This window comes from Cucumis melo, chromosome 1 (assembly GCF_025177605.1).
Source record: "Cucumis melo cultivar AY chromosome 1, USDA_Cmelo_AY_1.0, whole genome shotgun sequence".
Lineage (NCBI taxonomy): Eukaryota > Viridiplantae > Streptophyta > Magnoliopsida > Cucurbitales > Cucurbitaceae > Cucumis > Cucumis melo.
This window is the reverse complement of record NC_066857.1, coordinates 30,341,582-30,413,670: the sequence shown is the minus strand read 5'-3', so window position 1 is coordinate 30,413,670 and position 72,089 is coordinate 30,341,582. Positions and strand designations below refer to the sequence as shown.

The 72,089-nt window shown below is 33.6% G+C and overlaps 1 protein-coding gene, 1 long non-coding RNA gene and 1 other non-coding gene across 3 annotated transcripts; 1 reads left to right on the top strand and 2 right to left on the bottom strand.

Annotated features, from left to right (window-relative positions):
• The first annotated feature begins 25,311 nt into the window (after positions 1 to 25,311).
• On the top strand, positions 25,312 to 48,794 carry LOC103492872 (protein SPIRRIG). Its single transcript, XM_051079896.1, has 19 exons — positions 25,312 to 26,114; positions 28,107 to 28,176; positions 28,329 to 28,414; positions 29,385 to 29,520; positions 29,607 to 29,663; positions 30,058 to 30,234; positions 34,204 to 34,395; positions 34,568 to 34,633; positions 36,625 to 36,739; positions 36,940 to 38,117; positions 38,268 to 38,964; positions 39,047 to 39,149; positions 39,257 to 40,371; positions 40,652 to 42,302; positions 42,429 to 45,470; positions 45,613 to 45,921; positions 46,058 to 46,364; positions 46,663 to 46,809; positions 46,967 to 48,794. The coding sequence occupies exons 1-19, from the start codon at positions 25,927 to 25,929 to the stop codon at positions 48,140 to 48,142; spliced, it is 10,812 nt and encodes a 3,603-aa protein (XP_050935853.1). The 5' UTR covers positions 25,312 to 25,926; the 3' UTR covers positions 48,143 to 48,794.
• Positions 48,795 to 64,563: 15,769 nt separating this feature from the next.
• LOC127144217 (uncharacterized) lies at positions 64,564 to 68,331 on the bottom strand. The gene is made up of 2 exons (XR_007815797.1): positions 67,698 to 68,331; positions 64,564 to 66,244 (listed from the first exon to the last, which is right to left on the bottom strand). It is a non-coding gene; the product is annotated as an uncharacterized LOC127144217 (long non-coding RNA).
• Positions 67,760 to 67,919, bottom strand: MIR167A (microRNA MIR167a). The gene has a single exon (NR_120730.1). It is a non-coding gene; the product is annotated as a microRNA MIR167a (primary transcript).
• Positions 68,332 to 72,089: the final 3,758 nt, after the last annotated feature.

Here is a 72,089-nt window from a genome sequence, read left to right as displayed (position 1 = left end):
TAAATCTAAAGAATCCTAATCTAAACTTACTAAAAGAATTTGAAAAGAATATATAGCAAAATATAAATAATAGTGTTGATAAATCTAAACGATCTTGTCCAAATATATTATATATGTATGAGTAATTCAATTACTAGATGTTATCAATATTTTTCACTAAAGATACTTTTTTTATTTTCGAAAGGGTTGAAAATATTTTGAGAGTGGATTATATTCTTAAAAAACCAACAAACTAAAATGGTTTTTTTTATAATTAAAAGAAGAAAAAAAGTCAAAACTCCATCAAAATTCGAATTCGGATAAAATCACATCTCTTGTTGGGACCCACTTTCACGCGCTTCTTTACTGCGGGACCCTCTTCTTCTTTTCTTTCTTTCTTTTTTTTTTTTTTTTTTTTCCTCCTCTTTCTTTTCTCTCTTCTTCAATCAATCCCCCATTTTCTTTTCACTTTTTAGAAATAAAGTCCCTTCCCTTTTCCTCCACTCCCATTACATAATAATAATAATAATAATAATAATAATAATAATAATAATAATAATAATAATAATAATAATACACTCTACTCTACTCCAACAATATATAGATTTGAGGGGAAAGAAATACATAAATAATTTAATCATAGTTAATTAAGTTTCAACTTTCATTTACCAACTATCCTTTTTTTTTGGGATAAACAGGAAAAAAAAAAGCATAAAATGGGTTTTCTCTTCGATAACATATGTCAACATATCAATAATTTTTTATGATCAATTATTATAAACTTCGTCAGTCATTCACTTAACAAACTAGATTGTTTAAGAACGATCCATGCAAATCAACAAAAAAAAAATAAGAAACAGAAAAAAAAATCTAATTTAAAGTTGTTATTAGAAAAAGTAAGATTTTAAAAAACCCTTAAACCAAACATTTCCTAATTGGTTATTATTAAGTTAAATCACAACATGAGAAGTTGGTACTTTTAGAAAAGTATTTGGACAAGGAATAAAGATCTTCATTTTCCAAATCATATTAAAGGGTGTTTCTTAGATATTTAAAGGTAGGGAAATGAGGGGCCAATGGTAGTGATAGGAATTGAAAAGTTAGACTTCAATTCAAAAAGATTTTGTAGATTGAAGTTTCAACAATGACAGGTGTAAATTAAGGGCATAAAAGGAAGGTGCAAAATTATATAATGTTTATTAACCTAATTTATTCATTAATCTTCTTTAATTCCCCCCCCCCCCCCCATTAATTTCTCTCTCTCTCTCTCTCTCTCTCTCTGCCTCCATAATTAACCACTACACTTACATTATCAACCTTTTCATTTTCATATTTTAAAAAATAGATGTATCTTCTTAATCATAAGAAAAATAAATAAATGAAATGATGTTTGATGCTATCTAAATTGGCATGTGTAACTATGTTTTAAATTTCGTGTTATATGAATTAGAGAAAGAAAAAATATATATCACTTTTGGTCTATGAACTTCATAGTTAGTAACGATTTAATTAATATGTTTTTCAATTTTTAACTATTTAGGTCGTGTTTAACCATACGTAATGAAATTTGGTATAATCGTAGTGGGGTTTTATTGATGAATCAATTGTAACGGGCTTGAGTCACAAATGTAATCGAATTGCTTTTATTGCTTTTATTTAGAATTACGAATACGACACATTTTACTTTTACTATTATCGTTTGATCCTAACTATATATAATAGCATCAGTAATGGTAACAATAAATCTTGTATATTTCATAATGTTTGTACTGTTACAACAACAATGTTTAACTATAATGTTAATTGTAATAAAAGATAGTGAGTCGAGTCATATATACGTAATTTATAAACAGTTAGATTACACACTTTGATTACAGATTTGAATGTGGACTCTATAGTTCGTTACGATTACGAAACGCAAGTAAACAACAACATGAATTGGAAACCTACATTTTCATATTATCATTAATGGATTATGTTTCATTAATGATAAATGTAGATTTAGTATGCATTAATTTAATCATTGTACTTTTAATTTATGTAAACAGTTTTGACATGATTAAACTTCGGTTTCTTTTATGAAACTATTTAATTTAAATATGGGTAAACACGTTGGATCCATAATTAAGTTTATTGGTTTATATTTTTTTAAAAAAATAGATATTTTAAAACATAAGATGAAATTGTTACAAAGTTTTAATTTAAAGTAAATATTAACTTAATTCTTATTTACATATTTACAAACCAAAAGTAATTTTAGCCTAAATATATTTTATAATGGTGTTCATAACTAACAAAAACGGATCTTTCAATAATTTTTGGTTGCAATAAGAAACACATGAATTAGTCAAATAAAGTAAATATAGAGGCATGTTTATCATAATTATTTAGTTTTAAAAAACTAACTTATAAATATTATTTTCCTCTACCCAGCAATAGCACAAACACGGATACAGATACAAATAAGATATAAAATGTGACTCTTTTTGTATATAGGATATATAAAATTTTAATATAGAGATACTAAATGTAATTCACTAAATCTAAGAAAAATCATAAAAATTCAAATTAATAACCATGATAGAAAAACAATATAATGAAAAAAATAACGTCAAAATTATGAAAGTACAATAATCAATATAATGCAATAGAAAAGAGATATAAATTGACCACGTGAGAGAAAGAAGATTAGAGGAAAAAGTATGAAAACTAATGAAGAACTTTTTTGTTAAATGAAGGTATTTTACAAAAGAGTTTGTGGGAACTCAAATGTGATGATGATGTTGAGTTGATTTTAAGATTTGATCTTTTATCTATTTTTGTCCTTTTAGTTTTGGACAAGGGGATTGATATTTGAAATAGATTATATCGTATAGTTTTGAGTTGGAAATATTAGATGCAAACTTTTTTTTCTCTGTAGAAAATAGTCAACATAAAAATAGATACATCGAATCGTTTGTCTGAATATAAAAAAAAATCGTAAAATCACAAATGTATATGAGAAATATCTGAAAATATCAATATATAAATATGTATTTAATACTTTTTTTTTTTTGCTACAAACAAAGTACATATACATGCTCAATAGGTTTTCCCTTCTAAAAAAAATTTGGTCATTGTCTAGTGTTTTGAAGCTAAATTTAAAAAAAAGTCTTAAAAAACGAGCTCAACTCAATTTAATATGATCAATAGTCTTGTATCTTGAAGGCTTAGAGCGTGGACTATATTTTAAAATTCAAGTGAAAATTTAACGAAAGTCAAAGTTAACTTGAGGATAAAATTTAATCGAAACTTAAAACTAATTAAACCATAATTAATATAATATTTGAAGATTTATGGACTTGAAAATTTAAAAGATTACATATATAACATTTTAAAATTATCCTGAAATGAAAACTATAACTTAAATTATTAGAAGCTAACTAGTTTTTTTTTTTTTTTTTTTTTTTTTTTTTTTTTTTTTTTGCTGTTGAGTTTTAAGGATGCCTTCTTGATTCCACCCTAAACCTAGAACCTAAAAATATAGAAAAAGTTTCTTCAAATGTAGCCATGTGAATTAATAATTTTTAATTATAAATAAATGGTAGACTTTTATAGTTAAGAGTCAATAATTACTAAATTGGTGGTGGGTGGAATGAGTGAAGAAATTATTATTGTTATTATTATTTATAGGATTGAATTGGACTTCTTCTAATTGTGTGTGCTTTTGATTATATATATATATATATGATACTTATCATTAGAAAAAAATCAACTCTCTTTTATTTATATATCTTTTAAAAAATATAAAAAAGTGGTCAAATATTTATATTGTATAGAACAATTCAAAAAAGGAAAAAAAATCTAAAGTCCACCGTGTAAAATACCAAAAATGCCCTGTCAACCACGCCGTCAATAATGCACGCTAATATATTTGCGATTTATACCGATCGTTTAGATATGACTACAAAGCGATCGTTTAGATATGACCATAATTTATCTTTTCAATTTCATCGTTTAGATTTTGGGACCAAAATCTAAATGATTTTTCTTTTTTACTTTGGTACACGATTTTTTTAATTTTTTTGTACACGATCGTTTAGATTTATTTACACCATCGTTTACTTTTTTACACGATCGTTTACATTTGTCTTCTCCAATCCAAATAATTTTTTCAAGATTTTTTATATAGGATCGTTTACTTTTTAAAAAAATGATCGTTTACTTTTGGTTACTCCAATTACTCCAATCTAAATTATTTTTTTTAAGATTCTTTATATACAATCTTTTTTTTTTACCGTTTACATTTGGCTACTCCAATGTAAATGATTTTCTTTTTCAAGATTCTTTATATAATATCTTTTAGATTTTGTTATTTTGTTATACACAGTCGTTTAGATTTGTTTACCAAATGTAAATGCGTAAAAAAAAAGAAGAAAGACAATAGAAAGAAATTGCAGCGAAAAAAGAAGAGGAAAAGTAGAAAGACGATGGAAATGAATCGAAGTGAAAAAATGAAAAGGAAAAGAAGAAAAAATGATGGAAAGATTAAACGACGTAAATAAAGAATTGAAAAATAAGAAAGATGATGGAAATAAATCGCAAAAAATAAAAAGAGAAAAGAAGAAATACGAAATCATAGGGAAAGATAAAATAACAAGAGGAGGAAGACAAATCGCGAAGAAGAATAGATAGATGGAAGGGCAAACCTGAAATATTTAAAACAGTAAACCTGAAATATTTAAAAATGGCTAATCTTATGCGCTTTGTTACACGACCGTAAATAGTTTAAAGTTTGGTTATCTTTATGTAAGTTTCCATTTACTTTACTTCAATACGAATAATTAAAAATAGAAAAATTGACAAAATATTTTTCTAAATTGACAAAATATTTATATTTCATAGAAAAATAAGTATAATAAATTTTGTCCTTTTTTAAAAAGTCCCTTTAATTTTAGTTAAAGAAAGAAAGAAAAAAAGAGAAGGAATGAATTACTTAGCCTCTCATTTGGTTTGAAAGAAAATATAACTTTAAAAATTTTGTTTTTATCTTTTGAATTTGATAAAGAATTCAACCATTGTATCTAAAAATATGCAAAGCACTAAAAAAAGAGATTATGTTTAATTTTCAAAATAAAATAAAAAAAAAAAAAAAGAAGAAGAAGTTACACAACAAAACCTTAATAATATTTTAGATCTCATTCATATCTTTTCAAACAAAGAAATAATTTGTAATATATTTAATAACAAGTTAATCTATTTTGATTGAAAAAAAAGGTGGGTTATGTGATTATTCTTTTATTTCTTATATCTATGAAATTATAAAACATAAGAGGAAAGTTTTATGTGAAATATTATTCTTTTAAAAATATATATTTATATTTATATTGCATTTTCTAAGTACCAATATAACATTTTTTTAAGCTCGTGTTTTCTTAAGTTATTCTTAAGTTTAGTCTTTTTGTTGTCTTAATCTTTTTTTTTTAAAAAAAAAAACATATTTTTATTTATAAATTACATACATTTCTCAACTAAAATATCTAAAAACAAAAAGTAGACTATATTATTAAGAAATATATCCTTAAAACTCTTATTTTTCTTAAAAAAAAAGTAGCAATATTACTTGTTTTAAAAATATCATTGGTGCAAAATATTTCTTTAAACTTCTATACATATATAAATCGAGATTTGAAAAAAATGTGACAACGATCTAAAAAAGTATGATGATTCAATTTTATGAAGTCATCGTTGGTATCGTAATTATGTTTTTTTTTTAATCCAAATAATTTATATCAAGAAAAATTATGAAAAATTTAGGAAAGTTTGTGGATAATGTTGAAAATTTTAAAATATATAAAGATGTTTTTAAAACTAATTAAAGGGCAAGATTTAGGAATAACATTTATAATTAAGCAAAAATATATATACAATAGAAATTATGTAGGGCAGTTCCTAAAAGTCACTTACATACAAATCCAACGTTTTAGAATAAATAATCCAAATTTTGATGGTATACAATTTTATTTTAAAATCAATAAAAAAATATATATATCGAAATACTTTGGTTTTTTCAATGTAAAATATTCTAAACGGAACATTTTTCATTCTAATAGAAAAAATCTTTAGCATCACTCAACATATATTAATATGATGTTAAATGTCTAGGTTGTCATGTTTGAAAAATTAACGTCCTTGATATGTCTAGTTAAAAGATTAAGTTTTAGAGTTATTTACTACTAATGTGTTACTTAGTAACTCCTTAATGCTTTTATTTTGATTGTATATTACTAAAAAATATATATTAAAATAAGAATACGTTTAGAGTATATTATTAACTTTTAGACTATTTTAAATTAAACTCGATTAATTTAAAGGTCAAACCTTTAGAGTATATTATTAACTCTTAGACTAGTTTAAATTTTATCCTCGTAGAGTAATTTAGAAGTGCAACTGATATAATCCATTTACTTTACGATGGTTCTTGCAATCTCCCCAACTATAAAATTAGCTTTTAAAAGAAAAATAATTAAACAAGAGGAAGACAAATTTATTTTTAAGATTTTAATTATATGTTTTAATAATTTGTTAAGTCTTTAGAATTATATAACTAAAATTATGAACATTAATTTTGTATCAGATAAATCTATAAATTCTAAAAAATGTTGAATCAGTCATAACCTATCATAAAATAGTTTAGGTTTGCCCACACAATCAAAGTCAAGACCCGCATGCATAAACTTCAAATTTAAAGGATAACAGAGGCATGCATTGCGATTTGTATCTATCCAAAAAGAAACTCAAATGGTCGACCTTTGAACTTGTGTAGAGTTTCACCAAACGAGAAATGATCAAGTTGCACTAGCCACTGAGCCACTCTACTATACCTCTAGTGCCACACTAATTCCAACATCATTGACATGTCCTCAAACTTATTCCTAAGGCATGGCAAAGGGTACTAGAACTCTTGGTAGGATATGGCTTGGAGACAACCAAGTGAAAGCTGGTAGGCATATAACACAGTGAGGAGGGGAACATGAATGAACCAAGATCACATCCGAATTAGAGAGATCATGAAAGCATGGTTAATAAAAGCTTAAAAATAATTGAAAGTTACTACTCATACAAAAATGTAGATTTTTTCAGTAACTCAATTATAAGAACTTAAAAAGTAAGTGTGTTTAACTCGAAACAATCTCATGTTGGAGTGACCTGAGAATTTTCTTAGAACACATATAAATGAGAACAAAATATATTGAAAGAATCGATAGTAGCTTTCAAGACAAGAAAGAATGACGTTGTCAAATATCAAAGACCATCTATTATGGAATTGGAATTGAAGTCTCACAATTTGGGTGTTACTTAAATTTATTAAAAAACATTAGACATAAATTAAAATTCTAGAGACGTATAAAAGGCTAATTATTATTTATTAAAAAAAAAAAAAAGGCATTTGCATATTGAAAAATAACGTTGAAAAAAAATGAGAAGTTTTGAAGTCCGGCGGAGACGGCGAGATTTAAAGCAGAGTTGGGGGGGCAATCTTGACTATTCATTATTTGAAGCGTTGCTTAAACGACGCGTTCCCTTTTTCTTTTATTTTTATATTTTTTCTTCAAGTGGTGCTCTCAAGACTCCTAACTAAACTCAATTTGTGTTGCAAATTTACCTAATACATTATTATTATTAATATTATTATTATTGTTGTTGTTGTTGTTTATTTTTATTTCAAAAAATACTTTATTTTATTAATTATTATCATCATCACCATTATTATTATTTTACAATTGGTGTTGTCAATTCAATCCATCCATTTCTAGTCTACTTCGATTGTTTCTCCATCTCCAATTAACTTGTTTAATCAACCATAAAGTTGGGTAAACTTTTGCATAAACATTGACCTTCTATTAATATTAGTCAATAAGATAACTATAATGAAAAATATTATATTATATTATTGATCTATTTATTTTAAGTATGACAATTTAGAATACCATGTATTTGCTAGTACGTTCGAATGACAATTAAACTAAAGTTTTGATATATTATATAATTTATTTAGAGCCATCGTTTCATCGTTATATATGATATAAACTTTAATTGTATATGAGTGAAAATATAGTAATGCCACGTTCGAATTTGAAATATGTGAGAGATGCATGATTTAGCAAGAATAAAGTTCTATAACTTCTTTTAGACAAAATGATGTGCTAGATTATTTCAATCTAGACTAAAGAAAACTAGATAATTTAGATATGTTTAGTTTAACTTTTCAAAGATTTAATTTTAAACAAAATAAGTCTTATAAAAGTGAGACAATCACTCAAAAACTAATTTAAAATACTTTTAAATAATATTTTAAACAATATTTTTAAAAGAATTCAAGTAAAAATGCTTGTTATTAATTAAAAAAAAACTATTTTTCTATAATCATTCAAAAACAAGTTCCTACTTTCATTGCATTGCATAGTTCACTATTATGCATGAAATAAAATTACGTGGATTTACTAGAATGAATATTAATAAACGTAATTAAATAATTAATTATTATAGTTAAATATAAGATTAAAGAAAAGATTATGTAATACAACCAAAGTCCCACATCATTTAGATAAGGAAACGATGTTAGGTATATTAGTATTTATATACCATTTTGGGATATGCATATTCAAAGTGGACAATATTATATATTTGTGGGATTTGTTGTCCTCCTATTGAAAAATTTAAGGAGTCAAAAAGAGAAAACGAACACAACATTAAACATATAGCTCACGACTGTCTATTTAAATAATCACACACCATACCTATATTCCTAATCGACGATATATGTCATTGACCACTATAGTTGACATCGATGGTAATAATTTCATATTTTTAAAGATATAGAATGTGAAATCTAGATAAGAAGAAGGAAAAAATTAAATAGGAAGCTAAAAACGAAAGGAGGTTTAAAGAAACGACGAGGTTTCAAAAGTAATAATAGTAGATAGTAATATTGAACAATCTTCAACCAAAACTTTGACATAACAAATTACCTAATTTTTTTAATTACTTTCTCCATAGTTATTTAGTTTAAACTCTAAAGTCCATATTTACATATTTCCCTTGAAAGCTAAACCAATTGATAAATGTATTGTAATTAATTACTGTAGAGATTTATTTAAAATTGCTTATGATAAATGGGAAAAGAATATATATAAATATATATATATATATATATATATATATATATATATATTTATATATATTTGTTTTGCTTGCATTTACCTTAACTTAAGGTCCCACGTCAGAGTCAAATTTCACCTAATCTACCACCACGTATGCCACCTTGTAATTTGTTAATTGTCTTCATCCATTATCTTACATTTCATTTAATTAATATCTTATCCAAATAATAATAATAATAATAAATAATATTAATTAAAAAGAAAAAACACAAACAAACATAGAAGCACAACTTTATGTTAATTGGACTGTTGTGTTTTGAATATATACCATTTACCGAATTGGTTATCCTATTCCTAAGATTGAATCTTCCAAATTCTAAATAATAATTCTCACACCCGTAATTTTACCATCAACTTTTACACGTGACCCAAACACGGAGTCCACTGTAATTCGATTGATATAAATCATACATTCTTTAACTCTAAGGGAAGATATTGTGTTTAAATTTTTTATTTTCATATTAAAATATAAAAACAAAAGTACTAACAAAATTAAAAAAAGAAGGAAAAAGGCAAAATATATATTTTTTATTATTTTCCTGAGAATCGCCACACAGGGTTATTTTTATTTTAACAATATAAATATTAATTTAAACCTGCAATCTTTTGATTGATATGCTATGATGTAATAATTAATAAGTTGCTTTTTATCAGACAAACTTAAAATTAAACAAGAGCTTAATTAAAAGCCTTTGTTGTTTGATAATTCACTTTTTTTTTTTTTTTTTAATTTTTTCTATCTTAAAATGTGCAATATTCCTCTGATTTTTCCTATATAACAAGGGTTTTAAATAAATTATTTATTATTCTTTTTCAAAGGAAAGGATATCTCTTGTTTCATCTTTTATCAAGCATATCTCAATTTCATGTTTACTATAAAATAAATCAAAATAAGAAATGGTTTTTGTTTATGTGAAATATAAGTAAAAAGTAGAAAGGCTAAAAGGCAGACAATATTAGCAAATTGGGGGGTTTTACTTGCTTTATACTTCATAGTATGTATACTAACACATACTCATCATTATTCCACTACAAAGTTTGGGCATATCTACCAACAATAATAATAGAATGGGAAAATTTAAAATTAAAGTTAATTTTTAAATATAGAAAAATAAATTAAAATATTTATAAATACAATAAATACCACCGTACACTCGTGATAAAATGTTTTAGATTATTATAATATTTTGTTATATTTGTAAATATTTTTAGTAATTTTTTATTTAAAATAATTTATTGGTTTATTGTTCTAGTAAGAACCAAAAATTAATATAAATAAATAAATAATTTTATGCTCTCGTAAGAACCAAAAATTTAAGTTTTGTATTTTTATAAGTAAATATTTCATCTTTATTATATATATTAAAAATAATTATTATCAAAATATTTATAAGTTACAGGAAACTTAAAGAGCTTATCAACCAACAATTATCTTATTTATTATAATCTCTTGAAAAAAATAAAATTTAATTACAATACTTATTATTTGATGTCCAAAACCCTAACCAACGGCAATAAACTATATGGTTATTAAATTTTATGGAGAATTGTTATCAATAATATAAAAATTAAAATTTAGTACAATAAATTTTGTTATATTTTATAAATAATTTTAATATTTTATTATTTTTTACTATCTCTATTTATTAGTTTTAAAATAGTTAAAAATCACTTTTATAGTCATTCAAATGCATTAATAATCAATTCAATGTTTAAGCCCTTATTTTAAGCATTTCAAAATCAATTCTAAATGTACCTTGAATCCATTAAAATTCACTAACGGAGAAATATTATACGAAAAACTACTCCCCAATTTAACTTTCTCGTAACTATATTATCGACCATCATGTTTTACAATAACTATTCTTATACTACAAGAAATCGGGCTTTTTCCGACGCCGAAAAAGACGTCAGCATAAAAGACGTCGGGAATAAGAGGTTCTCCCGATGCATAAAGTAAGACGTCGGGAGAATCAAGTATTCTCGACACATAAAGTAAGACGTCGGGAATAAGAGATTTTCCCGACGCACAATTCATGCGTCGGATACAATACGTTGGGAAATAAAGGATATTCCCGACGCCTTAGGCCGACGTCGGGAATATCCCTTATATTCTCGATACACTACTTACGGCGTCGGAAATATAGCGACGCCGTAAGTAGTGCATCGAGAAAAGCCTCACATGGAAAATAAGAAGTATTCCCAAGGCCTTGGTTTTTCCGACGCCGTAAGTGTGCGTCGGAAAAGGCAAGTAGTGCATCGGAAAAGGCCTAGGTTTTCCCAACGCCGTACGTAATTAATTTTTTTTTTTTAAATCTCATTAGAGAAAATTTGATTTTTCTTGAAGAAAAAAAATACAATGATAATAACATATATTTAGACACAGCCCATATGCCAAATAATTATCAACTCTAAGTATATACTTTTCTCCAGTCAAAATAATTGGTTCCTAAATAATCCAAAAATATTTCAAGTGGTAATGATATTAGTAATTTTATATAGTTGGCTTCGATTTTCATTCCACGTGTATAATGTTATATTCTAAAAAAACAAAGCTAGATTTTCATATCTAAATGTAAATGGTCAAATATAAACAAACTTGTTTTATTATAATTCAAATTGGTTACATGTAAATTGACTTCTAGGTTAAAAATAACTTCACATGACATAATAATATGATGGCTATAACATTAGTGATTAGTATGTAGTTGCAAATATTAATATGTCTACATATGTTAATGGTAATATTTAAAAAGCATAAGGATTAAATAAAACACTTCTTTCTTTTCCTTTACATTCACACTTAAATACACTGATTTTGATCTTTAACTTAGTCCTTAAGTTTCGAAATAAATTTAGTGATTTATCCAATTATTTTATGAAACACTGTTTTCGATAATTGACGCCAATATTTATTATTTGGAATAATTATGACGTATAATTTTAAGTTTAATTTTAAAAATGATGGAAAATAGTGGAATTAATTAACTAATTATAATTTGTATAATTATTTTAAATTATTAACGTAAGTTAGTACCAAATACGACAAATGAGTATTTAATGATAATTCGAGGCTAAAAGTGTAGATCTTAAAATTTATAGAACAAACTGATACAAATCTTAATTGTCAATAGTAAGATTGTTATATTTTGAAACATGCAAAATTAAACTCAAGTTCAAAACTTTACGACTAAATTTATAATATTATGAAAAACGAATATAAATTAAACTCGTTATTATTTATATTTCCATCGATTTTTTTTTTATTTTTAGTTAAATTAGTATTGATGAAGTATATTAGAAACATGATTGAAATAGTAGGTGTTAAATTTTTTGAAATATGGATGAAAATATATCTACATTTTGATGGACATGTTATTTATCATGAAACTATTACACTTCTGCTCTAATAAATATAATCAATCACTTAATTATATTGCCAAAACAGAGCAACTGTGATTAGTTGAATTGATTGACTATATTTAATTAATGTCGTAGATATAAAAAACTCTCAACTTTATATATGAAATTTTCATATAATTATTCTTTTAATATAGTGCATGAGATATGTGGATGAAGCATGAAAAAGGAAAGAGAAAATAGATGAAATAAAGAAAGCTAAAATTTCAATACACATCCCTTTTGTCATTTAGAAGCAATATAAAAAGTTACATAAAAATAAATATTAGATTTTAAAAGAAAAAAATAGTATATGATATAAGAACAATACACAAGTAATGTATAGAAAGTTTAAAGATGAATGGTCCAAGATATTTATGTTTCATTTTTCTGAGATGATGTTATTACATGATCCACCTATTTTAGAAAATTATTATCAGCATTTCATCGATAAATTTTCAAAATATATTCACACAGTCTCTTTGGTTTTATAAAATTACTATTATTCAATATATATCGTGAAATTGAACTCAAATAATTAAATTTAACATTTATTGAAAATAGATTTGATTAAAATTAACACGTGAACCAAAATAATAACTTTAACTAATTTAATTTTAGTTTTGATGTTCTAAACTTTCAATGATATCCTTCCTTAAAATTATACACGTTGTTAACAAAACTAAACTAACATTTGAAATAAAAATGTTTTCGATTAATAAGTTAAGTTTATTTTATTAAAGAGTATGTAACACAAATTCACATATTTAAATATATTAAAGCAATAATTAATGATTATTAATGGTATACTATTCTTTAGTATATATTATTTAATTGATAAATAACCGATAAATCTTGTTAATTTATTAAACACATAAAACATAATCAATCAACGTTTGAATTAAATAAACCAAAAAGCTAATTTTGTTAGTCTTTTTTTCCGGATCTCTGCCATCCTTTCTAGACTCCCAACCTTTACTGATTAATTTTTCTAATTAGAATTTTGAAGCAAATGAAGAGAAAATTGGATAGAATAAAAAATAAAGTAGTAATGTCATATTTGTGTTAACATCCACGATGAGATAAAATAAACTAGAAAAATAAGTACTAATATATGTATAGAATAAACTCTAAAAAATTGTAAAAAAAAATACTCCCACAATGAATCATAAGAAAATTGGGTAGAAGAGAAAAAAAATCAGCTCAATAAATCACAAAATCTTTAAAATTTGAGACACAAAAAAATTACATGTGAATGAAATTGCATCTAGTATACGAGCCGAGAAAGTGAGGTAAAATGTTAATGCACCAAAATGACGATGAACTTGAAGGCAAAGTAACATTTTGAGTTTTCTGACCAAACATCAGTTCACCATCTAACATTTAATCTATAGCGTATATAAAAGCCTCAACGCGGAGAAATTTTTTTCTATCCATATATTCTTAATTCTTGTAACGCCCCAGTAGATTAGAGTTCCATTGTTCATCTCAAGAGTATTTTATTTTCTAAAGTGGTTATGAAATGAGATTTATTTTGACTTACACTTAATTAAGGTTAAAATTTTCCTTGGTTGGTTATTTAATTGTTGAGGTTTAAGGGTGAAATAAATTAATTAATTGTGAAGCAACAAATTAATTAATGCCTTGGAAAGGGTCAATGGTGGCTTTAATGAAGAGAGAGAGAGGAGAGTTGCCATTGGACTAAAGTAGAAAAGAAATTAATAATAAAAGAAGAAAAGAAAGTAAATTGGTGTGGGTTTTATTTTATCTTTTTATTATTCTTTTATTCTTTTAAAAAGGGGGCATTGGGAGGCGTGAAACTCATCACCTTCCCAAGAAAACCCTAGCCCCACTTTGCTCCCACCACAGCCGCCGCCACTCTCCGCCGCCGCCGCACGCCACCGCACGCCAGCTGCAAAATAACCCTCGGAGCCGGCCGTAGTAGAGCCGAACCACCATCCCAGCCGCGCCGCGTCTGCAAGCCGAATCCGGAGCCGCTCCTCATCCGCGCAGCCGAGCGCCGTATCTGCAGCCAGCCACGCCGCGCCGCGTAGATCCGACGCAGCGCAGCCGGAACTCGCCGAGACAGCCGAAGCCAACCAGCCGCGCGCCTGCAAGTCGAAACCGAGCCGCCGCCGAGCTTCCAGCCGCGTCGGAAAAATCGAGCAAGCCGATCTGTGCAGCCGAAGCTCGCCGCGCCGCGTCGATCTGAGAAGTTCAGCCAGCCGCGCCGCTCCGATCGAGCCGAAGGGAGCCGCTTCGATCCGCGCACAGCCGCCTCCCGCAGTCGCCACTCGAAGCCGATCCGCCGCGCGTGCCTCCAGCCGACGAACGAACCCGGAGCCGCTCCACGCCCGCGCGCCCGAAGCCGAAACCGAAGCCGCGCCGCATCCAGCCCTCTCCGCGTGTGAGCCGCGTCCGCGTGGGAAGCCGCGCCGCGCGTTTCCGCGAAGCCGAGCCGCATCTCCTCCCTGTTGCAAGCCGAGCCGCACGCGTAGCCTCCTGTACCGAGCCGAGCCGCGCCTGCGCCAAGCCGAGCCGATCCCTGTCCTCTTCCAGCCGAGCCGCCAGGACTAATTTGGCTCCTTCCACCTAATTTTTGGTAATTAAATCAATTATTTTGGGCATTATCCAGTAAGATTCAATATTTTGGGCACTAGTTAATTTAATTTGGAATTAAATTAGATCATTTTTCCTTAAGGGACGTCTTGGACCAAGTAAGTGCTGCAGCGCGGGAATTCTTCAGCAGGGGGGCTCGAGCACTGCAACCTCTCTAGGGTAAGTTATTTCAAATGAGTCTTGAACCGATAGTCGTTGGCGACCTAATTACGAATTTTGGCATATTAAACAGTTAGGACCTCGTTGCTTGGAAAGCGTACTGCCTCGCGGTTAGGACTCGTCAAGTAAATCTCCAGGTAAGAGATTCTACTACTAGCTCCATGCTTAGAAATATGAGATGATGTATACTCCAATTTTGCATGTTGAGGATTGGACGGAACGATGCCTGAAATCAATGTTAGTATGATGTAAATGACGGTATGGTTACACTATAGCCTGTTATGTGTGGCGAGAGCTGTTATAGCTATACGACGAATGTCGAGACGGAGAGGGCAGAGATGATTTATATGATATGTTATATGCTGATGCCATGTGTATGTATACTGCAATTTAGGGTACCTGTTAGCTTGATCTGTTAGAGTCGTACCTGCATGGGTGTCCTTCGGGATCACCACCTATTGAGGACTGTGTGGTCCGACGGGACGCCAGTCTAGCATGGATATAGATATGACTCGAGTGACTCGACGGGGTCCTCGCATCCCGACTGTCCTAGGTGTCCCCCGGGGCACCGAAGACCAGAGTTACGTTCCTACGGGAGCGCATGATTGCATGTGTTCGGGAACGTGCCAGAGATTGGGTACCAGTTATCAGGACTCTAACAGGAAGTTAACAGGCACCTAGTGGGACTAGTAGTGGGTCCCTTACTGAGTATTTTTATACTCACTCTCTTCGTTTTATGTTTTCAGGTAGAGGACGGGGCAAGGGCAAGGGCAAGCTGGCGAGCGACCCGAAGTGAGACCGTGGAGGGCCATAGGGACTACCGCTTCCGCTTATTCTTATTTCAGATTTTCGCATTTGAATTTGAGTACTTTTCATCACTTACCATCTTTTATGTAGATAGGGCCCGAGTAGGATTTCAGAACGCTTTTACATTTTTGCATGACTACCTTGTTTAAATTTTATAAATAAAATTTCTTAAACCGTATGCGATTTGAAATTTTTTTATGACTTAAACCACTTGTTCTATATTTGGTAATGACTTCGATTCAGTATAAGGAGTTGGGTCGTTACAGTTGGTATCAGAGCACAGTGTTTTAGGTTCTGTAGACTGACCTACGATGTAAGTCTTTTTTTTTTTTTTGTTTTGGTTTTACTTCACCCTATGGCTATACGGTCCTTCGGCACTCGCCAGGTATGTCTAAAGCCTTGCTAATGTTAAGATTACAATTTTGCCTGAATAGTCTAAGACCTAGATATAGGGTGTTAAGTTCTTGTGGTGAAAAGTTTGTTGGTGAATTTTAGGGAGAATGCCGCCACGTAGGGGTGCACGCCGAGGAGGTGGTAGGGGAGGCAGAGGAGCCGGTCGTGGCCAGCCGGAGGCGCCACCTGTTGCACCGGCAGTCGACCCAAACGCACCGGTCACCCAGGCGGATCTCGCCGCGATGGAGCAGCGTTATCAGGACATGCTGCAAGCTGCTTTGGCGCCTTTCCTTGCCGCCCAGCAGAACCAGGCCGCCCCTGCTCAGGCCCAGGCCGCCCCTGTTCAGGCTCAGGCCGTCGCTCCTCCAGCCCCTGAGGAAGCTCAACCAGTACCAGTTCAACTGTCGGCCGAGGCGAAACACTTACGGGATTTCAGGAAGTATAATCCCAAGACCTTTGACGGATCCATGGACAACCCCACAAAGGCCCAAATGTGGTTGACGTCCATAGAGACTATTTTCCGGTACATGAAGTGCCCAGAAGACCAGAAGGTGCAGTGTGCAGTCTTCTTCTTGGAGGACAGGGGCACCGCCTGGTGGGAGACCGCTGAGAGAATGCTGGGGGGCGATGTCAGCAAAATAACTTGGGAGCAGTTCAAGGAGAACTTCTATGCTAAGTTCTTCTCCGCCAATGTGAAGCACGCCAAGCTGCAAGAGTTCCTAAACTTGGAGCAAGGCGACATGACGGTGGAGCAGTACGACGCCGAGTTCGATATGCTGTCCCGCTTTGCTCCCGATATGGTAAGGGATGAGGCTGCCAGGACGGAGAAATTCGTTAGAGGACTCAGGCTAGACCTTCAGGGCATTGTCAGAGCCCTCCGCCCAGCCACGCATGCTGATGCACTACGTATAGCACTGGATTTGAGCCTGCCTGAGAGAGCCGATCCGTCTAAGGCTGCCGGCAGAGGGTCAGCCTTGGGACAGAAGAGAAAGGTTGAGACGCAGCCTGACGTAGCACCGCAGCGAACACTGAGGTCAGGAGGTGTCTTCCAGAGACACCGACGGGAGCTTGCAGCAGCCGGGAGGACTCTGAGAGAGCTACCCGCTTGTACTACCTGCGGGAGAGTCCACGGAGGTCGTTGCTTAGCTGGAAGTGGAGTCTGCTTCAGATGTAGACAGCCGGGGCACACTGCTGATGTGTGTCCTCGGAAACCCTTTGAGACGACACTGCCCCAGCCTTCTGCGTCCCAGCAGGGGAGAGTTTTCGCCACCACCCGGCAGGAGGCCGAGCGAGCTGGCACAGTGGTGACAGGTACGCTCCCAATTTTGGGGCATTATGCTTTTGTGCTATTCGACTCTGGGTCATCCCACTCGTTTATATCCTCCGTTTTCGTTCAGCATGTGGGTTTGGAGGTAGAGCCTTTGGGTAGTGTTTTGTCGGTTTCTACTCCATCTGGGGAGGTTCTGTTGTCCAAAGAACAAATAAAGGCATGTCGGGTAGAGATAGCGAATCGTATGTTAGACGTGACCTTGCTAGTGTTAGACATGCAGGATTTTGATGTGATACTAGGCATGGATTGGCTGTCAGCCAACCATGCAAATATAGACTGTTTTGGCAAGGAAGTTGTCTTTAACCCACCCTCCGAGGCTAGCTTCAAATTCAGGGGGGCAGGCATGGTATGTATACCCAAGGTCATCTCAGCCATGAAGGCTAGTAAACTACTCAGCCAGGGAACTTGGGGCATCTTGGCAAGCGTAGTGGATGTGAGAGAGCCAGAAGTTTCCCTATCTTCCGAACCAGTGGTAAGGGAGTACCCCGACGTTTTCCCAGACGAACTTCCAGGACTTCCGCCTCCCAGAGAAGTAGACTTCGCCATCGAGTTAGAGCCGGGCACTGCCCCTATCTCGAGGGCCCCTTACAGAATGGCTCCAGCCGAGCTAAAGGAGTTGAAGGTCCAGTTACAGGAGTTGCTGGACAAAGGCTTCATCCGGCCCAGTGTGTCGCCTTGGGGAGCCCCAGTATTGTTCGTGAAGAAGAAGGATGGGTCGATGCGCCTTTGTATTGACTACCGAGAGCTGAACAAGGTGACAGTCAAAAACCGCTACCCCTTGCCCAGGATTGACGACCTGTTCGATCAGTTGCAGGGAGCCACTGTCTTTTCCAAGATCGACCTGCGATCAGGCTATCACCAGTTGAGGATTAGGGACGGTGACATTCCCAAGACGGCCTTTCGATCGAGGTACGGACATTACGAATTCGTTGTGATGTCTTTCGGCTTGACTAACGCTCCTGCAGTATTCATGGATTTGATGAACAGGGTGTTTAAGGACTTTCTAGACTCGTTCGTCATAGTCTTCATTGACGACATCCTCATTTACTCAAAAACTGAGGCGGAGCACGAGAAGCACTTACACCAGGTTTTGGAGACCCTTCGAGCCAACAAGTTGTATGCCAAATTCTCCAAGTGTGAATTCTGGTTAAGGAAGGTGACGTTTCTTGGCCACGTGGTTTCTAGTGAGGGAGTTTCAGTAGATCCCGCAAAGATTGAAGCGGTGACCAACTGGACTCGACCGTCCACGGTTAGTGAAATTCGAAGTTTTCTGGGCTTGGCAGGTTACTACAGGAGGTTCGTGGAAGACTTCTCACGTATAGCCAGCCCGTTGACCCAGTTGACCAGAAAGGGAACCCCTTTTGTCTGGAGCCCAGCATGCGAGAGGAGCTTTCAGGAGCTCAAACAGAAGCTAGTGACTGCACCGGTCCTGACAGTGCCCGATGGTTCGGGAAACTTTGTAATCTATAGTGACGCCTCCAAGAAGGGACTGGGCTGTGTCCTGATGCAGCAAGGTAAGGTAGTTGCTTATGCCTCCCGTCAGTTGAAGATCCATGAGCATAACTACCCTACCCATGACTTGGAGTTGGCAGCTGTAGTCTTTGCACTGAAGATATGGAGGTACTATCTGTACGGTGAGAAGATTCAGATTTACACCGACCATAAGAGCCTGAAGTACTTCTTCACTCAGAAGGAGTTGAACATGAGGCAGAGGAGGTGGCTCGAGTTGGTGAAAGACTACGACTGCGAGATCCTATACCACCCAGGCAAAGCAAATGTAGTGGCTGACGCGCTGAGTAGGAAAGTGGCACATTCAGCAGCGCTAATCACCAAGCAGACCCCCTTACTCAGAGATTTTGAGAGAGCCGAGATTGCAGTCTCAGTAGGTGAGGTTACCGCACAGTTGGCTCAGTTGACAGTTCAGCCAACCTTGAGGCAAAAGATCATTGCTGCTCAGCTGAATGATCCTTACTTGGCAGAGAAGCGTCGCATGGTAGAGACAGAGGAAGGTGAAGACTTCTCCATATCCTCTGACGGTGGCCTTATGTTTGAGGGACGCCTGTGTGTGCCGGAAGACAGCGCAGTTAAGACGGAGCTTTTGACTGAGGCCCACAGTTCCCTGTTTACCATGCACCCTGGGAGTACGAAGATGTACCAGGACTTAAGGAGTGTCTATTGGTGGAGGGGCATGAAGAGGGATGTGGCAGACTTTGTCAGTAGATGCTTGGTGTGCCAGCAGGTGAAGGCACCTAGGCAGCATCCAGCAGGGTTGTTGCAACCCTTGAGTGTGCCAGAGTGGAAGTGGGAGAGTGTGTCGATGGATTTTATTACGGGACTGCCCAAGACCCTAAGGGGCTACACGGTGATCTGGGTTGTGGTCGACAGACTCACGAAGTCGGCCCATTTCGTGCCAGGGAAATCCACTTACACTGCCAGTAAGTGGGGGCAGCTATATATGACAGAGATTGTGAGACTTCATGGAGTACCCGTATCCATCATTTCAGACAGAGACGCCCGTTTCACATCGAAGTTCTGGAAAGGGCTTCAACTTGCATTAGGTACGAGGTTGGACTTCAGCACGGCATTCCACCCTCAGACTGATGGTCAGACAGAGAGATTGAACCAGATTTTGGAAGACATGCTGCGAGCCTGCGTACTAGAGTTTTCAGGAAATTGGGACTCCCATCTGCATCTGATGGAGTTTGCCTATAACAACAGCTACCAGGCTACCATCGGTATGGCACCGTTCGAGGCTCTGTATGGCAAGTGCTGTAGATCCCCTGTCTGCTGGGGCGAGGTTGGAGAGCAGAGGATGCTAGGCCCCGAGTTAGTGCAGACGACCAACGCAGCCATACAGAAGATCCGAGCTCGTATGCTGACAGCCCAGAGCAGACAGAAGAGTTACGCTGATGTACGACGTAAGGACCTCGAGTTTGAAGTGGGAGATATGGTCTTTCTGAAGGTTGCACCCATGAAGGGTGTTCTGAGGTTCGCGAAGAAGGGGAAGCTGAGTCCACGCTTCGTAGGGCCGTTCGAGATTCTGGAGCGGATTGGCCCCGTGGCTTATCGCGTGGCGCTACCCCCGTCCCTTGCGGCAGTGCATGACGTATTCCATATCTCCATGCTGAGGAAATATGTCGCAGACCCAACACATGTGGTGGACTTCGAGCCACTACAGATTAGCGAGAACTTGAGCTACGAGGAGCAGCCTGTCGAGGTCCTGGCGAGGGAGGTTAAGAAGCTTCGCAGTCGAGAAATTCCACTGGTCAAAGTCCTTTGGCAGAACCATGAAGGGGAAGAGGCCACGTGGGAGAAAGAAGAGGACATGAGAGCCCAGTACCCCGAGCTGTTCGAGGATTAGAACTTTCGAGGACGAAAGTTCCCTAAGGAGGGAAGGTTGTAACGCCCCAGTAGATTAGAGTTCCATTGTTCATCTCAAGAGTATTTTATTTTCTAAAGTGGTTATGAAATGAGATTTATTTTGACTTACACTTAATTAAGGTTAAAATTTTCCTTGGTTGGTTATTTAATTGTTGAGGTTTAAGGGTGAAATAAATTAATTAATTGTGAAGCAACAAATTAATTAATGCCTTGGAAAGGGTCAATGGTGGCTTTAATGAAGAGAGAGAGAGGAGAGTTGCCATTGGACTAAAGTAGAAAAGAAATTAATAATAAAAGAAGAAAAGAAAGTAAATTGGTGTGGGTTTTATTTTATCTTTTTATTATTCTTTTATTCTTTTAAAAAGGGGGCATTGGGAGGCGTGAAACTCATCACCTTCCCAAGAAAACCCTAGCCCCACTTTGCTCCCACCACAGCCGCCGCCACTCTCCGCCGCCGCCGCACGCCACCGCACGCCAGCTGCAAAATAACCCTCGGAGCCGGCCGTAGTAGAGCCGAACCACCATCCCAGCCGCGCCGCGTCTGCAAGCCGAATCCGGAGCCGCTCCTCATCCGCGCAGCCGAGCGCCGTATCTGCAGCCAGCCACGCCGCGCCGCGTAGATCCGACGCAGCGCAGCCGGAACTCGCCGAGACAGCCGAAGCCAACCAGCCGCGCGCCTGCAAGTCGAAACCGAGCCGCCGCCGAGCTTCCAGCCGCGTCGGAAAAATCGAGCAAGCCGATCTGTGCAGCCGAAGCTCGCCGCGCCGCGTCGATCTGAGAAGTTCAGCCAGCCGCGCCGCTCCGATCGAGCCGAAGGGAGCCGCTTCGATCCGCGCACAGCCGCCTCCCGCAGTCGCCACTCGAAGCCGATCCGCCGCGCGTGCCTCCAGCCGACGAACGAACCCGGAGCCGCTCCACGCCCGCGCGCCCGAAGCCGAAACCGAAGCCGCGCCGCATCCAGCCCTCTCCGCGTGTGAGCCGCGTCCGCGTGGGAAGCCGCGCCGCGCGTTTCCGCGAAGCCGAGCCGCATCTCCTCCCTGTTGCAAGCCGAGCCGCACGCGTAGCCTCCTGTACCGAGCCGAGCCGCGCCTGCGCCAAGCCGAGCCGATCCCTGTCCTCTTCCAGCCGAGCCGCCAGGACTAATTTGGCTCCTTCCACCTAATTTTTGGTAATTAAATCAATTATTTTGGGCATTATCCAGTAAGATTCAATATTTTGGGCACTAGTTAATTTAATTTGGAATTAAATTAGATCATTTTTCCTTAAGGGACGTCTTGGACCAAGTAAGTGCTGCAGCGCGGGAATTCTTCAGCAGGGGGGCTCGAGCACTGCAACCTCTCTAGGGTAAGTTATTTCAAATGAGTCTTGAACCGATAGTCGTTGGCGACCTAATTACGAATTTTGGCATATTAAACAGTTAGGACCTCGTCGCTTGGAAAGCGTACTGCCTCGCGGTTAGGACTCGTCAAGTAAATCTCCAGGTAAGAGATTCTACTACTAGCTCCATGCTTAGAAATATGAGATGATGTATACTCCAATTTTGCATGTTGAGGATTGGACGGAACGATGCCTGAAATCAATGTTAGTATGATGTAAATGACGGTATGGTTACACTATAGCCTGTTATGTGTGGCGAGAGCTGTTATAGCTATACGACGAATGTCGAGACGGAGAGGGCAGAGATGATTTATATGATATGTTATATGCTGATGCCATGTGTATGTATACTGCAATTTAGGGTACCTGTTAGCTTGATCTGTTAGAGTCGTACCTGCATGGGTGTCCTTCGGGATCACCACCTATTGAGGACTGTGTGGTCCGACGGGACGCCAGTCTAGCATGGATATAGATATGACTCGAGTGACTCGACGGGGTCCTCGCATCCCGACTGTCCTAGGTGTCCCCCGAGGCACCGAAGACCAGAGTTACGTTCCTACGGGAGCGCATGATTGCACGTGTTCGGGAACGTGCCAGAGATTGGGTACCAGTTATCAGGACTCTAACAGGAAGTTAACAGGCACCTAGTGGGACTAGTAGTGGGTCCCTTACTGAGTATTTTTATACTCACTCTCTTCGTTTTATGTTTTCAGGTAGAGGACGGGGCAAGGGCAAGGGCAAGCTGGCGAGCGACCCGAAGTGAGACCGTGGAGGGCCATAGGGACTACCGCTTCCGCTTATTCTTATTTCAGATTTTCGCATTTGAATTTGAGTACTTTTCATCACTTACCATCTTTTATGTAGATAGGGCCCGAGTAGGATTTCAGAACGCTTTTACATTTTTGCATGACTACCTTGTTTAAATTTTATAAATAAAATTTCTTAAACCGTATGCGATTTGAAATTTTTTTATGACTTAAACCACTTGTTCTATATTTGGTAATGACTTCGATTCAGTATAAGGAGTTGGGTCGTTACAATTCTATTTCAAATGATTCTTTAGTTTTATGGTAAATTCATTTTTAATTTAATTTTTTTTGTCATATATATAATTATAAAAAAAATTATTTTCTTGCATACCCTTTCCCACTACTTTTTGAATTAATTATAGTTAAGGTTAGTGGAATTAAAGTATGTGGGATATGAATAGTTAGAATGTAGATGATTTTTCATTTACATTTTAGAAATTAGTTACAAATTAAATATCTTATTAATTCTAATTAACAATACAAAACATTTTTTTTACTATGTAAAAGGCTTTCTTGATTTTTTCTACTAACATTGTTATTGAGAAATTTGAATCCATCAAATGGATTGTGTAATGGGACAAAATTGGTATGTCGATCATTTAGCAAAAATATCATATATATTGAAATAGTAATGGGTGATCATGCAAGAAAACAAGTTTTTCTTCCACGAATACTATTAAGTCTACCAAATGACAATGAATATTCATTCAAATTCAAGAGAAAACAATTCCTTGTTCATTTATGCTTTGTAGTGACAATTAACATAAGGACAAACAATTCATATATATATTTCTAAAAAATGTGTTTTCTCATAGACAAACTTTATGTTGTGACTACGAGCCTTGGAATTAGAAAGAGAATAGGTCTAAAGGTCACCAGACTAGTGCGATGAGAAATTTCAACAAAGACAACAAAAGTTTGGATCAAGCCCATATGTGACAATAAGTTACCTTCAAATTGTAAAAAAAAAATTGTTCATAAAGAAATCCTTTTTTGATTTACGCAAGTCTTACATTTAAATTTTTATATTTTAATTTAATTATTGTAACTTCTTTCATGTATATCTAATTCTATTAGATTTTGAATTTCATACATTTAAATTTAACACAACCTAAACGTATATGCAATATTTACTATAATCTAAAGCTACGCATTATAAACGCTATGCACGTGTCTTTTACTGGTTAAGAATTAAAATTCTAAATTTGTTGAAGTGACTATTTTATTTGATAATCTGGACATCAAAATATAAAAAATATATTATCATTTCATTAAATGGCTGATGAAATTCTACTCCAAGAATCAAAATGTGTTATTTTTAAAGGTTTGGAGACAGAAAATATGAATTATAAATATTGATAATTATATTATTTTTTGTTTAACATAATTTACCAAAAGGATTAACAATAAAAAGTAATCATTTTGTGTATTTAGAATTTTTTTTTGAGACAAACAAAAAAGAAAAAAGAAAAAGGGTATGACGTGAAATGATTTAAAAATCTGAACATGAGAATCGTAGATTTTAAGGTACCCTAAGGGAGTATTTATTTTGGCAAAAACAAAAACATCAAACAAAATAAATCAATCAATTTAACAATTCTAAAATAAAGAAAGAAAAGAAAAATAATTTATATAAAAATATCAAAGGAAGGTTTTTCGATATGAAATGACATAAAAGCCCCTATAGGAGAAAGAAAGAAGCGGGGCCCAGTTGGGGAAAAGAGGCCCCCACGTCTCGAGCGTAAATCTTGGACGGCCACGTGGCATAATCCTAGACGTGGAATCCACGTTGACGCAGTCGATCGAGTTTCAGTGTTGGAATGTAAAGAGATTGAAATTGAAAAAAAAGAAAATGGTGCTTAGAAAAAGAAAGAGAGGAGGAAGAAGGTGAAAAAAAAAAAAAAAAGGATATAGAAAAGAGCGAGAAACAAGGCGCGGAGTGGCCGTCCAAAAACAAAAAATCACAGAAGAAAAGAAAAAAAGAGAGAGATTTTGCAAGTGGTGGCTGTGGATTTTGGCTGTGGCTGTTTCGTTTTTTTCTTTTATTTTCTTTCCTTTCTCTAACGGAAGTCCGCGTTGTTCTGTTACTACCATCGATTCGTTAAGGGATATCATTTCATTTCTGGGAAACAAGATAGATTATTATTGGATTGTTATTCTTTTTTTTTTTCTTTCCTTCTTATTTCTTAGAAGCAGTGGAAATCGGAATCAAGATAGTTTTTTTGTTTTGTTATAGATCTTGTCGTGTGAAATTTGATCGATTGAGACATTTTGAAGAGGTGGGTTGGTTTTGATTTTTGTTCAACTCGTTGATTTTGTGAGGCATTTTGAGGAATTTGGAGCTGGTGAGGTCATTTCAGGATATCCTTCTAGGTTGGCCTAGAAGGGTTCCGATCTGGTGAGCGAGGAAGCACCCGGCGGCGGATGAAAACGGAGGACTCGCATGTTTTAAGGATCCTAAAGCAAAACGATGAAATGGGTTACATTGCTTAAGGACATCAAAGAGAAGGTCGGGTTAACTCCGTCTCATTCTGCTGGTTCTGCTCCCTCTGCCTCTGCCTCTTCCTCTTCTTCTTCTTCCATACTCGCTTCCTCTGCCCGAGATAATCATGTGCCGTACTCAGCTCGTCGCCCCGACTCTGCTTCATCTCCTGCAAGGTCCACCTCCATTCTTTATTTCTTTCTAAATTTTAATCTGCCCATTTGCTGTTTAAGCTTTCCATTGGCTCCATTTTTTTTACGTGGGTTACTTTTTATATTTATTTGGTGGGGTTTGGATGGGAATGGTGAATTGAGTTTGTGATTGAGTTTAAAATTCATCTGTATTGTAGACAGGAACAGTGCTTAGTATCTTTGATTTAATGTTGGTTTCCCTGTTCGTGGCCTTCTTATGTGTTGCTGATGTCGATGGTGATTGAATTTTTTACTTGATTCTTGGTGTGGTTACTTGACATTTGTTTGACTAGTGTAGAATCAAGAATGTACCTTTGTGCCATACCATTTCAATTTTTCTGGCAGATTGGCATTTTTAAAGTTGCAGTCTAGGAATTCTGTTCTTCGTGGAAGCTTTTAAATAATGCTTGTTTTTGTTAATGGTATTCCTCTGATGCCCCAATATCTATACCATTGTTGCTGCTGAAATGTTTATGTGGTTTTCATGTGAGATATCACATTTCTTATGGAGTTCATGTTAGCTGAAAATTAAGAAAGTGCACTTCCATTCATGTGTCAAAACCCACTCTTTTGTATATTAACAAAAATTTAAATGAAAAATTCTTTAGAAGACTTATTTTCTGTCTGGCTGACTCCCATTATTACCTTCGTTTTGATTGTTGTTTTTGTGGTTGAGGAACAAAATAATTCTGCTTCCTCATCTTTTTGTTTTTTTGAAAGAAAAGAAAAGAAAAGAAAGAAAAGAACAGGTTAGGTGATAAACTCAAAGTTTAACGGTTTTCTGCTAGCTTTTAGCATTTGAACCAATCAAAAACTTTGGAGCTCTCACTTATATAATGCTAAACTTCAATCGTTAGGCTAAACGGGATGGGAAGAAATTATGTAAAATGTTAGTGTATATCAAAATGGTCGAAACAGATTTCTGCATCATCTGACACTGATGCATGCAAATTTTTAAAAAAAGTCATGCAAAAGAATCACTGGGATTTGTTCTTTGGTTACAGTGAGATTGACAGTTTTAGTATTCAGAGTAGAAGGTTATGTTTATTAAAACTGATATCAAGCTTCATGGACTGTTAATGCTGAGTTTGATAATAGAAATGTTGGTCAATAGAACATGTCTTCTTTGGAGTGAAGCAAAAACTACGATATGTTTAGGACTAGTATTATTTCTAACTTTGATTTGTACCAGTTAGAGATATTCTAAAAGGTTTGAGATGTGTGATCATTTGGTGTGTCCGGGTTGTCTTAACCCTCCTGTGGCAGAATTGTGATTTTTGTTCTCCAATTATTACTGGGGTAGAGGTATCGCCAGTTTACTTCTTGTTTTGAAAAAGCTTCTTGGAGCGTAGCCTATGAGTTGACTTCGGTTGATACTCAGATGAAGTTTGTGATTCCCTTTCTTTTTTATTTAGTATAACAAAGAGGTTTAGATATACAGTGTTATGCCAAAAAACCTGTCCTGTCATTCTTTGCCTCCAAACAAGGTCACTTCTCGTAGATGGTGTACTTTGTTGTTTGAGGTGCCTAACTGGGTGCCTAAGAAGTTGAATTTCTTTGTCTTATTGGTGAAAAGCAGGAGAATTGATGTAGTGTGTAGGAATTGGAGGATGCTTTTACTACATTCAAGTTCTACTCGTAAAGTTTTCCTAGTATTTGTTTGTATTTTCTGGTGGAGATAGTTTGAGAATAGGCGCCATTTTTGGTTGGTCGCAACCGTTTTCATGGTATATTTTGTGATTTTATGCTTATATTTCCCCGCCCCCGTATATTTTGAGGTCAATGTTGCATTTAACTATAGGACTGAATATATTTTGGGGGAGTTCATCAGTGCTCTTCCCTTGCACTTCAGTTAACTAATAAAAAATCAGTTAGAAATATGGTGTATGGCTTCTATTAATACCTTTTCAACTCTTCATGCTTATTGAATTTGCCAAAACAATCTAACTGTTAAAGGTACCTTTTATTTTCTAGCAGAAACAGACATGAACTGGAATTGGACTTCAAGCGATATTGGGAAGAATTTCGGTCATCCAGCTCTGAAAAGGTGACTGACAACTGTCTTAATTAAATTGGCTTTTTATGCCATTGGTTCTCCTTCTCTCTGTCCCTCATATCCCACTCATATGCACCCGCCCATAAGATAATTTACTGGTTTTGATAGACCACTGATATTGCTATTCTTCATCAATCATGCAGGAAAAAGAGGCGGCCTTGAATATGACCGTGGATACTTTTTGTAGATTAGTGAAGCAACATGCTAATGTAGCTCAATTAGTTACTTTGTATGGCCTCCACTCTTGCCCTGCTCTCATGAAAACCTCCGTTGATATTTCTTTTTTGTGTTTACATTTTGATTGATAAACCTTTTTCTGTTTTTTCTTATTATTCAATTTAATGATTCATCAATGAGAGCCTATATGATAATTTTTTTGAATGACATGATGGACCTGTTGCTCTTATTTGTAATCTGCCATATTTGGTGATAGTGATATTGAAATTGCCCTGGCACCACTTTAAGAAAAGATAGTTTATTTTATATTTTTTCGTCTAAGTACCAGTCATGTTTGAAATTTATGCATAAAACTCAACCACCATGAATGATTGTGTACTCCAAATCCGTGGCTGGAGTCCCAATCAAAAGTTATGTCAGATTGCCTCGTCAGGTTCATGTATGCCTTGGATACAAGAATGTAATCACAAATGGTTCATCTACCTAAACTATCAGAACTTGGTGAAATAGATACTACAGAGGGATATTGATTTTTAGCTTCTTTTAGTGTTTAGACGGCATATGATGTAATCAATTTGTTGTCTTAATTCCATAAGATTGAAGTATTTGCTTAAAATTTTATCAATTCATTTATGGAGATCCCCTGAAATTGTTGTTTTGTCTTAGATTTTGGGTTGGTTATTAGGAGATTTTTCTTTGACTATATAGGGCTGACGTGTAGACATTTGATATTGAATTGGGAAAACAATCTATTGAGGGATTTGAGTATGGGATCAGTTTCTTTGATTACTTACATTTACCTTAAACTTGGAAACCCAAGTTCTAAGATAAATGGTAATCTAATTTTTTCCTTGCATGGTTTATTAATTCATGGATTTTTTTTCTAAAAGAAAAATAGCTTTGGGGCATGTTATTCTACGTGTGAAGAGTGTTGGTCTCTGACTAAGACATTTCTTTAATGACAAATAATCTTCTTTCTTTTGAGGTTATTGACTGACTTTGAGCGTTTTGATGCATTACAGGATAGTTGAAACACATATATTCTCTTTTGTTGTGGGAAGAGCTTTTGTTACAGATATTGAGAAGCTAAAAATCAGCAGTAAAAGAAGGTCTTTGGATGTAATAAAAGTACTAAAGTATTTTACAGAAGTTGCCGAGGTTTGCTATACAATGATTTGCTGTCTCGTCCAAATTACCTATGAAGCTTGTTAATCAATCAAACTTAAATCTTAACTTCTTTGCAGGCTGTTATTTGTCCAGGTGCAAATCTGTTAACTGCAGTTGAAGTCCTTATCTCTGGGGTATATTCCTTACACTTTGGGAGATTCTGTTTGAAGTTCAGTATTTTTATTTTATTTTATTATTTTATTATTTTATTTTACATGAAAATCGTTGCGACCTTTTTCTTTCTTATTATTCATTCTAGTTTCATTATATATTACTCTGATTGTGTGTTTCTTTCTCATTTTGTTGATAAATTATCAACCTTCATTGACATAAGAAGATTTATGTAATAAATTTGGGTACTAAACATATTCAAAGATGCTTTGTAGACGATGATTCAATCATATTTACTTATCATGAAACTATTACTTTCGTGAAATGAAGAGCTGTGAAATTTGATGGCTGTTTCTTTTATTTTATAACACCAAGCAGTGGAAAGCCCTTCCTTATTTTTTAGACAATCTTTTGCAGCCTATTGATAAGCAATCCCTTCTTGATTCGGGTATATTCTGCTGTCTCATCCATATTCTCAATGCCCTTCTGGATCCTGATGAAGCCAGTCAGAGGGCAAAGACAGCTAGTTATGAAGAAAAATCAGTCTTAGGTGAAGATCTCAATGGTCATGGTGGACAAGGACGCCGGCTTGAGGTAACTTCTATTTTTTCTCATTGAGAATCTGAGACACATGCTCATATACATCAGAAAACATATTTCTTATTTTATTTTTTGTACTTCTATGTTAAATTTTGCCATGTGCTTTATGCATGGGCAGATGAACCTAATCTATTGATGTTTGTTTTCTCTCTATTTCTGCCCCTTTTTCTTCTTTTCTTTTTTATTTCAGCTTAGAACATCCAACAATGTTTCCTTTATGATATATATTTGGTATTTGATGGTTATTAGATTTTTAATCTGAAAGATATTGGAAGTTTAAAATTTTTCATGGCCGTGTTTAACGTTATCCAAAATTTGATTTTAATATTCTTATTTGTGGTTAGAGACTATTTATTGGACGAGAAGAAAACACAAAAGGAAGGTGATTGGTGAAGAAAGTATGACCTCCCATGTGAGAGGAAATGATGGCCCATTTTTTTTAAATGGAACAAGCCTCTAAAGTTTAGAGCCTTGATGTTATTCAGTGCGTTGGGTTTTTTAAAATTGAAGAAATCCCTTGAAGATGAGTTAGTACTTTCAGAGTAGTTTTTTTAAGTGGATAACTTTCACCCGAGAATAGAACCTGGTTAAAAACATGGGCTGTTATTTCCTTTTTTATCTTAACAAGATGTCATACTTCTTTTATGTGTAAATCCTTGTTCAATCTACTACTGGATCCCTCTCCCGCTGGGGAATTTGTTTTTGATGTGATCTGGTGGATTAAGGTTCCTAAGAAAGTTAGGTTCTTTATTTGGCTAGTCTTGTTGAGTTAACACTGTGGATAGGCTTGTTAAGGGGACGTTGCTTGTTGGACATTTTGTTGTTTGCTTTGTCGGAAGGCGGAGGAAGACCTCGATCATCTCTTTCAAGATTGCCAATATGTGCGTGTTGTGTGTAGCTCTTTTCTGCAAGAGTTCGGTTTTAACTTTGTTGGCCAAAGGAGTGTTCGTGCTACGATCGAGGAGTTCCTCCTGCATTTGCCTTTCAGACAAAAAGGGTGTTTTTTGTGGCTTGCTAGGGGGAGAGAAATGATCGGGTAGTTCATGGTAGAGAGGGGCCATCTTGAGGTTTGAGCTTTGATTGGATTTTATGTGTCCCTTTGGTCTTTGGTTTCGAAGACCTTTTGTAACTATTCCTTAGGTAACATTTTAATTAGTTGGAACCCTTTTTTATAGGTGAGGTGTTCTATTGGGCTAGGTTTTTTTGTATGCCCTTGTATTCTTTCATTCATTCTCAACGAAAGTTGTTGATTCTATTTAAAAAAAGGAGAAAAACAAGATGTAAAACTTCGCTTTGAGAAAATGGGCTTTCATTTCAACCTTGCATGTCTTTCTGAATCTGGACTTATCTTGAAAAATCATTTGGTTCCTTTCCTATCAAGCCAAGAATTCCATGAAATATTTTTAACTGCATATCCTCAAAGAACCTTCACCCCATTTCTTAAGACACTAACCCTCCTAACCCTCAACTCCAACACGAAGGGAGGGTGTTTATCACCCAATAAAAATTATCGAGAAAGAATATAGAGTTTTGACGAAGGTTTGGTTTTCAAGCCCATAATAGATTTTCTCTGATCTCTACCTTTTTTCCTTTTTGATATTTGTGAGTGTCCGGACCTGCTTACGTGCACTTCGACCAATCTCACGGGACAACCTGCTTGACTCTATAACATTTAGGTGTCAAAGTAACTCGTAGGAAATTATTTCCTAGGTAGGTGGTCACCGTGAATTGAATCCATAACCTCTTAGTTAGTTATTGAGATTACGTAGCTCTTTACTACTAGGCCAACCCATGATGGTTCCAATCTCCACTTTAATGCATGCTGTTCTTTCCAAAAAATGTTTATGTTCATATTAAGCATCATTCAATAAAACCAGTACACTTATTCCTGATAACATTGAAGAATAACTAAATTCTGCTTGCCAAAGAATCAGCCTGAGCAGAACCATCTTTTGTTTCATTGCTGGAGATTATTGTTATGCATCAACGTTTGTTGCCAACTGTTCAATTCCGATGAAACCATCACCATGTCTGATCCTGCTAAAAACTTAACATTCATTGGGTCAAGACTGAGTTTAGGAAAACATTCTCAGTCCGCACTTTTCTAAATACAAGTTTTTGTACTCCTTTGCTAGCAGAATCCCTAGACTCAAAACCATAAATTTACAAAAAATCGTTCTGCTTCTAGTTTCTTTGACAACCTTTGATGTGTGAATAAATCCACTTGGATGTGATTAGTCTTCTATTGAGTAATGGAGGAGTATCTCCCTCTCTAATGGTTGTAGACTGACCCTTGCAAAGTCGGTGTTGAATAGCCTTCCCTGCTACATGTTCTCTCTCTTACAAGCCCCGATTGGAGTTATCAATAGAATGGCAAAGACGGTCGGGGATTTTGTCTGGACTGGGGGGCCATCTAAGCCGACTGCCCGCCTTGTTAAGTGGGACACAACCTCCCTCTCGATCTGCTATGGTGGTCTTGGAATTGAGTCCCTTCGACAAAAGAATGTTGCTCTTCTCACAAAATGGTTATGGAGGTTCTGTAAGAAAGATAACGCTTTTCGGAGGTGTATAATTGTGGCCATTTATGGCTTGGAGGATATTGCTTGGGCTACTAAAGTGCCGAATAGGGGAAGGTCTTTTAGACTGTGGGCTGGTATTTTGAAACATAAGGAGTTCCTTAACTTGGTGACTTTCTTGCTGGGCCATGGGAAAAATATTAGATTTTGGATAGACAGTTGGTGCGAGGCTCAACCTCTCGCAGAAATTCCCAGATGTTTTCTCCTCATCTCTGAATAAGGATGCTTCTGTTATTGATTGCTGGTGTACAGTCAGTCATTCTTGGAATTTGGGCCTTAGAAGAAATGTGTCGGATAGTGAATTTGGCAATGTGGCTGCTATGTTGGAAATTCTTCACTCTTGGGTTCCAACTGGGGATCGTGATAGTGTCAGTTGGAAGCTCGATGCTTCTAGAAATTTTACTACAAAATCGACATTTCTTAATTGAACCAAAAGATCTCCCACTATTGCCTCCCCCATGGTTTGCATCATCTGGAAGATTAAAATCCTGAAGAAGGTTAAGTTCTTCTTATGGTCCCTAGTTTATAGAAGCCTTAACACGCATATAAACTCCAAAGAAAATTTCAGCGTTATGCTCTCAGCCCCTCTATGTGTTGCCTTTGTTCTAATGGTGAGGAATCCTTGGACCACTTATTTTTGCACTGTGACTTGTTATGAAAGGTTGGTCTCTGCTGTTCAGAACTTTCAATTTGGATTTTTGTCTCCCTAGCTAGGTTGATGGTTGGATGCTTGAAGGGCTCAATAGCAAAGCTTTCGTCCGAAAGGAAATATTCTGTGGAGATGTGCTACTCGAACTCTTTCGTGGTGAAATTTGGAATGATAGAAATAGTAGAATTTTGAGGACAAATATAATTCTTTTTTTTTATTCTTCTTGGACTGTGGTACAATAAACATCTTCTTGGTGGAGTATCAACTACACCAAAACACTTCTGTTATTATAGCCTTTCTATGATTTTCAACCATTGGAAGACCCTTATTTATTAGTTTGTTTTCTTGGGGAGGGCCCTCTCGTCCTTGCCCTTAGGCTGTTCTCTTGGATATATCCGTTTCTTATCCAAAAAAAAAAAAAAAAAAAATCTTCTATTGAGTAATAATCACAAAAAACCCAGGGTAAATAGACTATAATTATGAAAAGGAGGAGGCGACTTGCTTCAAGTAATAGCTAAAAGAGAAGTGGATTCAATAAACTATACATTCATTTTAAGCCATCTTAAGTGTACACTAATGGTAACCATCACAATAAAACCACGAGATAGTTGGAGACTGGTCGAGTCAATAACCATGGCCTTTATGTTCCTTTGTAAAGTTTTATATTTCTTAGCTTTTCTTGCTTGATTTTGTTTTGTGATTTTCTTAACCTTACCCATTTTCATGTTTCTCATTTAGGTTGAGGGTAGTGTTGTTCATATCATGAAGGCGCTAGCCAGCCATCCTTCAGCTGCCCAGAGTTTGATTGAGGATGATTCCCTTCAGATGCTTTTTCAGATGGTTGCAAATGGGTCCGTGACAGTTTTCTCTCAGTATAAGGAAGGTCTTGTTCCATTGCACAATATTCAACTTCATAGACATGCTATGCAGGTAAAACTAATTGAATGTTGGTTCGGGCCTTTTATGTTGTTATGTTAATCATTACGGGAATTTCACCATGGATATTTCTACTTTTGGGAGCCTAGTTTCTCACACGCGTCGTTCTTTTCGTTTAGATATTATATTCAGATGTGCCTTTTCTTCTTTCTGCTAAACTTTTCAGATTCTTAATCTTCTGCTGGTCAATGATAGTGGAAGCACTGCCAAATATATACGCAAACATCACTTGGTATGTATTCTGCTCGGTATACAAACGTCTTAGTTCTTTAATATTAGTACTTGAAGTTATTGAAATATGCAAATCTTTCTTTCTGTCCAGAAAGAATGCTCATTCTTTTGCACATGTACCTAAAAGGTAGAATTCCAAACATTTTCCTGAGCTTTGTATCTGACCATAATAATGGGCAAGGTAACTTTGAAAAAAGTGGTAAATGAAATTGATAAGCAGCTAAAAGCTTTCCTTGGTTGTGATAATGGGATTTGAAACACTTAGTTGAGTCGATGAGGTTTCTAAAGCTTTGTCTTGGGGTGGGTTGGCCCTGAATTGTATTAGAAAGAAGAAAGATACATGTTGGGAAAATTGCCTCGGAGATTTCCTAGAGAACAGCATGAATTAAGGCACGAGGTGATGGATAGCATTTATAGGCTAATAAATCTTGGTTGGTTTTTGTAATCCACCTTTAGGTGTTTGGAGTTTTAGCCCCTTTATTTCATTTTATCAATGAAATTTGTTTCTTCTAGAAGAAAATAGATTTTGGTTGGTTTTCTAATTTTTTAAAATCAAGTTTTTCAAGAAGCACATGAAGGAATATCTTGGTGAAAAAAAGAACGACGTTTTCTCCAGGTTTACCTCTTTAGAAATTGGTAATCCCAATAATGTGTGTATTTTTTTCTTTTGGCTTGATGTTTGGTTGGGATGAAAACTTCTCGTTACTTTGTTTTTCTTTATTTTATTATTATTTTTTTGGAACTTCGTTTGACCCCAATCTACCTTTGAATCTGGCTGTAGAAGAATTTGAATGAGAAGAAAAAGAATTACATGTTCCCTTGACGGCATTGTCTTTGTTGGTCTCATTTATTTTGTTATTATTATTTGTAAACAAGAAACTAACTTAACTAAGATGATGAGAGCTGCAAGTATAGACAACAAGAAGGTTTCAAGTGACCCAGTGGAGTCTCGCTCCAAACTGGTGAGGAATGCCCGTTCAAAAGGCAAACTTTCCTGTTCTTTTTTATGGGCAGGGATGTGTCCCTTCGTCCGATCCTTGAATTTTTTTAAAATCATTAATTTAAGGTAAGAATAAAAGAGGAGGCTCTAGTACAATCCTTTCCTAGTGCTGTGAAGCAAGGAAGTGTATTTTCTTCAATATTTTTAATTTCCACAGAAGAAACTAAAGTACATGATGGAAGGGAAGGGTATTGGATAATACATCAATCATATAAAATCTCACAAAAAAGAAAGGATTCCAACTATTAAAGAGGCCTTTAGTTAGGAGTTGGAACAATCAATTGAAGAAGAGACACAAGAGAGGCTAGCTCCTCAATTTATTGATTGTACCGCTCTATGGAAATGTAAGTCCAAAGAATGAGGCTCTTCCTGTCTGAAAATGATGGAGATCAGAGGACTTTGAAAGGACGATTGCCTCTCCTGGATTCTTTTGCCCACTTGTTTTGTGGTTTGTTGGATAGGTGCTGAGAATATTTCTCACTTGGTTTCCAATGTTCTTTTAGTGCTGATTTGTGGGTTTGTGTATTACAAGTTTCTGGAATTTCTTGGGTTTTTTACACTTTAGTAAATAACAAAATTCTCCTACTTTTAAGTAGATATGGTCTCAAAAAAAGGAAAAAAAAAAAAAAAAATAGAGCCGAAGTTGTTATGGATCTATGAGATAAAAGCTTTGTTCTGGGGAATTGGGGATAAAAGGAATTTTAAAACCCACAAATCAGTATGGGCACTTTAAAAACTGTTCTTGAACGTCTTGGTGGATATGGTTTCAAACTGAGTTTTTCATGCTATAAGGCCGGATGCTGGACAAGAAAAACTGGATGCCCAAAACTAACTTTAGACATTCAGCTTGAGTTTGTCCAGCCTAAAGTTTTCTGTTCAACAATTGTTTCTTTGAGCTTTTATTTTATTTTTTTATTTACGTTTCATCCATATACTTAGATTTTCTAGTTTATCAGATGCATGTGACTGTCATTATGTTGATTCATGTGCAGATAAAAATTCTTTTAATGGCAGTTAAGGATTACAATCCTAACTGTGGTGACTCTGCTTATACCATGGGGATAGTGGACTTGCTACTTGAGTGCGTGAGGCTGTCTTATAGGCCTGGTAAGTAATTTGTCTTTTAACTATTAACTCAAGCAATTTAATAACCACACTGAGAGATTTGATGCATAAGTGGTATCAATGCCAGGACAATTTCTCTCTTAATGAAGCAACATTTCTAAATCTCTGGTAATATTGATTACTCTGGCTAGCGCATGTTTAACATTTTCAACTGCTGCTTTTGTTGCAATTTTGACTTGCAGAGGCCAACGGTACAAGTCTTAGGGAGGATATACACAATGCTCATGGTTATCACTTTCTTGTCCAGTTTGCGTTGATTCTTTCAAAATTGCCCAGGAGTCGAGCTTCTCAGTCTGTAAAATCAAGTCTGCCGCAAGATTACATTCAAGCTACAGATGTCTCCCAAATAAATGATGAAGAAAAGCAAGATTATATAGATCAAGATGTCCCTTCCCTGCAACTTTCCCCTACATTGTCAAGGTTGCTTGATGTTCTGGTAAATCTAGCCCAAACTGGTCCACAGGAATCTGATTGCTCATCTACTGGAAAAAGATCTAAATCTACTCATTCCAAGAGCACTGACCATAGCAGAAGCAGAACATCCTCGTCTGATCGGCTTACTGATGATCTTTGGGAGGAAGGCAATAATAAAGTCAAAGATCTAGAAGCTGTCCAGATGTTGCAAGATATTTTCCTGAAAGCAGATAACAGAGAATTACAGGCAGAGGTTTTAAATAGAATGTTCAAAATATTTTCAAGTCATTTGGAAAATTACAAGTTGTGCCAACAGTTACGAACAGTTCCTCTTCTCATACTGAATATGGCTGGCTTTCCATCCTCCTTGCAAGAGATTATTTTGAAAATTCTTGAATATGCTGTCACTGTCGTGAATTGTGTACCCGAGCAGGAATTGCTTTCACTGTGTTGTTTGTTGCAGCAGCCAATAATGTCAGAATTAAAGCACACCATACTTTCCTTTTTTGTAAAACTGTTGTCATTTGACCATCATTATAAGAAAGTCCTGCGAGAAGTTGGTGTGCTGGAGGTTTTGTTGGATGATCTGAAGCAGCATAAGTTTCTTCAGGGTCCTGACCAGCCTGGTGGGAACTTTCACCAGCTAGAAAGAAAATCCAGCACCAGCAGCTTCAAGAAGCATTTGGACAATAAGGATACAATTCTTTCTTCACCCAAGTTGTTGGAGTCTGGAGGCTCTGGAAAGTTTCCTATTTTTGAAGTTCAAAGTACTACTACTGTTGCATGGGATTGTATCGTCTCTTTACTGAAGAAAGCTGAAGCCAGTCAAACATCATTTCGATCATCTAATGGTGTGGCCATCGTCCTTCCATTTCTGGTGTCTAATGTACATCGTCAAGGGGTTCTCCGGTTGTTGTCATGTTTGATCATAGAAGATACTGCCCAGGTACTATCTTCTTAACTAGTTGCAATGAGCGGCCATTTGGACATCAATCTCATTTCGTGCCTTATCATGTTTAAATTATTTACAATTAGTTTATATTGCCTAAACATGTGTATTTATACTGCACAATTTGATTTTCCCCCTTCCCACCAGGCTCATCCCGAGGAATTAAGTGCCATTGTTGAAATTTTGAAAAGTGGAATGGTCACCAGCATTTCAGGGTCTCAGTATGGACTTCACAATGAGGCAAAATGTGAAACAATGGGGACCTTGTGGCGTATTCTGGGAGTTAATAATTCTGCACAGAGGGTCTTTGGTGAAGTGACCGGATTTTCTCTTTTGCTTACTACACTTCATAGTTTCCAAAGTGGAGGGGACTCATATCAGTGTTCAATTGAGGATCGGGTCAAGGTATTTAAGTACCTAATGCGTGTTGTGACAGCTGGAGTTTGTGATAATGCCTTGAACAGGACGAAACTGCACACGGTTATTTTATCTCAAACATTTAATGATCTTCTGTCTGAGTCTGGCCTGATATGTGTGGAGTTTGAAAGGAGAGTCATACAGTTACTGTTGGAACTCTCTCTTGAGATGGTTCTTCCACCATACTTGAAATTTGAAGACACCCCTTCACCAGATTCTGCAGAGAACAATTCATCCAGTTTTCATCTGATAACTCCATCGGGTTCCTTTAATCCTAATAAAGAACGTGTATACAATGCTGGAGCTATTAGGGTTCTCATTCGTTTGCTATTGCTCTTTACTCCCAAGGTACAGTTAGAAGTTCTTGACATCATTGAAAAGCTTGCTTGTGCTGGCCCCTTTAATCAGGAGAATCTCACCTCAGTAGGTACGTATTAATCATACTACCCTCTTAAATTAATCAACCTAGTAGGTTCTTTTAAGTTTGACATGTTTTTTGGAATCTTAAGGCTGCGTGGAACTTCTATTGGAGACCATTCGTCCTTTCCTATTGGGATCATCTCCACTACTTGCATATACACTGAAGATAGTGGAAGTTCTTGGGGCATATAGGTTGAAATTTATGACTCGTTATTTTTTCATATTATACGGCTAATTCGGTTTTGTTTTTGTTCACCTTTTTGATATGGTTAGAATAATCTCTGTATTCCTCTGGATAGGTTATCTGCATCAGAACTTCAAATGCTTATTAGATTTGCTCTCCAAATGAGATTGCTGAAGTCGGGCCATATTCTTATTGATATGATGGAAAGGCTGGTTCATATGGAAGATATGGCATCAGAGAGTCTTTCTTTGGCACCATTTATAGAGATGGATATGAGTAAGATTGGGCATGCTTCTATTCAAGTATCTCTTGGAGAAAGATCATGGCCTCCGGCCGCTGGTTACTCTTTTGTTTGCTGGTTCCAATTCCACAATTTCCTTAAATCTCAAGGAAAGGAATTTGAACCCTCAAAAGTAGGTCCTTCAAAGAGGTGGTCTGCAAAAAATGCTCAGCCCCAAGAGCAGCAAATTCTCCGTATATTTTCTGTTGGTGCTGCAAGCAATGACAATACATTTTATGCTGAGCTTTATCTGCAAGAGGATGGTATTCTAACCCTTGCCACTAGCAACTCTTCCTCCTTATCGTTTTCTGGCATTGATCTTGAGGAAGGCAGATGGCATCACCTTGCAGTTGTTCACAGCAAACCGAATGCTCTAGCTGGACTATTCCAAGCTAGTATTGCTTATGTGTATCTTAATGGAAAGCTGAAACACACTGGGAAGCTGGGCTATGCACCTTCTCCTGTCGGAAAATCTTTACAGGTCAACATTGGTACCCCTCTTGCATGTGCTAAGGTTAGTGACATGCATTGGAAGCTCCGTTCGTGCTATCTTTTCGAAGAGGTGCTTACCCCAGGCTGCATATGTTTCATGTACATACTTGGTAGAGGATATAGAGGGATTTTTCAAGACACAGATCTTTTGCATTTTGTGCCAAACCAGGCTTGTGGTGGTGGTAGCATGGCTATTTTAGATTCATTAGATGCTGACTTAGCTTTGACCCACAATATGCAGAAGCATGAGGGTGCAAGCAAATTGGCGGATACAAGGGGAGATGGTAGTGGGATAGTTTGGGATATGGAGAGACTAGGAAATCTCTCCTTACAACTCTCAGGCAAGAAACTAATATTTGCATTTGACGGAACATCTGCTGAAGCCATGCGAGGATCGGGAGTTTTATCTATGCTCAATCTAGTAGATCCCATGTCAGCCGCTGCTTCTCCTATTGGGGGTAAGACACAAATTTAGATAAACTAAGTTTTGCATTTAAGTTCAACTTTTTTGTATGGCTTATTCTGAAATCAATTGGCTTTTGTATTGATGAAGAAAATAACATCACTACAAGATTATTGTGGGCAGGTAATCAAGTTGATGAACATAGGTTTTACCTTTAAGCTTAAATTTAGCTGTGGCTAGTATCGAGAATAATTGGGTGTTGTATCGATGAAGATGATAACATAATTGCATGATTATGTTAACTTTGTTTTTTTTCTTTGGCATGTTTTCTTCAGGTATTCCCCGTTTTGGTCGCCTTCATGGAGATGTTTATGTTTGTAAGCAATGTGTAATTGGTGACATCATACGCCCAGTTGGTGGGATGACTGTTATCCTTGCTCTTGTTGAAGCTTCTGAGACGAGGGACATGCTGCACATGGCCCTAACGTTACTTGCATGTGCACTTCATCAAAATCCACAGAATGTGAGGGACATGCAGACCTACAGGGGATATCATTTACTGGCTCTTTTTCTACACCGGCGGATGTCACTATTTGACATGCAGTCTCTGGAAATCTTTTTTCAGATTGCAGCTTGTGAAGCTTCATTTGCCGAGCCAAAAAAGTTGGAAAGTATTCAAGCAAATTTCTCACCTATTAATGCTTTTCAGGAGACGAGTTATGATGAGCTTAGTTTATCCAAATTGCGTGATGAAGTGTCCTCAATTGGATCACATGGTGACTTCGATGATTTTTCTGCCCAAAAAGATTCATTTAGCCATATTTCAGAGCTGGAAAATCCTGAAATATCAGGTGAAACTTCAAATTGTGTTGTATTGTCAAATCCAGATATGGTGGAGCATGTCTTGCTTGATTGGACATTGTGGGTAACAGCCCCCGTGACAATTCAAATTGCTCTCCTGGGTTTCCTTGAGCATCTCGTCTCGATGCACTGGTACAGGAACCACAACCTTACAGTTCTTCGAAGAATCAACCTTGTTCAACATTTATTAGTGACTTTGCAGCGAGGGGACGTTGAGGTTCCTGTGTTGGAGAAATTAGTTGTCTTGCTTGGGGTCATTTTAGAAGATGGTTTTTTGGTTTCTGAATTGGAACTTGTAGTCAAGTTTGTAATCATGACATTTGATCCGCCTCAACTGACACCAAGGCGTCCAATTTTACGAGAATCCATGGGGAAGCATGTGATTGTGAGAAACATGTTGTTGGAAATGCTTATTGATTTGCAAGTGACCATAAAATCAGAAGATTTGCTAGAGCAATGGCATAAAATCGTTTCATCTAAGTTGATAACATATTTTCTTGATGAAGCTGTTCATCCTTCAAGCATGAGATGGATCATGACACTTCTTGGGGTATGTCTGACTTCTTCACCAACATTTGCTCTTAAGTTCCGTACAAGTGGAGGTTATCAAGGTTTGGTGCGTGTCCTTCCCAGTTTCTATGATTCCCCTGATATATATTATATCCTTTTCTGCCTGATATTTGGAAAGCCAGTTTATCCTAGACTACCTGAAGTGCGGATGCTAGACTTTCATGCCCTTATGCCAAGTGATGGAAGTTTTGTGGAACTGAAATTTGTGGAACTTCTGGAACCTGTAATTGCAATGGCAAAATCCACATTTGATAGGCTAAGTGTTCAGACAATGCTTGCGCACCAAAGTGGTAACCTTTCTCAGGCTAGTGCTGGTCTTGTGGCTGAACTTGCAGAAGGGAATGCAGACAATGCAGGAGAGCTTCAAGGTGAAGCTCTGATGCATAAGACCTATGCTGCTCGTCTAATGGGTGGGGAGGCGTCGGCCCCTGCTGCTGCAACCTCTGTCCTTCGGTTTATGGTTGATCTGGCAAAAATGTGTCATCCTTTTTCTGCAGTTTGCAGACGGACAGATTTTCTTGAAAGCTGTGTCGACCTTTACTTTTCTTGTGTCAGGTCTGTCTTTGGATGCTATTCTCAATTGTATTTACTTCACATAACTTTTGGTTGAAAAGTTTGGGCAGAGTCTCATTGAATGATGTGTTTTCTGACTTGGAGTTTCCTTGCTCACCAACCCTACAGGGCTGCTTATGCTGTGAGGATGGCTAAGGAGCTATCAGTAAAGACCGAGGAAAAGAATTCAAATGATGGTGATGATGCTAATAGTTCACAGAACACCTTTACTAGCATGCCACAGGAACAGGATTTGTCTGTGAAAACATCCATTAGTGTTGGAAGTTTCCCTCAGGGACAGGCAAGCACTAGCTCTGATGACACTGCTGCGCCTCAAAATGAGTCTAGTCATAAAGACGAGAATAATACTATTCCATCCCCTCAACTGTCAAGAAAATCAGAGCATGATTTTCAGGTTGCTGAGAGCTTAGAAGGTGAAAATATTGACCAGGAGTCTGTCACATCCAGTTCAAATGAGTTTAGCATCAGAACAAGAAAAGATGCTCCGGAACCCTTGCAACCCATAGATTCTCATAGCTCTGCTTCTCTAAATCTAATTGATTCTCCCATCCTTTCAGAGAAATCTAATTATCGGGTCCCCCTCACGCCCTCATCATCTCCAGTTGTTGCTTTAACATCTTGGCTTGGGAATTCAAGTAACAGTGAAATTAAATCTTCTTCAGCTGCTCCACTATCTGTGGAATCCTTTGCATCAGCTGCAGAGTTTGATCCATCAACAGATTTGAAGTCAACTTCGCAAGGACATCCAGCTGCAAATACTTTCTTTTCAGTTAGCCCTAAACAACTTCTTGAAATGGATGATTCTGGTTATGGAGGTGGTCCTTGTTCTGCCGGTGCTACTGCTGTCTTGGATTTTATGGCTGAAGTTCTTTCAGATATTTTGACTGAGCAGATTAAGGCAGCACCAGTCATAGAGAGCATCTTGGAAAATGTTCCTTTATATGTTGATACAGAATCTATGTTAGTCTTTCAGGGTTTGTGTCTTAACAGATTGATGAACTTCCTTGAAAGGCGCCTCCTGCGGGATGACGAAGAAGACGAAAAAAAACTGGACAAAGCTCGCTGGTCTGCAAATTTAGATGCATTTTGCTGGATGATTGTTGATCGTGTATACATGGGTGCCTTTCCTCAACCTGCTAGTGTGCTAAAAACTCTTGAATTCTTGCTTTCTATGTTGCAACTGTCAAACAAGGATGGTCGAATAGAAGTATCTCCTTCTGGAAAGGGACTTTTATCGATTGGTAGAGGAAGCAAGCAACTTGATGCTTATGTACATTCAATTTTGAAGAATACCAGTCGAATGATATTGTATTGCTTCCTCCCATCGTTCTTGATGTCAATTGGAGAAGATGGTCTTCTTTCATGCTTGGGCTTGCTAATGGAACCCAAGAAAAGATCATTTACTTCAACATATAATGGTGATTCTGGAATCGATATCTGCACAGTCTTACAGTTATTAGTTGCTAATAGAAGAATTATCTTCTGTCCAAGCAATGTTGATACCGATCTAAATTGCTGTCTTTGTGTGAATTTAATTACTCTACTTCGTGACTCCAGGCAATATGTTCAGAATATGGCAGTTGATGTTGTCAGGTACCTTCTGGTGCATCGAAGGGCTGCCTTAGAGGATTTGCTTGTCTCCAAACCAAACCAAGGACAGTCTTTGGATGTCTTGCATGGAGGTTTTGACAAATTGCTGACTGAAAGCTTGCCTGATTTCTTTGACTGGCTTCAGCCTTCTGAACAGATTATAAAGAAGGTATTGGAACAGTGTGCTGCCTTGATGTGGGTGCAGTATATTACTGGATCTGCAAAATTTCCTGGAGTGAGGATAAAGGCAATGGAGGGTCGTCGTAAGAAGGAGATGGGGAGAAGATCTCGAGATATTTCTAAGTTGGATATGAGACACTGGGAGCAAGTTAATGAGCGGAGGTATGCTCTGGATTTACTTCGTGACTCAATGTCTACTGAGTTAAGAGTACTTCGTCAGGATAAGTATGGATGGGTTCTCCATGCTGAGAGTGAATGGAAAAGTCATCTCCAGCAACTTGTTCATGAGCGCAGTATATTTCCAATATCCATATCTTCTGTGTCAGAAGATCCTGAATGGCAGCTCTGTCCTATAGAGGGTCCATACAGAATGCGCAAGAAACTAGAGCGTAGTAAATTGAAGATAGATACCATTCAAAATGCTCTTGATGGAAAGTTTGAACTAAAAGAAGCAGAACTAATAAAAGGAGGAAATGGCCTTGATACTTCTGATGATTCAGAATCCTACTTTCATCTTTTAAACGATAATGCCAAACAGAATGATTCAGATAGTGACCTGTTTGAGGAACCTATGTTTCATGAATCAGATGATGTCAGGGATGAAGCATCTGTAAAAAATGGATGGAATGATGATAGAGCTAGCAGTGCAAATGATGCAAGTCTTCACTCTGCACTCGAGTATGGTGCCAAGTCTAGTGCTGTTTCTATTCCACTAGCAGAGAGCATACAGGGAAGATCTGACCTGGGATCTCCTAGACAATCATCTTCTACTAAAATTGATGAGGTAAAAGTTGATGATAAATATGATAAAGAACTACATGATGATGGTGAATACCTCATCAGACCATATTTAGAGCCTTTTGAAAAGATACGATTTCGCTATAACTGTGAGCGAGTCATTGGCCTTGACAAACATGATGGTATCTTTCTAATTGGTGAACTTTGTCTGTATGTGATCGAGAATTTCTACATCAACGACTCTGGATGCATTTGTGAAAAAGAATGTGAAGATGAACTTTCAGTTATTGATCAGGCTTTGGGTGTAAAGAAGGATTGTATGGGCATTATGGACTTTCAGTCCAAGTCAACTTCATCTTGGGGGGTTGCAGTTAAGTCATGGTCTGGAGGAAGAGCATGGGCCTATAGTGGTGGTGCGTGGGGAAAGGAGAAAGTAGGCAGCAGTGGTAACCTGCCTCATCCTTGGCGTATGTGGAAGCTTGACAGTGTTCATGAGATTTTGAAGCGAGATTATCAGCTTCGACCAGTTGCTGTTGAAATATTCAGCATGGATGGTTGCAATGACCTCCTGGTGTTCCATAAAAAGGAGAGAGAAGAAGTCTTCAAAAATCTTGTTGCCATGAATCTTCCAAGAAACAGCATGTATGGAATATATAGTCTTCATGCATATCTTCTCTAAATCATTCATTGCTATAATTTGTGCCTTGTCTAGTGATTACTTCTAATACGCAGTTACTATTTCTTTATTCAGAACTTTTCTAACACAAACATATTCTTCTCTCAGGCTGGACACTACAATCTCTGGATCAACCAAACAAGAGAGCAGTGAGGGCAGTCGTCTTTTTAAGATAATGGCCAAATCATTTTCAAAGAGGTGGCAAAATGGTGAAATAAGCAATTTTCAGTACCTCATGCATCTCAATACATTGGCAGGACGAGGATACAGTGATCTTACACAGTATCCGGTGTTCCCTTGGGTCCTTGCTGATTATGAAAGTGAAAACCTGGACTTGACTGATCCAAAAACATTTCGCATGCTTGCTAAACCAATGGGTTGTCAGACACCTGAGGGGGAAGAGGAGTTTAAGAAAAGGTCAAACCTCTTATTTGTTTTTTCATTCTACTTTTAAGTAGAGCTTTTATTCAGTGTGATCCGTTCACATGTAGGTACTGTATAATGTGATTTGCATTAGGTTCTTATGTCAGAACTTGTTTTTTAACTTCTTCAGATATGAGAGTTGGGATGATCCAGAGGTTCCAAAATTTCACTATGGTTCTCATTATTCTAGTGCTGGAATTGTTCTCTTTTATTTGTTGCGGCTCCCACCATTTAGTGCAGAGAATCAGAAGCTTCAAGGTGGGCAGTTTGACCATGCTGATCGTCTATTCAATAGCATTAGAGATACTTGGATAAGTGCAGCTGGAAAGGGAAACACGTCAGACGTGAAGGAACTCATTCCAGAATTCTTTTACATGCCAGAATTCCTCGAAAATACGTTCAACCTTGACTTGGGAGAGAAACAATCTGGAGAAAAGGTTTCTACAAGTTTTATTTATTATTCTTTATTCTAATATCTTTTATGATTAATTCAGTAGCACACCCTTTAAATTTACTTGCATATTATGGTCTATCAGCGTATTGGGGTTAGGCTGTGCGCCATGTGGGATAGTGAGAAAGGAGTTGGACCAAAAATTTTATTTCAAAATACTTGTAGATATAAAAGGGGAGCAATAATGAACCGAAAAACAACTGCTGTACTAAAAAACCATTTAACAATCTTACAAATTAACCCTTGACCAGATTGTTTATCATTGGACGTGGTTTTTTTGGCAGGTTGGTGATGTTGTCTTACCTCCATGGGCCAATGGCAGTGCTAGGGAGTTCATCAGGAAACATAGAGAAGCATTGGAATCCGACTTTGTTTCGGAAAATTTGCATCATTGGATAGACCTCATCTTTGGATATAAACAGAGAGGGAAGGTGGGTTTTGAAGTTGACAGCCTCTGCTCTTCAATCTACGTCGTTTAGTTTCCTTGTAAAAGATTTTCAATTTATTTTCACCTGTCGCAAGTGCCAAATGGTGTAGGTATACTGTTGTAGGAAAACTTCTAACTGTTGGATATTTTGTATTTGACAGGCAGCAGAGGAAGCTACCAACGTGTTCTATCATTACACATACGAGGGGAGCGTGGATATAGATTCAGTGACTGATCCCGCAATGAAAGCCTCCATTCTAGCACAAATTAATCACTTTGGCCAGACACCCAAACAACTGTTCCTTAAGCCCCATGTCAAAAGGCGGGTTGACAAAAAGTTTCCTCATCCACTCAAGCATTCAAATCTTCTTGTCCCGCATGAGATTCGTAAGAGCTTGTCGTCAGTAACACAGATTGTCACTTTAAATGAGAAAATTCTTGTGGCAGGAGCTAATACATTGCTTAAACCAAGATCGTATACTAAGTATGTTGCATGGGGATTCCCCGACCGAAGTTTGAGATTTTTGAGCTATGATCAGGACAGACTCCTATCTACTCATGAAAATCTTCATGAGGGCAACCAAATTCAGTGTGCTGGTGTTAGCCATGATGGTTGCACTCTGGTAACGGGTGCTGACGATGGATTGGTTTGGGTTTGGAGAATTACCAAACAAGCACCCCGGCTTGTTAGAAGATTGCAGTTGGAGAAGGCACTTTCTGCTCACACAGCGAAAATCACCTGCCTTTACGTCAGTCAGCCTTACATGCTGATTGCGAGTGGATCAGATGATTGTACAGTCATTATATGGGATCTGAGCTCACTGGTTTTTGTGAGGCAGCTTCCTAAGTTCCCTACTGCAGTTTCAGCCATTTATGTTAATGACTTGACTGGGGAGATTGTGACAGCAGCTGGAATTCTCCTTGCAGTATGGAGCATCAATGGGGATTGCCTTGCAATGGTTAACACATCCCAGTTGCCCTCAGATTCCATTCTTTCGATAACAAGCAGTACATTTTCTGATTGGATGGATACAAATTGGTATGCAACAGGTCATCAGAGTGGTGCTGTCAAGGTGTGGCAAATGGTTCATTGCTCCAACCCTGCTTCTCAGGTCAAATCTACTGGTAGTAGCATGGTTGGTCTGAATCTCGACAATAAGGTAGCAGAGTATCGATTGGTTCTTCATAAAGTACTGAAATTTCACAAGCATCCAGTGACTGCGCTTCACCTAACAAGTGACTTAAAACAGTTACTGAGTGGTGATTCCGATGGCCATCTTGTTTCATGGACACTGGCAGGGGACAACTTGAAAGCAGCTTCAATGAATCTGAGGTGAAGTGACGATCAGAATTAGTGCAAATATCTCAAACTTTCAAGTTGATATTTGATTAACTCATTATGGGCAACCGTTGACGGGTCTCGTCATCGTCCTTATTGAGGAAGGGAACGAGAACCAATTGCACGGTCAAATCAAATGTCAGAAGTAAAATGACCGCAGGGCTGGCCTGGTGAAACACGACGACTTTCGAGCAAGACTGGGCTTCTCAATTGCATGAGACTAACATCTGAGACATGAACAACATAGCATGAATGCCACTGCATTGTACTTAACAAATTGGTGAAGAGTATGACGCAGGTCTATTTGGCAGCAGGGTGTAGGATTGTGATTGGACACGGTTTGTTGTATTTTTCGGGCGAAACTTAGGATGTTCTCGATTTTAAGCGAGAATGTAAGATTTTCCCCATAGTTTTTTGTTTTGTTGGGTGTAAATAAATTGATTGAGGGTATGAGTGTATATAGGAGATGTGGTATGGGAGAGAGCTGTGAGAATGATATGGCTGAGGACGGTGTCTGTGTTGGGAGGATGTAATGGCCTCATTGTATTCATTTTGGTTAAGTTCTCTTTGCACGGTGCAATGGAACTTTGTTTCTTTTATGTCAATTGTCATGATATATACAAAGACAAAACACTTTTTCTTCTTCCTCATGTTTAGTATTTTTGATCACTGCTAAGTTCTATACATTCATCTATTGATTTATTTGTTTTGTCGTCTATTTTTGTCTTTTCAACATCCAAGTTGAAGTCAAGTTTTTTCTCTTTTTAAAAATAGTTTTTAAAATTTTATTTTTATTTATTAAATTTGTTTAAGAATTCATAAACTTCTTAGCAAAGACAAAAATTATGGTAAAAATTTATGATAAAACGAAAACTTTTTATAAGTAAGATCCCATCAAGCAACTACACAACCAACCACTCCTTTCAAATGTATGGCAGTAAGATAACATCTCTGTTTTCCTTTCGAGAATGTGCAAACGTACAAAATATTAACAATGTTTGTAAGAAAAAAGAAGTCTAATAAAAACTCCAATCTCAAGAAAAGATAATTCCTCGTTATTGTAAAGCTTAATAACCTCCAAAGCGTTTGAATCAACCTAAAACAAAGAAGCTTCAGCTTCAAGATAGTTTCAAGCATATTGACACTCCAGCCCCTTAAACTTGCAACCACTCCAGCCATTTTACCTCAGGCTGTAATAATTGAGGAAGCAAGAAATTGAATGTTCATAAACTTTAAGATTTATGTGTATTCTATTTAAGTTCTAAAGTTGGGTATTTTTTAGACAAATTTAAAACTTTATATACCTATTCAATAGTTTTGAAGGTTGAATAACCGAATAAATACAAATCCCACAAGACAATGTTTACCTAAATTTTAATTGATTATTTTATAAAATGAAACTATTAATTCAAATTTCTCTCAAAGATGTTAATTTCACATAGTTTATAACTTTTGAGGCTCAAGTTCTATGGCTTTAAAAATCCACATAGAGTTATGGGCCCAATTGAATTACCAAAATTAATACGTATAATAAATAACAATTGAATTAAGAATTAAATATATAATAATATTTTTTAAAAATTATAATTATTTTAAAGTAGGTTAGTGATAAAACTGATATTTGCAACATGATCTATAGTGATAGACTTTTATCAATAATAAGTTTCGACAGATTTTGTTATATTGCCAATATGTTGTTATATATATTAATATTTTGAATCTAATTACTATATTTGCAACTATCCATTCTTTTTATGTCTTAGACAAGATTCTTTTCAAGTAAATACTCTAAAGAGTATAAATTTTAATTATGCAGAAAATATCAAACTTTTAAACTTTCAAACTTTAGAGACATTGTTAAAACAAATTTTACGAGTATTTTATGTAGTTTATTTTTTTTATCTTTTGAATATTGGCTCACTCATAACTATATTTCTTAACTTCAAAAATCCCCCTCAGAAAGGGTGTTTAAAAATTGGGGTTTTAACTCAAATGACCTAACTTGCCCTAAAATATTACACGATGAACCTAATTTTATTATATATTCCACAAAAGTCCTAAATGGGCTCTTTTATTTCACAAATGTATGGGCCATTTTACTGCAATACCCATCATTATTTTAGGTGAACGAAAAAAAAAAAAAAAAGAATTCAAACGGAAGGAAAGCATAACATTAGAAGTGTGAAAAGGGAGAAATCACTGCACGTAAGGAAAACGCATGTCGTCCAACAAAACTACCATCGTTCTCTCATTATTCTGCAGAGCTTCACTGTCCGGCCAAAGTCGTCTTCCATCACTATATTCAGGAGAAAACTTCCATTCCGGTGAGTGTTTTCTGATAGTTATTATATGAAATAAATGGGGGTATACATACCATTAAATCATATTTATTTACAATCTTTAATAGTCTTTATAAAACTATTTTATTTATAAATTGAGCCTGTGGAAGAAGTTAGGGTTCTAGCGTTGATTTTATGTTTAAAACAAAAGTTGAGTAATGCATGTTGTATATATTTCCTAATATATATTTTATATTAATTGATGTATATATTTCTTATGCTATTTGCTGATGCTTTTATTATATTTGTTTGTAGATTAATGAAGAAGAAACATCATATGAAGTACCACTTTTCATCGGAGTCTGATAAGATTTATTTATGATATGTTTTTCAATGAAAATAGTTTATTGTACAAATGATATTCTGTTTTCTGTTAATGATATTCGATTATCTGCAAGACAATTTACCAATAGCCAAAAGGAGATTGCAATTCTGGTCATCCTAACAAAACATATCAAAAATATATGTCACTATTACTGGATGTCCAAATATATGTATTATGGTAAATAAGAAGAGGTATATATCTAGAAAAGACCATAACACACAGATCATATTCGTCAATAGATGTATAACAATTTATGTATATTATTGTAAATATGAAGGGGTATATATTAGGACAAGAGGAAGAAATTCAATAGATATATGTCTAAAATATAACGAATTGACGAAGATAACTAACCGGATGAGATTTTCGGCGAACTGAGGATGTGATTTCCGGCGATGGAAGAAGACTTTACAAATATAGAATGTTGGGAAATTGATTTCCAGTGAACGATGTGATTTCAGGCCAACTAACAATTGATTTGTAGTGAACTAACAAAAAGAAGGAAACTGGATGGAATTGGTTAAGAAATTAAGTTATTTTCCGGCGGAGGATCAAACGAAATTGGTAGAGAAATTGATATAAAGGAGCCGGTGAAAATTGATAATGAGAAGAAGACAGTGGACGAAATATGATGAATAATTAAGAAATATATTTTTAAATTAAAAAATATATTTTTAAAAATTTCATATTAAAACATATATTATTTGATTATAATTTAAAATCAATTAGATAGAATAAAGTTTTTTCTTTAATATAAAGATCGTATATTAATTAAGAATATAATTAAAGAAATTATAATTTACATAATAATGAATTAATTTCGAATTTTAATATATAAAATCGTCCTAAAAATATGTAAATTTTTAATTAAGTAAAAAAAAAATCTTAATTTAGAATATTTGGGAAATTTTGCAGTCAAATTAAGGATTTGGTTTAAATCTTTTTTAAAAAATGAATGTGGATGGGACTTGTGGTACACTGTCATGGGCTAGGGATAGGAGTAATCGTCAAAGACTCAATAGGTTGGTTGGATTCGATCTCTTCCTTTGCATTCTGGTATGTCATATTCTGAAGTCCAATCTGATCCTCTCTCTCTCTCTCTCTCTCTCTCTCTCTCTCTCTCTCTCTCTCTCAAGGCCACCTATGAAAAATATCATTATTATTTGACTAATTTTAATAAAAAAAAATAAAATTCAGGTTAATTTTCATAAATATAACCTACCAACGTCGTGAAACTGACCATTTTTTAAAATATTCCAAGTTTTTCTTCTCTTCCTCTTATGTAAATTTTTTCTTTTGCATAGTTTTTCTTTTCTTCTTCTACCATTTTCTTATATATTTTTTTTGAAGTAATGATCTATTTTTACAATCAATAAATATTGTATTATTTGGTTCAAGATCGTATACCAAATATAAAAGATCTTGAAGAAAAATCGTTGGAGCTCAAAACACAATAATTTTGGTTTGGAACTCAAAACACCATCGTATTAAAGATCTTAAAAAAAAATCGTTTAGCCAAATTTAAACGATCATATAGACAATTCTAAAGGATAGTATACCAAAGAATCTTGAGAAAAAAAAAAAACGTTTAGAATTAGGTAGCCAAATTTAAACGATCGTGTACAAAGAAATAAAAAAAGAATCGTTTAGATTTGGAGTCAAATCTAAACGATCTTGTAAAGATTGTGTATCAAATATATGATGCGTGCGAGTATCAAATTAATTGCATTTGGTATTTTCCATTATGAACCTGTGAGTTTTTTTTCCATTTTTGAAATTGTTTTATACAGTATGAATATTTGTCATTTTGTTATATTTTCTAAAAGACCCTTAAATTTCTACAATTGAACAATTCCAAAAGTACATGGGCTAAAATAATGTTTTAACCAAAATAAAAATTAACCTCAATACTAAGATGTAATTGATCTAAATAAGAAAAATGAACAAAAATATATACAAAAATACAGCAAATTTTCAAATGCTATCAATGATATATACTAATAGGCACTAATTTAATATGAAAATTTTTTATATTTAATAAATATTTAGGTTAATTTTTTTAAATTTGAAAATGTCTCTTTTCAAAACAGAAAAAATTGTATTATTTATATTAATGACATTTTAATATTTGATTTTTGTGTTTAGAGGATTTCTCTATAACATAATGAAAATATCAATTCATCCTTCATATCATTATCAAATCTAGGAAAACGGTGGAATAACAGTAAAAGTATCAATATATCGATGAAAAATTTAATGTCGTAGGAATTATAGTAGAGTTTCTTACTCTTCTAATTTTTGATTTCAAAGTTTTTAAAATCCTTGATTGATGTAAGTCTAGTTGTTTAATCTTTGTTTAAGTGTTAATGGAATATCCAAAACTTAAAATAGCTTTTAATTTTGGATACCTAAATACATTAAGTTAGTAGTTAAATGATTAGTCACTATAGTAGTTAATTATTTGTTTAGTTTTGTTAAAGTGTTTAATAGAATATTTGAACTTTAAAAGGTGTAATATAGATAGGAAGCTTTCGCCAATAATCATATTTTGAAACAAAACATTTATTATTTCTTTCAACTTTTATTTTAATTTAATTTTAGCCCTCAATTGCATCTAATTCTCAAATCTTTCTATCATCCATCTAATATATTTTAGAAAAATAATCTTATAAAATATTTTAAGATACCTTCACAATTTTTTGAATAAAATTTTTATGTATCTCTTCCCCATTTTCGTTCTTTTTGTTATGGTTTTGTTAACTTATAGTTTTAGTTTTAATTTTGTTAACTTACCTTCCCTAAATTTTAATGATTTTTTTTAGCTTAATTTTATAGATCTTATTCCTGTAATTTTTTTAAGACAAGAACGCATTTTCTTTGTTCAAGGTATGCTATCTTTTTTAATTTCTTTTTATAATTTAACATTAGTTTTTTTATTAAAAAAAAAAATATTATGAAATTGGGTTTTATATTAAATTATGAATAGTTTCACATTATTTTTTCATTTTCAACCTTATTAAATACGTGCAACACACATAATTCAATTTTAGGTTGAAATACAATTTTGGTCTTCAAATATGAAATTTGTTCAATTTTAATTTGTGTTTTTTTTTTTTTTTATTATCGTCAATTTTTGATCTTGTAGTTTTAATAAATCTTATATTAATTGGAACTATTTTTTACCAGTTAAACACATGGGAAGATAAAAGGCAATTGTTAGATAACAACTTTCTAATTATAAAATTAAAATTGAAGAATGGGGAAGCATGGAGTTACCAACTTTTTCTTTTTCTCTTTCTACACATTTTATTATCTTATTCTTTTGTAAGCATAGATAATGGTCGAGATCTCCATTGTTCTTCTCAAAACTCACAAAACCAACCAATAAGAATACGACAAAAACCTTTTTTGTTTTTATTAATTTTCTTCTAGCAAAATTTTAATCTCAATCCTTTTAATTTATTCCTTCTTTTGTAACCATTTTTAAATCTTTATTCTACTTTTACCTATAAATTTAGGTATTAATTTGTTGTGTACTTCTACTAAATTTTATTTTTTAAAAATATCAAGGCAAATTTTGAAATTTTTTACAAAATTATTTTTGAGATTTTTCTAAAAATAGAAAAAAATTTAACAAAACTATTTATTCCATATAACAAAACTACTAAAAAAATTTATTATATTTAATTTTTCTATAAAATGTAATATTTTATCACATTTTCAAGAATTTCTCACAATTTTTTATTTTCAGAATTTTGAATAAAAATTAAAATATATATATATATATATATATATATATATATATATAAAAGTGACTTTATGTTTAATTTTATATTTTACTATTGTTTATGTAGATTAGAAAAAAAAAGACCATTTTTAATCTTTGTCATTATTCTATCATCCGTTTCTATATCATATAATTAACTAGCACTTATCTAAATTAGGCCGATGGTGTTTCATTATATTTATTTTAAAATATTGACATTTAACCCACTTAATAACTATTTATTTTAAAAATTAAATATATTTTTTCGATGGATTTATAATTAGTTGAAATTTTAGTTAAATTTCAAAAATAAAAACAATATTTTGAGAGCTAATTTTTTAGTTTTCAAAATTAGATAACCAAGAAAATAAAATAGGGGTGAAAGTAGAGTTTCTTAATTTTAAAAAAACATAAATAAAAAACAAAATAATTATCCATGGTGCTTAAATAAATAATTCAAATTAAATTAGTTTTTTTTTTCTTTTTCTTTTTTTAGTTGAAAAGGGACATCAAACAAATTAATTAATGATCCAAATGAGATTTAAGTCTAAAAATTTAAAATTTGTCTTGAAAAGGGAGATCCATTGAAGTTTTATTATTTATTTTTGAAAATAACGACCTGAAAATTAATAGTTGGAGAATATCATATCATTGTTTCATTTATTAGAAATATCATGTCACACATTTATTTTGTACCTAAGCAAAAGAATATAACACCAATCATGACAATATTTTAAAAATGAACACATTAGTTAAACATCTCCATCACCCATCTTTAATTATTACTCATCATGAAAACCCATCCAACCACATCACTAAATGGAAAAAAAAAAAAAATGAGACTAAACATAATCCTTCCCAAGAAAAACTATATATATTTCATCCAATTATTTCAAGATTTTAAAATTTCATAACATTACAAAATATAAATGAATTAATTTTGAGAAAGTAAAGTCATTTTATTTTATTCAATTCCAATCTTCTCAACATATACTTGAAAAATTATAAGCTTAAAGTCGGAATAGTTAGTCTAAACATAAACATAATTCAGTAGATAAATTGGTATCATTGTATTTTACTTCAAATTAATTAAAGTTTTGATTCTTCTTCAGACTTGTGAGAACTAAACAAAATTAAATTTATGTAATTGAAAACCCTAACACATGAACATATCTTCTTTTCAATTTTCAATCTTTGTGTATATATAATATTTGAGTTCCCCAAGTAAATGCACCACAAAAAAGATGAAACACTTAAAAAAACAAAAAAAATTAAAAAGCTGATTCACATATTCTATTTCTAAAAATGTCATTTTTTATATGAATACATATGATTTTGGTACCAATTTATTGTTATATTCATTTTTCTGCACTTCAATATATAGTTTTTTTCTTTCTTTTGAGCTTAGGGATAGTTAGCCATTGCGAAGGCCCAAAAGAACACAAAAACAGTTAGAGAAATTATAATCATATCTTTATCTTAAATATTACTTTTATTTTATATATATATATATATATATATATATATATATATATATATATATATATATATATATATATATATATATATATATATATATTGTTTTTATCAAACTGATACATCAAATAAAGTATTGAATACAATTTATTTATGGGTTCCATTTGATAATGACTTTTTCCGTTAAAATAAGTGTTTACGAAAGTATATATCAAAATTACACCCTTTTAAAATAAAACAAAAAAGGTAAAATTGCAAATTTGGCTTTTTTGGATAATGTTAATTAGTATGAGTTAATATATTTTTTCAAATTATTTTTGAGATATATACTTTAATAAAAGAAAAAAAAATGTTTTCAGAGATAGAAAAAAAAAAAGAAAGAAAGAAACTATTTAGTATTTACCCATAATGTAAAACCTATCAAATTTTTTATTAGTCCATTTAAGCTTTTTTTTTTTTTTTTTTCTATACGTGAAAATAGTTTTAATTTTTTTTTTATTCATAACAATTTTTCTTTAAAAATTCTTTTTGTAAGAGTTTCAATTATGGGAAGACAAAATTCTGAGAAACAAATATTCTTCTTCTTAAGTTTTCTAAATTTGGCTACCATTTCACCAACTTTTTTTAAGAGTAGATCAAGAATCAAAGAAAGATACGAATACCAAAAACAGGTATTTTTTTTACAATAATAATCATAAATTGACTATAATTTCAAAAAAAAAGGAAAATCTGAAAGAAAATTGAAAAAGAAGAATACAAATTCAATTCCAAAACCAAGATTTTATTTTATTTATTTATTTATTTTATCAAATAACATAGAAGACAAAATCAAAGAAAAACACGCCAAATTACATATACCCAAATATACAATTCCTTCTAGTTTCCTCAATTATATTCAACCAGAATCTCAACATCTCATAAAACAGAAAGAACAAAAAACCCAATTTCCACATACAAAATTGAAAGAAAGAAAGAAAGAAAAAAAAGAAGAAGAAGAAGAAGAAGAAGAAGAAGAAGAAGAGAATAAAAAGGGTTAAAAATGAAAAATTAGGGTTAAAGAATAGAGAAAGAGATAGAGAGAAGAGGGAATCGTGATACCATGAGCAGGTGAAGCTACCAATATGATCCGATTCCGATGGACGACCGACGTGGATCGGGGCGGCGGAGGGTTCAGATTCAGATCATGCTGGCAGCTTCAACGGCTAGTGGTGCACGGCGGAGGACGGACGGCGGAGAAAGAAAGCGAAAAAAGGGTTTAGATTAAAAGAGAAAGGGAATAATAGAAGGGGGGGTATATATAGATAGGGCCTAAGGAGGGTGAGGATATGGAATTTTGGGTATTAAGTAATTTGGTCATTTTGTTCTTATTATTATTATTATGATGTTAAAGAGAGAGTTGTATACCAAAAAGCTGATGAGTTGTTACTTGTTATGTTATTATTGAGTTCATATGACCCAAACACCAATACTAATAATAATAATAATAATAATAATAATAATAATAATAATAATAATAATAATAATAATAATAATAAATAAAGTGGTCCAAAGGGTAAGACAAATAATGAATATTATTTCATCCCACGCCAAAACATGTTATTTTTCATTTCTTTTTAGCCAAAAGAAAGAGAAAAGAAAAAACTAACATTCACTTTTTGTCATGTGGGTCTATTTCTTCTTTAACATTTTACATCCCCAATCGAAAAAAATCACTACTACGCTCGACCATAGCTATATAAAGAAAAAGGTTGATGATTATATATCGCTTTTTCTAATTTTCAAGAGTTAGAATTACCTAAGGAATTTGATAGTGAATTTTGAATTTATGTTAACAAAAACTCTCAAGTTCGGGATATCATCCATATGTTTGTGAATTTTCTTCTTTTTATATGTTTGTGATTTTCACGTTGAATCAAATTAGACAAGTTATCATATCTTACAAGAATTTTGTTTCTTCTAACCCGAAAAAGTCATTGAGAGAAACAACTTTTTCTCAATGCTATTTTAAAGCATTGAAAAAAAATCGACAAAAATTTAGAATTTTAAATGCATTTAGCTATAGTATACACTAATATATCTTACGCTTTAGCATTTCACTCAATGAAATTCAATAAATGTGCTTAATTTACCACTAAACTTAAAAACTTGGAGGATAGAATTAAAGTCTATTTAGTTTTCTTAAATATGTTTAAAAAGACTTCAAAATAATTAGTATGAACATTTTTTTGAATAATCCCATTATGGAATCTATCTTTATTGATTACTAGGAATATCCCTTTAAGCTCATTTAAATGTAGTCAAATAAATTGTTATTAGTAGCTAGCTTAGCTTCACACAACCGAACAACAAATTTAATTAACAACCCAAATATATTATATAAAAAGTTTTATAACAATTTTTTTGCATGATATTTTCGTTACGACAAGAGATAATTAATAAAAAAGTGTGATATGTCGTAATTTAATACCATCTTAAAGTTTATGCCGAGATAAGTTTAAATATTATTGTTTAATCTCTTTTTTTAGCATTATATTCTCAACCAATACCCACTATTTACTTTTTGATATGTGGGTCTCTTTCTCTCTCTAGAAGTTAACATCAAAACAAAACCTCCATGAAACCCTAAGAAAAAAAAAAGGTGTGGTAAGGGGGACCAATTGCATGGCTTCCTAACACTCTTCACTTTGAAAGAGAGGAAGAAAAGAGAAAAAAAAAAAAAAAAAAAAAAGAGAAAGGGTTTAGAATCTAAACCTAACAAAACCCCATGTGCCTTTCCCTTCTCTCTTTGTACCATTCTTCCATTTTTTTTCCCTTATAGGTGTCTTTCATTAGTTTGCTTTTCTTTTTCTTTAAACTTCACATGTTTTGTGCCCATTCATTAACTTTATATTATTCATCTTCCTCCTCTACATCTAATTTAATTTCCACCCCTCATTTCAATTTCATTAATTTTCAGTATCGATCATTTAGGTCATGATGCGATCCATTTAGGATTTTTCATTTCAATTTGGTTGTTGTAGTTTAGTGAACTAGCTCAACAAATATAGATGTATTATTATTTATTTATATATATATATGATCCTTACGTGGTATTGATCTATTTGTTATCATGGGTTATGAAAAAGATAAAAAGGTGGAGTATAATGAAAGTTAAAAAAGATAAAAATGAAACAAGGGCCCATCAAATGTTCCTCATTTTATCTATTAACTATTGTTTTTTCTTTCTTCTTCTTCTTCTTTTTTTTTTTTTAGGTTTTGTCTTTCAAAATCATGCTTATTTACTAATACCTTTCTTTTATGTTTAATTTACTTTAATTATGTTTATTTTGAAATTCTAGGCCTAATTTTAAAGACTAAAACAATTTGTTTTTTGACTTATATATATTTCCTTATTTTTAAAACTTGATTAAGATTTAGAAAAAAAAAAGTTTGAAAAATTTGAAAGAATAGCATCTAGATACTATTGGTAATAATTTTGTGAAATTAAGCTTATGAAATTAGTTGTACCAATGTTTTCTTTTTTTTGTTCACTTTTGAAATCATTTAAAAATTTTAAAGACAAAACAAACGTTTAATAATTATTTTCATAAACTAAATTAAAGTGTGGGACTTTAGCTACACGATAATTGGTACAAATCTTTTTCTATAAATTAAAAATGAATACTACAATCACAATTTTCCTTTGTATAGTATGCTTTCTCTCCATCCTTTGAAAGAAATTAGCATTTAAAACCTAATTAAAACTCACCTTAGACTCCAAAATGGAGATTTCAATTAAACATCAACCCTCTTGAACTATAAACAAATATAAAATTAAAATTAAACCTAATAAAACCCAACAAAAAAAATTTGCAAGTAGAGTGTCAATAGAAACATAATTGATTGGATAAATTATCGCTAAAAATCATCTCAAAAGTCAATAATTCGATCTCTCGCACTCTCACATCAAAATTGTTAAACTCAAAAAAAAAAAAAAAAGTGTGAATCACATAATAAAAAAATTGGAGGATTGTGGAATTAGAGACAAATTTGAACGTCATTGGTGTAAGAAGGGAAATTGATATTGACATATTGTATTTATGTGTTGTTTTGTTATTTTCATGTGTGTTGGACAAATGGGAGAGACATGTTCATATGGAGAGTCCTTATCATAATCTCATCCATAACATATACCAAATCTCAACTACATATATGGAACACACACCTTATATATTATATATTATTCTATCCCTAAACCCTCTTCATCTATTTACCCTTTCAAAATAATACATCTCTAACCCTTTTTTTTTTTTTTTTGTCTTTTTTTTTTCTTTTTTGCCAAATTGCAACTATAAGTTTCGTGAATTCGAGGTTTTTATAGTTAAAATTTGGGTTCAAGAGCTATTGAGGTTTTCCTAGTTTAGCCAATATATATATATATATATATATATATATATATAAAGTGTAAGGAAGGATAATTTCAAACTTGATATATACATGGTAAAGGGTATAAAAAGTGCAATAAGTTTAAGGCTAAATTTGAGGGAAAAAAATGGACTGATGGAAAAATTTGACCAATTTCATTAAATTTAGAAACAAAAATTTAAGGTTAGGTTACAAATTAAGCTTCAAAATTTAATTTCATGAGGTTTGCGTATATCTGCTTCGCCCTAACCATTTAAAATTATAAACTTAATTACACCCTTGAATTTTTATATTTTTTGCAAAAAAATTGGATCTATCTAAACATAAAATTTAAAAAGTATGCTATCACATTTTAAACTTAAAAAATAATTGTTCTAAATAACAAAATAACTTAAAATATTTAAAAATAATGTCACTGTCTATTAGTGATAAACATTGATAAACACTAAATCCTCATATACATGATAACAGTTTATCAATGTCTATAGCTATCTGACAATGATATTTCGCGAAATATATAAGTACTTTAATTCATTAACCTTCTACCTAAAATAGCTCACCATAAAATTTATATATATGTTTAATAGAGCGCTTGATTTTTAATAATCCAAAATAGGATAATAATTATAAACGACAAAACTATTGAACATATTTAAAAAATATAATAAATTTTTAAATTAATAGACTTCCATCCATGTTTATTGATATAATTAATTATTTTAAAATAGAAGTTTATCATCGATGCCTATCAATTCCAAATTAATAGAAAGATCATCTTCTTAAATCTTACTTTATTTTGATTCAAATTTTTATATTTAAAAATATCTATTAAATATCTATTTAAAATATAATAAAAAAGTAAAACTATTTATAAATATAGCAAAAATCTATTAAATATTTCGTTATTCATTAATTTTTTACTATATATTGCATACACATATATATAAATATTTATTCATTGTCGATAACAATTTCTCATTAAAATCTATCAAAAACTTTTAAAAGTATTTAACTCTAAAGTCTAATTCATGTTTTTTTTTTCTTTTTTTATCGTCCATAAAATATAATATTTTTCACGTTTGTTGAATAGAAATATGATTGGTTAATGTGTTGGAATGATGTAAATTTAAAACATGAAAAATATTAAAAATTCCTCATTGTTGTCAGAATCTTTCTCATATTCCAATGTTTTTTTTTCCCTCTTCTTATCTTAATTGAACATAACAGAATTCAAAATAAAGTATGGAATATATTATTTAACTATGCCTTCCTTTCTTTTGTCTAAAAATAATATTTACATTATACATATATTTGTCTCTCTTCTCTATAACTTTCTATTATTCTTGTCATATAAATTAAAATTTCAAACCTTCTTTTTTATTTTCTCATTATTTTCTATATATATATATATATATATGTATGTAATGAGCATCCCAATAAAAAGCTTGTTCAAATAAATAAATTAAAATATACTAAAATTTTAAATTCTATCGACGATAGATGTGGATAAAAATAAATTTTGTTATGTTTTGTAAGTACAATTTACAATAAATTTTTTTTATTGAAGTTTATGATCAAAACATCAATTTTGATCTTTTTATTTTGGAGTTTATTTAAATTTGGTTATTGTGCTTTTAAATGTCTAATTTTCGTTTATACATTTCTAATAGATTTTAAATTTAATTAGTTTACAACGCAAGTTTGTTGTAAAAAATATTTGATATTTATTAGCATTTTTATTAAGAACTTTGAAAGTATGTTTATGTATTGTATTCTCGTACTTGAAAATTATTATCGTTACTTATCCAATTTGCACATAAATTAATTTTAAAAACTTAAATCTAAGATTTATTAAAAATATAGAGATTAAATTGAACAAGAATTAAACAATCGAGGGAAAGAATGATTCCTAACACATATATCTTGGTTATAGACAATTGAGGGAGGCATTACAAATGGTTATAGACGAAAATGAAAATAACCTCTATTGTGATCAAACATATACGTCCTTAAATACACTTTTAGTGACATATATCACTGTTGCTAGTGTAAAATTACAGGTGTAACCCTAACGTTACTCAAAAACTATTGTTCATTCACATGCAACGTGCGACACACTTTGATAAATCCCTAATATCTTAGCAACCACATTTCTTACCTTTGGTATATGATTGTTAGAGGGAAATTTGAATTGTAATAGGGAACAATTAATTTTCATTCTTTATAATAACCTTAAGAGTAATATAGCATATGTCATAAGTTAAAAAACAAATGTGTGTAATAATATAAGGAAAAGAGAACTAGTCCTACGCAACTTGCGTACCTAATAATTACGTCATTATAGAAGATTAATCTCAAATAGGAATATAGTGGAGGGAACTTTTGACATAATAATTATAGAGTTGACACCAGAAAAATACTGTCACGGAATCTCTTTTTATGACTCGCAACATTGATGTTTACTTTATAAAAGTCTTTTAATTTATTTTCTTACATATATATATATATATATATATATATATATATATAAAACAAGAACAAATATCATATATAAATGAACTCTGTATTCCCTATTATGGACTTCATTACGACATTCACGTGGATTTGAAATTATTTGATTTTAGGTCAACTAATTAATTTAATTTCATTCGTTAGGGTAAAAATAAAAAAGACACATTTTTTTATTATCTTCAATTCAATTTAGTTTTTATTATTTGTTAAATTTATTTATTGAAAACCTCTTAGCTCAACTAAACTTTTTCTTTTTTTTAGATAAATTAACAAGGCCACTGTTAAATGTGAGCTTTAATAGGTCGAAAAAAATGAGTCGATTGGATCAAAGGTAGTTGGTCAAAGGAGAAAAATGACTCAATCATTGTCGATTTGAAAAAGACCCAAACGAACTTCTTTTTAAGGATTAAACCAACCAAAACTAATAATTGAAAAGATCATTAGTTCCGGTAGTTTTTTGTCTTATATATGTTATTAATTAGTTTGATAGTTTTCATCAATAAGATTGTACAAAAACTCGAATATATAGTATTAAGCTCATTTTTCCCTCCCAAACTCCATCTATGATATCATATTAGTCTAACTATACCTCTTTTTCATTCGCACACAAAAATAAAGTTCAAACCCTAACTCTTCAGTTCTCAAGCATCATCCTCCTTTGCCCCTAGTGACCTTTCAAACGATTGAAATCGAAGTCGATTTGAATATTTACTAAATCAACCATAATCAATTTGATAATGCACCTCATATTCTAGAAAACACTCAAATTAGAATAAAAGCCCTTCGTTAATAACAGAGATGATACAATCAAGGAGACCTCCTTGCATTTTGTAGAGGATAAATTTCATAGTAAGATCAATAATAATTACACTCGTGAAAAATAATTGAGACAGTATCCTGAATAATTGGTTGAACAAAATGATAAAACTTACCTAAAAAGAGAAGGAAGATGAAAAAAATGATAAATGGGTTTGATTAGATTACTTTTGATCAGATTTGTAATATTCGAAGAACAAAGAAAAGATTAAAAGTGTTAAGATTGTCGTGTAAATGGTTACACTCTCTAGTTTAATTTCAACTCTTTTTTAGTTGATAACAATGGTTCTTAATAATAATAATAATTGATGTTTTTCCCATCATTTTGTCTTGGAATTGGGACTTCTTTTCTTTCCTTTTTCTTTTTCCACATCCACTTTTCTACTACTACTTAGGGTTCGGTTTCTGTCATCGTTACTCTTTTGGATAATAAGCCATTTACTTATTGGAGTTCACTTCCTAAACTTGCCCAAAAAAAAAAAAACAATATCCTCTACATCACCAAAAGTTATTTAAAAAATATAACAAAATTCTAAATTCTATCGGTGATAAAAATATAGATAAAAAGCCACTGGTTTTCTGATATATAGATAAAAGCCACTAGTTTTTAATAGTGTTTATGATTCGTAAATATTTTGATTGGTTACAATATATCTAAAAACACCTCACCTATTATTATAATTATCATATATAGAAACTGTCCTCAAAGGGCTTCGACAGTTTAGATATTTGTAAGTAAATTTAACTCAACCAACTAAAAGTATCATCTGGGGTTAACGACATGTGTAAACGCACTCGTTATTACTATGATTTCAACAAATATAAATAATAATACATTTGATTAAAGAAAAGAAAAAAGAATTCTTCCAAAAAATAACTTCGCAAAATTATAAATATTGGAGGACTGATTCCATCTCAGTACATTCAGCGGTAAATAGGGCACATGAAGTAACCATAAACACAACGAAAACAATGGGGAGATGACGTCAATATCAAAGATTTCTCGAGTCACTTTATTGCCTAGGAAAAATTACAATGCGTTGATTAATATAATACTTTATATCTCGTAGAGGAGTCTCCTCAGACAATCCATAATATGGTTGAATCTTTATACAAATTAGCTTCTAATCTAAATTGTTAAGTACTAAATCATAATCTTCTATCACTTGGTCGACAAAGGATTACAATCACAAAGTAAATTGAATTCCAGCCTTGTCAAGCCACTCAATTATTAAACAACATTGTTAAATCATTCATATCCTAAAAAGTTATAACAGTAACAATAGTAAATATTGGACCTCTAAATTTCCAAAATGTCAAAATTTATACAAAAATAAGTATATGATTGTTTTCTTAATCTAATTTTAACATTAAGCTCAATTTTTAAATTTAAAAGATCCAAAGTTTCATTGCAACTAACACTATTTAGCTCTTCTCTAAGAGTGGTTTGTGCAATTGAAAGGGATGAGAAAGAGGCAATCAATCAAGCCTAGACAAACCGCTAATATTCCATTATACTTTCATTGAAAATAAAACGAATATTAACTAATATCGGCAATTAAAATGACCTTTCATTTTCATCTGAGGGATGAAAATTATGATCTTGGAAACAATTTTTATATTAATAATAATGAAACCAATAGAAGCAGAATCTTGTGGCCTATAAGAAAACCTGACCTATAAAGGAAAGTTGAATATAGTAAGAAAATAAAACAAAATAATTACTGGTAAGAAAAACAAAAGGCCTATAGAAGAGAAAGAGAAAAAGCTCCGTTTGATTCTTTATTTTTTCCTAGTTTGATTCTTTTTAAAGATTGAAGATTTTATTTGTTTTGTTCTCTAGGTGTCTATACTCTCTGTGTCTACATTATTTAATCATGTGTTACCATCGCCCACCTATGTTCATCCTACTTACCCACCACGTAATTCTTTTTCTACAATCACGTGCACACTTCTCCCCATGCTTACTACAAGACAAAATTAAAAAACAACCCAAAGCTCCACAATCTGACAATGATTTTCTCCATAATCCCACTGCTCATGCTTTAAAACAACATAAAATTGAAATCTTCTCTATTTCAATGCATCACTTCATATTGTAAAAAGAAAATTACACTCCACCGACTTCCATAGACATACATTGAATATGTCAACTTTCATCTTGTTATTTTGTTTTCCATTTTAATCGGTGAGATCTAGAAGAAAATATATTCACAAGAAGCTAAAAGAAAAATATGAAAAATAAATTACATAAATAAGATTTGAATTTGGGTTGAAAGGAGATTGACAGTAATCGCTAAACTAACTATAAATATTAAAAATTAAATAATTTTCTTTATATATATATATTATATAAAAACAATAAAGATGAGGGACTCAGTCTCAGTACCTATATTAAATCTGTCGATGATTTTAATATAAGTCATTCATCCATCTATAAATTCATTATTTCTTATCTACTCTCTGCAAATATTAATTGAAAAAATAAAAAACAAACCAAAAGTTTAACTACAAAAAGAGAAGAAAAGTCAATTGGAAATTTGGCTACACATTCACCTCTTTAGTCAATTTTCAAAAAAATAAAGAGATGGTTGCCAACAGAGCCTAATATTTACAACTTCTAATTTCTATCTATCCAAAAGCAGTAAAAAAAAGCATGGGTATGAAAATTCAATTACCGTTAAGTTCCATATTGACATACAAATTCATTGAAAGTGTGTATGAATTATTTCATTTAAGTACATGTCTGAAAGTGATTTCAAGATAGTTGGAAGTCATTTTTATCATATTCAAAATGATTTTGAAACATACCTTTAAGCATTCAAAATCAGCTTAAAGTTTAATTCTAAATTATGATTTTGAATGATAAAATGTTTACTTAAAGTGACTTCAATTAATTTAAAATCACAAGTGTATTATAAGTGTTATGTATAAAAAATAAATCTTTTTTTATAAAGAAAAAAAAAAACTCATGCATTCATTTTTTTTTTGTCAAAAGCCTAATGCAATTAATAACGAGTTATCTGAAAAGCAATTAATTTCTAGTCAAACCAAAGATGCCATAGATCATTCAAAACTAATCCAGTATACACATTAATCAAAACAAGTCATGCCAACTTCATACACACATTTAGAATATAAAAGCAAATACAACAGTATTTGCATACATGCTAGTAAGAAAAGACAGGTACTTCTCCATAGGGGTTGATGCGGTGCAAACTAATTTTTATTAAACATTAAATAGAAGGAAGACATGTTTCAAATGTTGTATGATACTTAATGTGATTCAAAGATTTCGTGCAATAGATCCAGCAACCGAAAAACTCATACAATACACAATAAGCGTCAACTGACCACCATGGTATAAACTAATTTAAATTGTAAAAAAAGAAAAAAATATAGATATAGAAACTCAATATAATCCAAAAGCAAAAGAATCCCAATTTTACAACTTTAAGGACAGAAATTTGTTATTTCCAACAAAAGAACAAAAGGAGATGATCAGAGTCATGAAATCACCCAAAAACATGCATGGAATGTAAAGAAAAGTAAGTAAGAAGTGAAACCTATAGAAACAGCTGGACCCATAAAAAAAGCTAAAACAAAATCTGAAACATAACGAGAAAAATTCTAGACACGATTTAAGATCCAATAGCCAACCATAGTATGAAGCCGTACAAGTAAAAGCACATTTTAAAAACATTAAGCCCAACAACCAACAGAAATCACAGAGCAGTGGTTCCCCACCACCACGCACCGGCGGGCAAAGCACGCTTTGGCAGGAAAGAAAAGCAAAAGTGAAAGAAAAAAAAAAGCAGAGATGATGATACAAGTTCCGATCGCACGCCTAGAAATAACAAACCTATAACTGATTCAAGAATAAAACGCAAAAAGCAAATCGAAACAAATACTTTACCGATTGAGCGAGGATGGTTGTTGAAATGGAAGGGAGATTGAAATTTCTGGAGAGTTCGCGAGTAGGAAGGAGTGAGGCTGTCAGAGCATGACCTAACTAGGGTTAGCAATGGAGGATCAAGAAAAAAGAAATTGGTATGAATCAATCTCTTTATCTTTACGCTTTTGTCTTTTCAAGCTAGCAGACCAGAGGTAGATCATGCTGGCAGCTTCACCTTTTCCTTCGCGAACACAATCAGTCAATCACACACACACACACACAAACAGCACACAAATCGATGGGGTTTAGGAAGAAAAATCAAAAGCAAGAAAAAGGGAGAGTCAACGAATGCTTTTGCAATTCGAAAAGGAAAAGAAGAAAACGAAAGAAGAAGCAGGACCTTCCGTGAGTGGGATTATATTTCGCGACTCTCGATGGAGGAGGAGGAGGAGGATGAGAAGAAGAAGAAGAATGGAGAGTGGGAGATTGAAAGCCGGTGATCTTTTTAAGGGAAAAGTGGGATTTGGAAGGAGGGCCAGGCATGGAAGGGATGAACGGAGCAGAAGAAAAGAGAAAAGAGGGAGAAGAAAAAGGGAAATGGGGTTTGTTGAAAATGGAAAAGCGAGGAGTAGTGCTTTGGGTTTATTTATAGACAGGAGTTGTGGGGGATAAAAGTGAAGGAATTTATTGTTGAGAGAGATGAAAACATGTAACCCTAACCAATACAGTGAATTAAAGAGATTTCTTTGCTTTTGTGTGGGGGAACACAACTTCCAAAAAAAAAAATCAATTTAGAGATAAATATAATTTTGATGAACTAATGTAGTGAGATTATTTAGGGTGCGTTTGGGAGAAGGGTTGATTTAGGGAAGGGTTAGTGTTAAGATAAAACTAGTCTTAAGTTAAACCTAGTTTTATCATAACCCTTGTTTGGGGGAAGGGTTTAAAAATGTAGTTTTATGATAATATGTGTTTGGGGGAAGGATTAGGTGGAAAGAGTTAATGGGGATTTTATGATAAAATGTGTTTGGGGGAAGGGTTAGGTGGGTAGTTTTATGGGAATTTTATGATAAAATGTGTTTGGGGAAAGGGTTAGGTGGGTAGGTTTATGTGTATTTTGTGATAAATTTTATTTGGGGAAATTGTTAAATGGGTTGAGTTAATTAATTTTTTATGTGGTATAATATTTTTAAATTAAAAGAGGAAAGGTGGCAATATATAGGGAAAGATGGGGCAAGTTGAGAGGACTTGGAGGGAGGTAAACAAAAATATATAGACCAAAAGACCAAAGTACAGCCAACTGCAACATATCTATCAATAAAATACAGGCCCTATCTCTCTGCTACAACTGACATAAAGCATACATAAAGCATAGCATAGTCAAAGACTATATACTGAAACCTATACCAAAACCATACACTACAAAAACATGGAAGAGACAACACTGGACAGAAAGGAAGAAGAGACAACACTGGACAGAAACCAAGACCAATTGAAAGTAAATTAACAATGTAACAATACAGAGAAATAAATTTTGTAAACTAAAGTAAATGAAAGTAAATGAACAGAACAATAAAACAGAATAGAAGGATTGTAATAAATTTTGTAAGCAAATGTGAAGTCAAAACCATACACTAAAAAGACATGGAAGAGACAACACTAAAGCAATAAAGACATGGCAAAAGAATACAGAGAATACATATAGAGAACAATACAAGAATTGTAAAAAAATGTAACAAATTTTTAAATGAAACAATTGTAGAGAGAGCTAAGAATAAAACAATTGTAAAAAATTACAACAATTGTAAGAAAATTGGTAAGAATACAGAGAAGACATGTTACAATTCTAACAGATAAGTAACATGGCCGGAGAAATTGAACCAATAACAGACAACAAATAGGTGCAAGAATACAGAAGACATGGCCGGAACTACGTACATTCATTACAAAATAATTCAGTATTACACAAATTCGAACTCATCATGGCCGGAACTACATACATTCATTACAAAATAACACATAGGTAAAGAATACAGAACACATAACACATAGGTAAAGAATACAGAACACAGAACACATAGGTAAAGAATACAGAACACACAACGGTAAAGAATACAGAACACACAACGGTAAAGAATACAGAACACAGAACACAGAACACATTGGTAAAGAATACAAAACACAACTACATACATTACAAAACAATTCAGTATTACACAAATTCGAACTCATCATCGGCTTAAAAAAAAAGTGGATTGAGAACTCCAATACCTCCCTACCAAGCTCCAATGGCAGAGTGAAGTATCTGTCTTATTGCCAATCGAAAGACCGGAGAGCATAATCGAACCACGGCGGCAAGGAGGTTTGAAGGAGCCAAAACCCACGATTCCAAAAAGAAAATCGTGTTCGGAGCCAACGAAATCGTCGGCTTCAACGAACACAGAAGTCCTTTCGGAGTGAGAGAGACGGATGAGAGAGATGTAGAGAGAGATTCGGCGTAACGAAATTCGGTTTCATCGCGAAAACGCAAGGGCAGAATGGATTAGAGGATGAAGACGAAACCCTACATTCGTTGAGGGAGAAGACGAAAGGAAGGAATGGATTAAAGGATGAAACGAAAAAAACCAAAATCGACCGGACAAAAGAGAACGAACACAAACCCTAGAAAAGTTGAGGGAGAAGACGAAACGAAACATGGATTCGTTGAGGGAGATGACAGAAAGAAGAGAAAAAGGAAAAAAATTTCGAGGAAGAAGGGTTGAGGAGAAGATTGAAATCGGTTTGAAGGAAGAAATCGAACACGGATTGCAGGGAAGGACGAAACCGGATTCACGAAAATGGGGAACACGCGTATCGCCGTTGGAAGGGGAAGACGAAATCGTGTTAAGGAAACCCTAAAACATTGGGCCCAAACGGGGGTTAGGGTTGGGCTAACCTAACCCCACAGCCCAAACCCTAACCCCAAACAGCCCCTTAAAGTTTGAATGACACTAAAATGCATGTCCAATTTAAAGCAAAATGCTAATAAAATTGTAGGACGGACCATATCAATTTCAAATCGAGACAAATTGGATTTTGAATTACATTATATTTCAAACTTATTACACTACCGGAATACTCAAACACTCTCCTTAGAGTTCCTGTGATTTAACCATAAATAAAAAATATATCTTATTGATATAAGTAGTCATTTTCAATAATTTTAAATATATTTTAATGAGATTTTTGTTGTTTTAGGATCCCTCTTTCAGGTATGCAACTCATTTCCTTTTTGTTTTTTGGAGATGCAGACTATTAATTAAATGTTGACATTAAATTATTACAAAATAGTGAGGTAATATGTATTTTTAAATAGTTTTAGTTAATCGAAAACTTCAAAGTATTATAAAGATTGAAACTTAATTAGAACCGTTATAGTAGACTTCACTCCTTGGGGTAAGTTGAGACATCAATGTGGTTGGTTTACTTATAATTCAAATAATTGTATGTTTTGTGCAATACTTTTCGAACCTATTTTGGAAAGAGAACGTGAGTTCTATACCTTGATGTTGTATCACTTTCAGAGTTTGTTTTCTGATCTTTCTAATGTATATTTATTTCCTCTCAATTTTTAAATTTTGCTTCCCGTCTTTATTATAGAATCACTTTAATTTAAAATCAATTTCTAAAAACTAAATATACTCTTTTTCATAAAAACCTAACTTAGACTTTTTAAAATAGTAATGGATAGAGGTAGCGTTTACATCGATGATAAAAGAAAAGAATGTTATGATCAAACAAGGCATAAAATTAGTTAAAACACGAAATTATTTAGGGATAGTTGCAAATGTAGCAATTATATTCAAAATAATTAAGTATATAGTAACATTTTAAAAAAATTGCAAATATAACAAAATTTGTCAAAATCTATTAATGATAGGAGTCTATCACCGATAAACCATGTAGCAAATGTTGGTCTATCACTGATAAACCATAGGAGTCTATCAACGATAGAAGTCTATCACCGAAAGATTTTGCTATATTTGCAATTTTTTTTAAAATATTGCTACATAGTTAATAATTATTCTAAAAATTGCTATCTATTATAATTACCCAATTATTTATTAGACATCTGTACGATTTTGGGACCAAACAAAAAAATAAAAAAACTTAAAACTAAACTTACCGTCTAACCAAAACAAAATATGAAATTATTACCCATGTTTAAAATATGTTTCAATTTTATGAAAACGTCAATTTGAATTTCTGAAAAAATAATTTTTAAAAATAAATCCAATTTACATTAACTATTAGCAAGTGAAAATGCTTATTATTTACATCATCTACACACCTAAGCTTCTTTTTATATGATTTAACGACATAATAGACAATAATAAAAATGTAAATTTATCTCTTATGTTGATGTTAAATATA

Excerpts from the sequence above, each read along its gene's own strand:
- LOC103492872 (XM_051079896.1), top strand. The coding sequence starts at position 25,927 with ATGAAATGGGTTACATTGCTTAAGGACATCAAAGAGAAGGTCGGGTTA. Across the intron at positions 36,740-36,939 it reads GAGGCTGTCTTATAGGCCTG|AGGCCAACGGTACAAGTCTT; the intron begins GTAAGTAATTTG and ends TTTGACTTGCAG. Across the intron at positions 46,365-46,662 it reads AGAAACAATCTGGAGAAAAG|GTTGGTGATGTTGTCTTACC; the intron begins GTTTCTACAAGT and ends TTTTTTTGGCAG.